General features: G+C 29.5%; 4 protein-coding genes across 8 annotated transcripts; 2 read left to right on the top strand and 2 right to left on the bottom strand.

Annotated features, from left to right (window-relative positions):
- Positions 1-4,902: 4,902 nt before the first annotated feature.
- LOC110645443 (protein TONNEAU 1a) lies at positions 4,903-10,927 on the bottom strand. The gene is made up of 8 exons (XM_021798625.2): positions 10,484-10,927; positions 9,552-9,684; positions 8,780-8,868; positions 8,551-8,673; positions 6,474-6,601; positions 6,282-6,304; positions 6,039-6,195; positions 4,903-5,173 (listed from the first exon to the last, which is right to left on the bottom strand). The coding sequence occupies exons 1-8, from the start codon at positions 10,568-10,570 to the stop codon at positions 5,122-5,124; spliced, it is 792 nt and encodes a 263-aa protein (XP_021654317.1). The 5' UTR covers positions 10,571-10,927; the 3' UTR covers positions 4,903-5,121.
- Positions 10,928-11,179: 252 nt separating this feature from the next.
- On the bottom strand, positions 11,180-17,614 carry LOC110645441 (uncharacterized protein YKR070W). Of its 4 annotated transcripts, none has more exons than XM_058133473.1 (12): positions 17,385-17,614; positions 17,175-17,281; positions 16,646-16,681; positions 16,245-16,318; positions 16,102-16,142; positions 15,299-15,370; positions 14,985-15,192; positions 13,759-13,854; positions 13,215-13,282; positions 11,935-12,131; positions 11,697-11,780; positions 11,180-11,519 (listed from the first exon to the last, which is right to left on the bottom strand). In XM_058133473.1, exons 1-11 carry the CDS (start codon positions 17,507-17,509, stop codon positions 11,722-11,724), a joined length of 1,083 nt encoding a protein of 360 aa, XP_057989456.1. In that variant the 5' UTR covers positions 17,510-17,614; the 3' UTR covers positions 11,180-11,519; positions 11,697-11,721. The 4 variants fall into 4 exon arrangements, with proteins under 4 accessions (XP_057989456.1, XP_021654307.2, XP_021654313.2 ...); XM_021798615.2 differs by having other exon boundaries at positions 11,924-12,131; positions 17,385-17,611; XM_021798621.2 differs by lacking the exon at positions 16,646-16,681 and having other exon boundaries at positions 11,924-12,131; positions 17,385-17,611.
- Positions 17,615-34,011: 16,397 nt separating this feature from the next.
- On the top strand, positions 34,012-46,124 carry LOC110645440 (regulator of nonsense transcripts UPF2-like). Its single transcript, XM_058134649.1, has 16 exons — positions 34,012-34,137; positions 34,405-34,480; positions 34,734-34,821; positions 36,177-36,379; positions 37,405-37,749; positions 37,959-38,063; positions 38,206-38,333; positions 39,585-39,761; positions 39,874-39,955; positions 40,228-40,518; positions 40,634-40,831; positions 40,960-41,061; positions 41,463-41,714; positions 43,501-43,686; positions 44,158-44,628; positions 44,993-46,124. The coding sequence occupies exons 2-16, from the start codon at positions 34,418-34,420 to the stop codon at positions 45,509-45,511; spliced, it is 3,210 nt and encodes a 1,069-aa protein (XP_057990632.1). The 5' UTR covers positions 34,012-34,137; positions 34,405-34,417; the 3' UTR covers positions 45,512-46,124.
- A 12,634-nt stretch (positions 46,125-58,758) lies between these two features.
- On the top strand, positions 58,759-62,368 carry LOC110645434 (floral homeotic protein APETALA 2). Of its 2 annotated transcripts, XM_058133471.1 has the most exons (10): positions 58,759-59,820; positions 59,970-59,995; positions 60,123-60,153; positions 60,282-60,369; positions 60,459-60,604; positions 60,783-60,827; positions 60,942-61,045; positions 61,145-61,218; positions 61,462-61,578; positions 61,666-62,368. In XM_058133471.1, exons 1-10 carry the CDS (start codon positions 59,249-59,251, stop codon positions 61,912-61,914), a joined length of 1,452 nt encoding a protein of 483 aa, XP_057989454.1. In that variant the 5' UTR covers positions 58,759-59,248; the 3' UTR covers positions 61,915-62,368. The 2 variants fall into 2 exon arrangements, with proteins under 2 accessions (XP_057989454.1, XP_057989455.1); XM_058133472.1 differs by lacking the exon at positions 60,783-60,827.
- The last annotated feature ends 742 nt before the right edge of the window (positions 62,369-63,110 follow it).

Below are 63,110 nucleotides of genomic sequence, written 5' to 3'. Positions count from 1 at the left end.
GATATTGTAATTATTACTTGGTTTGGAGAGCCCAGGAAGGGCCAAATGATGATGATGAAATATAGGTTGAATTTAGAAATGTTATTTGAACCATTTTGCAAGTTGGATAGGTCCTAGGTATAAGGAAAATTCTGTCGAATTTTCAGCCTGAATTAGGCTGTCTGTTGTCTCTTTAGAGTTTTATTTTAAATTAGTACTAATAAATTTATAATATAACTATTTAGGTAATCGATGTCAGTTATTTTCTTTCACCCAATAGCCACAATAGTCCTCGGTGTACAATGAATAGATATTTGTTTTATTCACAATTTCAATATTATTATATTTCTAACATGCTCATGCATCACTTATGCTTATATTTATGTAGTTAAATATTAGGCATACCCTGTTTTGCATTTAATCATGATGATATTACTTTGGTTGTTGTGTTTTGATAATCTGGAGTTGTGTGTGTGAGTTGGTGTGTATGTAGAGTATATAGATATAGGTAGGATGGGTAGACGCGGCTGAAGCTTGACTTGCTGGGACCCGATCCTTATTATGGATAAGTCGGGGTAGGCACGGCTCGAGTTGATCTCGCTGGCAGGTCTTGGATTAAAAGAGCCAGGTAGGGGGGAATTAGCTCCCCATATATGTATACGTGAGTATGGACTTGACATGGATGCGTGAGTACTCTAGATTATCCTTGATGTGACTTACTATGATTCGTTTGACTTATATGAAAATGATGCATTTCATTTCTAATGATGCATTAGAATTAGATAGTTATAAAAATTATATATAAAATAAATATCTTACTCTATGAGTTGAACGCTCACTCCTGTTCACTCTATTTTTCAGGCTACAGGATGAGTTATTTTTCAGAGTAACCTGCTTTCTTCCTCGCAGGTTTAACATCAGTTATTTAATTGTTTTATTATTTTTTAAATTTGAAATCTATAACTCCGCATGTATTAGCAGTAGCATGGGCCTTGTTGGATACTACATTAATTTAAGTTTTGATATTAATAAATGAAATGTTTATGATATTTATATATTTTATAATTGATTGATTCAGGGTTAAGCTGAGCTCTCTTAACTTTAGATTTTTATAGTTATCGGGTTGGATTGATCCAAATAAAAAAAATAATATGATATTTTATTTACATGATGGGCCTCAAATTTTGGGCCCTAATTATGGATGTGGGATTTATAAAGCTTACTACGGGCCTCGAGGGCTTTATATCGGCCCGTGAGTTCGGGTCATGATAATTATGGTATCAGAGTTTAGGCTTTAGGTTTATGAGAAAGTATGTATCTAGAGTTGTTACATGCGGAGTATAAGATTCTATTTCGTCTTTTTCTGTAATTCCTTGCTTTTAGATTATGCGTTATTCCTTGGGTAGAATAAGAGTGCTTCAGTTTAGCACATTAGTTTTGTGAAGTACATGGTGATGTGAAATAGATTTAGCAGACGTGTTGAGGTCTGCCATGGAAAAATGTACTCCAAGAAATATTATGCTTTTGTCAGTATGGGTTTAAGTGGTGTGCTTATTTGGTGCAAGGCACGAGTACATAAATGTGAGATTTAAAAGTACAGTTGTCCTAGATAAGGGTGAAGATACCACTGCTGGCAGTCGTCAGTGGATGACTCAGTCAGAGTGAGTTTATGATATCAGTAGATTCAAGAGAGATAAGAGATTGGGAGACCTAGTGTCACACCCCGGCTTAGTGGGCCCCAGCTCAAGCCCCTCTATGGGTGGCCATCTTGCCAGCGTACCCCTCTAGAGGCCGGCGATGCAACTCAAATCGGTACTGTCCGCTTTGGTGGAGTTCAATCCCTTCGCCCTGCAGAGCTAGGATTCGAACCCATATCACCTCACGGATTTGCTTCGCCTCTTACCAATTGAACTGCTACAGCTCAATTGGTAAGAGGCGAAGCAAACCCGTGAGGTGATATGGGTTCGAATCCTAGCTCTGCAGGGCGAAGGGATTGAACTCCACCAAAGCGGACAGTACCGATTTGAGTTGCATCGCCGGCCTCTAGAGGGGTACGCTGGCAAGATGGCCACCCATAGAGGGGCTTGAGCTGGGGCCCACTAAGCCGAGGTGTGACACCTAGTCTATCGAGACGTATCATAGTAACTATACAATATTCTCGATGCCCACTCTGTAAGCTGCAGATTACAATACTGACATGAGATTATTGTATATAGCTGCATGCTTCCCCGTGGTGCTCCATTATAAGGATGTTTGCATATGACATGTGTTTGGTACAGATATGTCAAACTAGAGTTCTATATCTGCAGAGGAGTTGAGAACTACTAGTTAGGGGTTTAAAGTCAGAATATCGAAAGGTCACAGTTGAGTGATTGCATCGAAAATTTAGCCGCAAATAAATATGGTTAAAAAAAATTAAAGTTACAGTATTAAAATTATGGAATCTGTCTTTTAAAAAATAGTATGTATTTTTAATATTTATTATATTAATAGAAAATGACAATATTTTAAAATTTTAATTTTTATGAAATATATTTATTTTATTATCATAAATTTATGTTAAGTGATAATTATTTTTGTCAAAGAATTATTTCATAAAAAATATATCAAATTAATAAAAAAAATTTATACGTAGATATATTATTTAAAAAAAATAATATAACAAAATGTTATTTTTAATTAATAATAAAGTTATATATTTTCATTACTATTAAAATTAAATAATTCAATTCATTATTTGTAATTTAATATTTTTTATTATATTAATAAAAAAATTATATTTGTATATTTTTAAAATAATATTATTTTCTCATTAATGTAATATATTTCTTATAATTTATAAAAAATAAATATCAATTTACATAAATTATGAGATAAAATATAAAAATTTTATGATATTTAAATAAAATATAAAATTTTATGATATTTAAATTATTTTTTGAATAAAGTACTTTTATTACATTTTAAATGAAATAATCATGAAAATCACTATTAATACACATATAAAAAGAATTAAATAGATATTTTAATTAATTACACTATAAGCTAATTAAAATTTTATTATTATAATAGGTAAAAATTTATTTAAATTAAATTAAATAAGAGAGATATTTTAATTTAGAATTAATTTAATATTAATAATTTATTTTATTTAAAATATAATTAAAAAATAAAAAATATAAATTATCAATATATAACATGGGCATTATCCCAGTAAATTTTTAAAGTGTTTCGAAGTCTAATTAAGACTTTCAATTTTTTTAAAAAAATCAAATAAGTTCTTCAAATTTTAAAAATAAATCAAATAAACTCTTTTACTATTTTACGGACAAATAAATCTTTTAACTTAAAAAAAAATAAAAAAGACTAAATTATAATTTACTTTTAATATAAATTCAGTCAAAACCACGTATAAAATATTTTAGTGCATAAAATTTTCATCAACAATCCTTGCAACTTCCTAGTGAAAATTTACTGCATACCGAAACATATTGATAAAATTATTATTTACAGAATAGTTCAAAAACTTGTGTTCTGCTCTAAGATTCAACAAATTTCCATCAAATATGCAAAATCATTGATAAGAACCTGTATATTAGAAGATTTTCATACACAATTTTAGTTGAATTTATATTAAAAATAAATTATAATTTAATTTTTTATTTATTTTTAAAAATTAAAAAACTTATTTATCTCCTTGCTTATCCTTTAAATAGTAAAAAGACTTATTTATTTTTTTTAAAATTTAAAAAATTTATTTAATTTTTTTTAAAATAAATAAAGTTTTTTTAAAACATACACAACTCAACTAAGGTAGGAAAGTGTTGCTGTAAATGACAATTAACGTAAAAATTTCATCATACTTTATAATATAGATTTAAATGATATAAAATTTTTTAAAAAAAATATAAAAAGTTTATTTAGATTCAAAATATTTTAAATACTCATATAACTAAAGACGCAAAATAAAACTTTTGCCTCGCTTCTGATAAAGGGAACTCAGAACCAAGACCCATTTTGAGACGTTCATTTCCCAAATTACATCAGAACTACAAGCTCCAGCAAGGAAAAGACTACGGCAGAGAAACTATACTAAAGCAATTATAGATGGCAGTCGATTAGAAGACTAACGTGTCTTACCCGCCACCTATAGACAATTGAAAATCTAGATGCCTCTAGCAACTCAGGTGCTGCAGTGCAAGCGCACCTTCCACCACATGGCTCGAGAGTTTCTTGTTGCTTAATCTACAACTAGGCAAGGAAGAGGGGAAAATGTTGGTTTGCAAAGGCCTTTTGATCTTGCACACCACTCGAGAACCAGAGCTGACAGTCAAGCTTTCCTCTTAAAAACGCAATTGTAATTGAAGGGCTTAAAAAAAAAAAAAAAGAGAAAATTTCAAACCCCCAAAAAAACAAATCATCTCCTCTTGGAAAAGCAACTATATGAATGAAACTGATACAGGTCCAGTACTTCCAAGTGGGCCGAGGGACAAAGGGACCTGCATCGGAAACACACCGGCAAATATGCAAGTGGACATATCTTTGTGCAATTTAAAGCAACTGCAGTTACCACGTTTACAGCCTAGAGAATGTATCCTCGCAGATCAGATTTAGGTTAGCAAATTAGATTAAAACCTGACAACAAATTGAAACATTCTCTCCTTATCTTTTTCCTAACCAAGGAACAACCAAAGCTAATGTACAAGTGTCATTACTGAGAGCATACTCCCAGTTTATTTATCAACATCAATAATTCTACCCCGTGCCCAGCTAGCTTATCAAATGATCATGCTAAGTGTTATAATGGGTACCGATGCAAGTTGGCTTCTTCTTTCAGACTAGCACATGGTATCTCCATCAATGTATCCATCAAAGTAACTTTACATATCGAGAATTTGACGACAACACTAAATGAGGCCTACATTTATGGAGTATCAAAATGGATTCCATAATATAAGTGAAATCAAGGAAGCTCATACAAAACAATAAATCACCTCAACATATTTTGGGGGAAAAAAAGAAGGAAAGAGAAGACTTACATAAAATCACTACCCTTTTTTCCTGTCAATAAAACATTTGATAGATTAAAATTAAAAATACACACTAAACTACAAGTGCAGTGTCACAGAGGACGCCGTTCAGCTAAATATGGTCGACCCTGCCATCATCATCACTCATTCCATCCCCAGCACGCCTGCAACATAACCCAATACATAGGCTTAGGAGGCTAACCACACCAAAAACATTAACTACTAGGTTACTTAAGCGAATCATTTCCCAAACAGATAATCAGAACTCAAAGGAAGCTAGTTTTGAACAAAACAAAAAGTAAAATTCCAGAAAGCAAAGCTATGAAGCCTAGAAATAGTACGCATCTCTTTGTACACATTTGCTAGCTCACAATCAGAATCAACATAGCCACTCAAAACCATCAATAAGACACACCAGAGAGGGAAAATAGAAGATGAGGAAGACTACCTCTGTGTATGATTACAGCATTCATGCGTTGTGGAACTCGTACAAATATAAAAAAAGCAGGGATTCACACAACCCAAATGACATTCTATCTTCACTATGCCAAACAGTACGCACAGCATGACAGATTCTAGTATAACAAGGAATTCCAGATTGGGGCTGAAAATGTAAAGTACAGCAGGAAAGGATCACAAAACAAAGAAAGGAAAAAAAAGGCTGGAGAAAAAACAACTGTGGTTGATGGATTCTAAGCTTTAAAATACATCATTTTGCTGGCGCAATATAAAACATCCACAAGGTACAACTGATATTTTTCAAATATCAACATTATCAACTCTAACAGTACCAAGCCAATCCCTTAGCACCACAAATGGAATGCATGCATGAACAAGAGAAACTACTAGGAAATAATGCCTAAACTTCCACTATATAGAGCATTCTTTTCCCCTTCTACTACAAGGTTTTACAACTCCTTAACTATGGCCCATTTTCCCATTGTCCAGGTCATACTTACCAGAACACATCCAAAATTTACATTTCCAATAATGGAAGAATTTTGTTTCAGTGGGGATGAGAAAACTTACCGCCAAGATGTAGTTAGATTGCGAGCCTTCCTGTCCAACTGAAGGTTTTCCAGTGCAGCTGAAGCTCGTATCACATCTTCTGGAAGTTCATCATTGTCATATCTCCAATTATATTCATCTTTCCTGTAACTAGACATGGAGGATCCTGCTCTCCTATCTAGATGCGATCACATATGGCATCAGATAAAGGGATCAAGAATCAAGGATATAGTAGTAAAAATGATACTTAGACTAGTAACTCACCGGATGTCTGAGAAGAAGCTGGCCTAGAAAAAAAAAATGCCAAAAAACCAAAAGAAAACCATTACCAGCCCAAGAGAAGAGAAATAGCAAAGACTATACACAAAGAAAAGCAAAAGAGAAGGAGAAGAAAGGAGAAGAGGAGGGGGGGTGGGTGGAAGAGAGAGAGAAATAGAAAGTAGGAAAGCACAGCACCTTCCTAATGGAGGTAAACCACCAGCAACAGATGATGAAGAGGGTCTTCGAACATTCCTTGAATCTAAGGTAGATAAGGACTCAGCTTCTGATACTCTCCTTCCAATACCTCTTCCTTGGGATAAATTCTGTCACAACAAATTCTACAGAATGATTTAATTGTTTTTTTTTTTTTAAGAATAACTTGAAAAAAATAAACAAATGAAAAAAAATCATAAAAGAAAAGCAGCTGATAAATCTTTTAATATAACTCCAGATACCATTGTTATAAGGAAAAGCACCCACTAGAAGGAAATAAATATTGTATTTAATTAAATATAAAAATTCAAAGACAAAAAAAGTAAAGACAAACAACGAACATGCAATCCCAACCTACTTTAGTAAAAGAAGAATATCAATAAGAAGAAATGCAAGTATAAGCAGGAGGAAAAGTTTCCTATTAAGATACAACAGAAACAAAACAGTGCAAGGAAAACTCTTCTGAAAGCTCCCTACTTTAGTAAAAGAAGAATATCAATAAGAAGAAATGCAAGTATAAGCAGGAGGAAAAGTTTCCTATTAAGATACAACAGAAACAAAACAGTGCAAGGAAAACTCTTCTGAAAGCTCCAGATATAAAGCGCCCTAACGAAGCAACTATCCCAAAATAAATCAAGTTCAGAAGCAAATAATGATGCATGAAATTCTTGCATTTTGGTCCAACCAAGTACAGCAAGTAAAACTAAGGTGAACCAAATTAAATACAATAACAAATACAGATCCTCAAAAAAAATTCTTGAATTTGCTCCAACTATGTGCACCAGACTACCACAAACACACCAAATCTTAAAAGAATCATCCCACTTTCCCTCTATCAGAACCCCAGGAACAAATCAATAAATAACCCTCCAAAGTTTGTAGGCTGAGCAATGGTTTGTACAGTGAACCCAAAAGCAAATTAAAAAAAAAAAAAAGCCATCTAACCATCATTACATTCTCAAATTAAAGGCTCATTGTATGAACACGCTTGCTGATGATCCTACCTCACAGTCAACTTACAAGACAAACCTTAAGTTACCATATATTCTAAGCAAGCCCATAGCCAACAATTATATAGATGTGAAAATTGCAATTTATATGCTCCCAAACAAAATATATGTGATACCAAACAAGTCTCATCCTGAAGATGTGATAATAAGCTTAATATATTCGTATCCCTAAACCTTTGGCTCTAATTTTTATTCTCTCATTTTTCTTCTTTTCTTCACTTTATATTCTCTTCAGTAATTCATCCCAGCGTTAAAGCATCAAAACCATTCAAAGAGGTCCCTTTTACACTAAATGTCATGGATTCTTCAAATAACATTAAAAATTCACTAATCGTCAGCTCTGTAGCTAGTTTGCTTTATATTTAAATAAATTTCAATAATTTGACAACCCTATGAGTATGCATGCATATGTGAATACAGGCTTTCATCAATGATTAGCTTCTAAGTTAGGAATTCATGATTTGTGCGAGAGAAAAATGCATGTATATCTACATCTAATAAAATCATCTTCTGGAAAACTATTTCAAGATTCCTTACAATTTTCATGTGGTTTATGCTAGGACTTTGTCCCCCCTCACCGCTTTTCAGGAGGAATAGAATTGCTCCAATAGAAAACTAGAATGTATAACTCATTATTAAGATCATCACACTCAAAAAATGCTGCCTACATGCAAAAGGCAGCCCATTTCAGCTCCATCCATGTAACATGAAACAATCAGCAAAAGGGCACTCATCCATGTTATTTCAGTATATATTCACAAACATGGTCCCAATTACTCAAAGGTCCTACTAGAACATCTTTTGACAACTTAACAAAAGGTTATAAAAGCTGCTATTTCTTGCATTGATGATTACTATAAACTCACATATTGCAAAGCAAATTACTAATAATTCCTCATCACATGTAGATTGCTCAGTATTAATCATATGTCACACTGCATCATGTTACATTTATGATTGATCTGGATAACAAAATGACACACTTCTCTTTCCCCTAGAAGATTCAGACTGAAAAGTTTGACACCCAAATGAAGACTTTATAGACAAACCTCAAACTTCAAGAATCCTTCAAGAACATCCAAAAGCAAAGGACCACTATCGCCATTTCTGTTTATATCATATCCATTCTTACTACTAAATTCCTTCAACTCAGCTTTCCAAAAATCCTTTTGCTGCAATGTAAAATAAGAACAATAATTTAAAACTCACAAAGAAAAAGAATATTTAAAATGGTGTTAATAAATCTTGCAATAATACTTTGAAAAATTACTTGATTACCAAATTGCACTCTGGCAGATAAACTTTATGTGTATGATTCAGTTGTGCCCAGTCCAAATATTCACATATCAGTGCAGTTAGCAACCTCCCTGAATTTGGAAAGAAAAATCAAAACACAATATATGGGAAAATGACTATGAATTTCTTGTTAACACAAACAAATGTTTACATTAGAATATGAATTACTAATCTTTATATGATACGGTAATAGTTATATAAGGTGCCTCTATATAAATGCAAAGCAAGAAAGTTCATAACTCCTAATGGACAATTTAATGGCAGATACATATCAGAATCAGCAGAACCTAAAAGGCCACCATTTTAAATTATAAAAGCACACCCACTCATGAAGCTTGAGTCTACTGATACAGAGAAATTTAGAACAGAATTTTTTTCCACCAGGAAATTTGTTCACTTCATCTGCTTTCATCATTTAAATTACACTAAATAACTTTCTTTTTAGACTTTGCATAAGCTCTCAAAAACCTGACCTACAATTTGTCTAACAAATGCAGCAATACCATCAAGGATTACAGCTTAGGAAAACATTAAAAATTCCCAAAATAATGAAAAATGACCTAGTGACCCTAAAGCTTTCTAAACATATAATTTTACAGCAGATGGAATGAAGAAAACAGGAGCTGATCCCAAATTGTTTAGGATTAAGGCTTAATTGGTTGAGTTAAAAAATTCCCATGGTACAAAATGAAATGTTTCAGCACTCTCAAAATTTTGAATCAAAGATAATAGTGGCTAAAATTCAAGGAGCAACCTGAAGGAGAAGCATGAAGTTGTTTTGCGCGTTCATTGCAGCTCCCCAACAATGCAGGAGGTAAGCCCTCTTCCTTTTCAATTACCCTATCCTCCTCTTCAATTGCCTCAAAGACACTTGCCCTGAGTTCAGCCTGGAAGCCAAACAACCAGGTAAATGAAAAGAGAAAGATGCAAAAAAAAAAAAAGGCCGATAGTAAATACAAACTACACTGATAAGTAAGAAACAGAGAGCAACTCAAATCATCAACCAAATAGCAGTTCACATTCATAGATAACATTCTCTCTATTTCACTCAATAACCACACCTCAGAAGAAGGCAACAAAAAATTTCTTCCTAAAATGCTCTCTGAACAATAACCTCAGCACCAAATCAACATCAACTACAATTTTAAAAACAGGACCCTTTTTTTAAAAAAAAAAAAATTGTGCATTTGTTCTGCACAATCTCACACAATTTAAAATTGGAGCTTCACATGAGTCTAGACCAAGTATGATCTTAAACGGAAAAACCAAACCCTAGCGACAGCCTACAAACTAATAAATTTCACAAAAATTAACCATTCCTCCTCGTCCTAACCAAAAGAAACAAAAGCTATAAAGCCGATCGAAAATACAACAAAAATAAGATCTACAATACATCAATACCAAACTTATTAAACACGCACAATGAAAAAGATCTTCAATGTTATTTCATGGCACGAGATCCGAGTTAAAGAAGGACATCTATTGTAATCTCACTTGATATAAATGACAAAAGAAGAAATTCAAGTGGTCCCCTTCCTTAAACCAATTGGCTTAGAAGAGGTAAATTCGCCGTCCCGCATCTCGTTATTCACTTTCTAATTGGATCGTACAAGATTCTCGGCAACCAACCAGAGATTGTAGAGAAGAAAATGGAGGATTGATTAGCATTTAGAAGAAAATTTTTACCCGGATCTTAGCGAGGACGCCCTTCTTCTCCAGAGTTCGAGTGACGAGAGTCTTGAGGTCCATCATTTCTCTAGCGTAATCGTCCATTTTCGAGTTCTTTCCTTCTCTGCTCACTCTCTCTCTCTCTCCCTCTCTCTATCGTGAAGGGAGATATGAAATAGAGAAGTGTCTGAGGCACGGGTAAAGAGATGGGCCTAATGATGATTGGGGTAACATATTTTGGTAAATGTGGGTCCAGTGGAAATTTTCACCAGATCTGGGCCGTCCATTTTCAAGATCTGAGCTTTTGAATTCGGGTCCCACTTGTTAGTAAAAATGTAATTTTAAAAAAATTAATAAAAAGACCAGCTTTATACAGGCATGACGAGATCCAATTAACTCCGACAGAAAAATGCGTCTCCGCTCTGAATCCAACAGAAAATCCTCACTTAGATTCTCACCTTAATTTTGGTTAAAAATAAAAAATTCTCAACCTTAATTTTTATATTAATATAAAAATATATTTTATATTATATTTTAAATTATATAAACACAAAAATACATATTTAATTATTAAATTAAAAAAATTAAAATTAAAAAATCAATTTAGAAGAGTCAATTGACTCATTTTCTTTCTTGATTTATCGATAAAAAAAAATCAATTAATCCCTTACATTTTTAATGATTATTTGACAAATCAATAGTAATAACTACCAATTCAATGTAAAAGGATAAACCGGAAGGAATAAGAAAGATTCAAAGCCAAAAGAATGTTATGTGGCCTAAAAGCCAAAATGCAGAAACATGGTAGCCATCAATTCTAGCAACAATACGCCATTGAAACCATGCATCAGGAAGAATGCTGGTTTATATTCCAGCCTCAAAATCTTTCACCACTTTTTCTTTGGTTTTAATTTTAAATATCTTGAACATAACATATATTAAAATGATTTGTATAGAAGGAAATTATTATTTGGGCAAGTTAGCTGTTTGAGTACTAAGTAATGCCCTCCCTTTGCAGAATATAGTCCACTGCCTCTGCAACGGTATCCACCACCTGCAAAGTTGAAAGCGAAACATATTCAGATAATAATAACAATAATAATGTGATTTCCCCAACCCTCATTGATTGTTTAGAGGAAAAAGGCATATGCATGTGTACATGCTTGTCTTCTTTTGTATTGTCAAATGATATATTTGGCATGCATATTGAAAAATTCATCATTTAACTTGCCAGATCTGCAGGAAACTCTGCATGGTTACTTTCCCCTCGAAAAACGCCTGTCCTCGTCAAAATAGAAAACCAAGGATTTCCAGCCTGAAAGTAAAATAAGATAATACTCTTTTATTTACTAAAGAAAATCAGAGATTATTTACTGCCTACGATAATTAAAATGATCTGAATAGCTTATAGGCTCAATCAGTCAAAAGCCACAATTACAACAAATAGGCACGGCGAACCTGATGGGCACCTTTGACGTCAACAGAAGGATTGTCACCAATCACATAAAGGGTTTTCAAAGGAGGTGATCCAGGTCCTCCACATTCCTTGAAATTAGATTCTATATGACTACACAGCTGAAGCTGGCTTAATATAGCTTCAGCGTTCTTGAACACAAATGGATTTGGTTTCCCAAAAGATACATTCTCTAGAGCATTGTGGTGGATTCTGAAAGCAATGACAAACATAAAAGATCTTAGCGTAGAAACCACTGATAGTGTAGCAAGTAACAAGATAGCTTGCAACAGGTTAGGCTCTAAAATATTGAACTCAAACCAAACCAATAATGTCTCGGTAATGTAAGCTTTTCAGGTTAATAACTCTCACAGCACTTTCAAGTTCAACTATACTGTTCCACCCACAGCTATATGAAAAGAACTGTTTCATCATATGTAATATCAATCAGTGCTATACAACAAATATTCAATCTGTACGATCACAAAATCTACCATGCAAAATCAAAAGATAAACATTCAACCATAGTATCCCAAGCATAATCTCCATCGTCAAAGAAAATTCCAATCATAAATTAAAAATAATAATAAACAGCCAAGGGCCCAAGGTTCAGATTTGGACTGTTTTGGCTAAAAAATCAAAAGGATAAAAAGATATTTGACTGGAGAGAGGAGAAAGAATAAACTACTGCCTATGTAAACAATCTAGATCTCAAGAAGTAGAATAGAGGATAAGAAAAATGAGAGGAGAAAAAATTAAGTGAAACAGTCAGTGAAGAATGCGAGGCATTCTGCATGGAAGTGGAAATTAATCTAGATGGGAAAGTACTAGGTATAATAAACAAATGAACAGAAGTTAATGGGCTAACCTTTGCATAGAAAACATCAATTCTGATGAAAGGAAAGCATAAAAAAAAAAGTGTTGTCTAAGATTTGTATTGGGAATTCAAGTCACAAACAAAGCAGTTACTCCAGTTGCTAAATGCAAGCTAAACATATGCTACCTATTCTCTTAACTTTTCAAGTTCAAATGGTTTTTCTATGTACTTCTTGAAAATTACCTATTTCTCTTTCCAAAATAATCTCCAAATTATGAAATAAAGAAAGGACATAATACTAAGGAAGCAATCTGAAAGCACAACTTTAAACAACACTAAGCTTTTAGCACTTTCTGAGGTCATTTAGACATGAAACACCAAGTATTGGTGTATCTATGAACCACTCAGGCTGATAAAATCCTAATTAGGGCAAAAAAGAGGACATTAAATAATTTAAATTGCATGAGCACTAACCTTACCTGTTGAAGACACTCTCCAGAGCAATTCTGAAAGCACCCATTCCAAGACGCTGAGAAGGAAATGCAGCCTGTACTGAAGAATAAGATGATCAGCAATCATCAAATCTTCAATCAACTTTTAAGTAATGAAAGAAATAAATAATATAGAATCCTAACTTTCTATAAATCAACACAAGACTGCTGGAGTTGACGAGATCCAGGAGAAATTGTAACTAACTACTAAAAAGAAAATATGAGAATTTATCAAAACCAATGATGGAAATGTTTATGAAAATGGCTCGCAACCTTATATGCATGCGGGTTTCAAGCCTACTGGTGATGTGATCTTTAGGCAAAAATGTAACAGAATTTCTTGCTCATAATCACTCATTCACCTCAAGCTAACTAATATCAATGATTCCAATTCCATTCAGTTCTAGTGAAAAGATCCATTGCAAATTTTCATTTCACAAAGTCCATTTGGAATATCAGAAACAAACCAAGGCCTATATGAAAAGAACCATAACGTCCAAACTAGTAGAAGTAAATAAGCATAACTACCAACCTGATATTCAAGATCATCAGCAGCAAAATATAACGGGGGTTGATGCCCATTCTCCTGTCCAGGAAGGCCTCCAGATCTTAAAACATCACTGAGAACCTAAGGTGATTCATAAGTCAGTTAATAACTTTTAAAGGCTAAAAGTGGAGAGATAATGTATGTCCAGTAACATGCAATGCATCAAGACAAAAGGAAAAGAGCGGCCTAAGAGAGGTTTAACATGTAACAACCAATCAGAGCAAATAGTTGCTGCCCTTCAAACTGTTACTTCCCATGATAACAGTGCTGCAAACCATCACAGAAGCTGTCTTAACCCCTATTATGTATAGTACTATAGTCTACTATAATCTATAAATTATATAATATATGTAAAAGTAAAAATGTGGTCCTAATTAGATGTGAAACCATACTTAAATTATAGTTGTTCCTGAAGATTCCTAAATATGTTTTCCAACCTTGGCAATTATCAATGAGCATGAACATAGGCATAGTTGTCTTCCCAAACTATTAAGATCAAATGATGAGCATGTAGACACACTCTGAGAAAACAAGGAGTGTGCTTCCTTTAACATAGAAAATGAGCAGCACCTTTCACTTTCATGTGTCTATGGAAGCAGCTTTTAAAGTTTTAATGGTAAGATAACCACTAAGTAGGCCTACCAACTTTATCTTTTAAGTGGAACATTAATGATGATGAAAGGCGGTAAAAGCTTTAAACATTTGAGTTTGACTTGAACTCAATTTGAGCTGAATGAGCTCAAGTTTGCTTTTAGTGGCAAGCCAAATTCAAGCCTGCCTCTCTAAAACTCTACTGAATTTGAGAAGGGCTCTGGATTAACGAAGCCAAGCATGAACAGCCAGATACTTGAGTTGGCCCAATACTTTTTGTCTTTTTCACAGTTTATGTTTATGGTTAGACAGGTTACTCAACAAGTAACTGATACACAGTGACTGAAACAGTGTCTCTCAGGAAGTCATATGCATGCACTTTATTTGTATCTAATGCATGAGCCCTACAGTTTGCAAAAGAAAATAATTTAACACTATAATTTTATACTCTATCTATCCATGAATAACAACTCAACAATCAATGTAAAAATAGCAAGAAAATTACACCAGACAAAACAATTTACAGAGTTTTGAAATTGCCACATTTAAGAGGAGCTATAAAAAATTCAAAGATGAGCTGGCAGGTTCATGTTGGATGACAACATAAAAACAAAAAATACCTGAATATCCCTGCCCCAATCTACAGGATCACTGACAATAAATACTGCTTTAACTGCTTCAGAAGAAACATTGCATCTTGGTGTCATATTGAGAGAGAGACTACCCTTAGTCCTATTTGATACCTGCTCAGTTGTCCATCTCTTGTATTGAGACACAGGATCAATATTCTCAAAGAAAGAGGCATACTCTTCTAAAGAGAGAACCTTTCTGCCAACGAAAACAAATGAGGCCAAATGAAAATGTTGCAAATCTAGAAAGAATGGTCTAGAAAAACAGCTAATCATATGATCAAGAATAATGAGTGAGACCTTACTTGAAACCATACTCAGACATAACTAGAGCAGGTTCCCCTTTTCCAGTGGCAATAATGAGTTGATTCTCATATCTGGGGAAAATATTTGAAAGTCAGTTAGGTATAATAAATAATTATGACAAAAATAATTGTTATGCTACAAAAAAGAAATCTTGTTATCAAATAAATTTCCTCATGAAACCACAAAAGAATATTATTCCCACAACAAGACCTTCACAGACATATTCTATGAAGTATATCCAAGTATTCCATAAGTGCATCAAGATAGGAATAAAGTAATGAATACACCTGAAAAACTTTGGGGGAATCAATAGGACCTCTTTTCCCCCTTGGATGATTAATTATAATTTGGCTACCATTTCTTTGGTCCCAACTCCCAATATTCATATTTTTTGTTGTAATCATAAAATAAAGTGCACACGGAATGGAAAGTATAGCTATCTTTAAGAATGAAACAAATTTATTTAGCATGTGAGAATCCACCAAACTCAATCTGGTCTACATCTAAAGACAAAATGACCCTAAACAGTCCCACCTTCACCTCTTGTGCTGCTGAAGGGCACACTCTATTCTAACAACTTTCCAATGATGAGGTGTGGTTAATATATTATTATATTCATATTAACATATAATTTAAGAAATATTGAGATTAACAGGATCAAATTTAAGAATATAATGAAAATACAGTCCACAAGAAATGAAAATGTCAAAATTATGTTTAGGACGGATATACTATTTTCAAATTGAAGATGTATAAATACAAAAATAAAAAAAGCAGCAAATCAACATATATATATATGTACCTCTTCAACAGATTTTTAAAAGGTGAGTGACCCTGTAAAACCTGTGTGAGCAAAAAAAAACAGCTATGCCAGAGGTTCCATCAGTCAAATCTCAAATGGTGCCAAAGGTAAAGTTCATTGTGTACAATATCTTTCAGCAGTACCTGAGAAGGTAAAATCTTTACACTCAGAATTTCACTCAACTCAATGGCTCGTCTAGATTCTGGAATGCCACCTCCTAATCAAACAGAACTACATGGCATTAGTCATTTCATTGCTTAGTTGTGTATCCTCGCTTTCAAAATTCAAGAGTATCATGAAATATGCAATGTTCCAGGAACAAATATCATAGAAAGAACCATCTGGAAAAAGGTTGGTGCAGGAACATAGGTTTGATCCATACATAGTGCCATTCTGATATCCATAATTCATTCCACTTGTCATGATCAATATGAACAAGTATTTATATAATGGAATCAATATTTTTCCTTTGGTCATATATCCATACCATTCTCTCGAGAAACTGCAAATTGACTATTAAAGTTTAATATTCTAAGCAACTCACCATTTGTCAAGAACAAAAAGGGAACCTTCAAAGACCCTGTAAAGATGAAGTAATCATCAAACTTAGATGTAACAAACAAGGATAAGGCAAGTTGGTAGAGGTTATCTCTAATTACCACAAAGAATTGGGGGAAAAAAAAGGACCCCATAAACCAGGATGAAGTTCCTTTCCTTCCTATATCCAAATATCACCTTAATTACCCAAATTCAGTGTTGATCCTTCTATCTGCCACAACATTTTCACAGAAATAAAAAGTAGACATTCTGAAGATCAATCTATCGGATTCTTTTGTTTAGGAACTCAAACAATAACGTCTGCTGAACTTTAGTTCAGAGTAAAGATTACCATAGTCAAGTTGATTTGTCAATTTGAAACCAATAATTATTAAAGATAAACTGAAACTACAACTTAATTTATCCCTTTCAATTCCTCAAAATTCTCTCCAACCACATCCACACTAGTAGAAGTAGTGAATCTGAATCATCTATATGAGTGCGTCTTTCTATCTACAGAAAGAACATGTAAATACCAGAGTCTTCATATAATCTCCTTAAAGCTTGAGGAGAGCCACCAATGGGAACACGCCCACGAAGAATAACCCCATCAATGTCGAACGCGATTCCAAAAGAAGAACACCTGCAATCACTAAAAAAGTTCCAACTCTAACCTCCGCTTAATTGAAATATAAAATTATAATCGGTGCGAATAAGAAAAACGAATTGCAAAGAATCAAAAGAACCGTTTTTCTTGCTGCTGCTTTGATTGAAGCTGGCAGAAGGAACGAGAAGCTTGAGATTGAAACAGAAATGGCGGTCTATTCTTGATTTGGGAAACCCTAAACGCCAATCTTCTCTGAAATCTCATCTCTACCTTTTCGTGTGGTGTAGTTTTGAAGGAAAGACCTTGTCTTCAAGCACAAAAGCCCACAAGTCCTTAACCTGTAAAATACGCGGGAAAATGACAAGATGCAACCGTCAAATTTTGGACTTCATTTTTTTTTTTAATGAAAAAATGAAGGCCTTCCGTACGAGACCTAGAGAAATTATTAAGTTCACTCGGTGTACATATATTTTCTCATGACCCACTCCTATATAATAAGGATCGAGAAGGAAAGACTCATTTTTCTGTGAGAGAAGAAATATTATTTTTTAATATTCCTAATGTATTTAATAATTAACCCGACGGCCTATACAAACTATTGAACAACTCATCGGGTTTCCTATTATATTACTAAGTAGAGATTTAGTATTGTGATCGTGCTGGTATAGAGAGTTAGCACCATGCTGAGCTGAGATGGAATAAGATCATTTTGCCAAGTTAATCACCGGACTATAATGCTCGGTGGTGGACTTGATCAATGGTTAAAATGAAGAAGCAATCAATATTAATTAGGTTATAATTTATATAAATTTTAATAATATTTAATTTCAATAAAAAATTAATAATATTTTTAAATTTTATGTAAAAATATTTAATTTTAATAATTATTATTAAATATTCTCAATATTTATGAATAATACACAATTTTTTTATAAATATGCAATTATCTTTTTTAATATTTATAAAATATTAATTATATTAAAATATTCATATTATTTTATAAAATTTATTGCATAAATAAAAAATATAACAATTTACTTTAGGTGTGCATGAAAAGTAATTTTATTTGTTAATTATAAATAATAAACGAAAAATTTGATGGAACTGATTCAAAATTTGGGTTTAATTTTTTCAATAAATTGATTTAATTTGATTTTTTATTTAAAAAAATTTTGTTTATTCAATTCAGTTCAATTTTTTTTAAGAAAAATTGGTGCAACTGAAATGAATAGTTTATTTTTTAATTGATTGTTATTAGTATTAAATTATAATTAAAAATAAGAAATATAACTGAAATTAAACTATGAATTCATAATAAGAAAAAAATTTCAAATAGATAAATTGAATCGAATTGTATAAGTTTAGTTCAAATTATTTTAATTTTAATTCTAATTGAGTTCAGTTTGATTTATTCTATTATAAATTTCGGTTTATTGAGTTTTATAAATCAAACTGAAGAAACAAGTGCTCTCCGCAATTGTGCTATTAATGAGAAATTTTTGTCCTAATTAAATTTTTAATATTTATTAGTTTATTTTAAAAATAAATTTAATAAATAATATTAAAATTATAATATATGTGCATGTATCAAGTTAATTCAATTTGCTTGAGACTTTGAAGACTTTAAATGAGGTTGTCAACACTCAATAAAGTTTTTCTCGTATTGATTGGTTTAGCAATCCATGGTTTGACCGATCGATTTGATTTAATTTTAAAGCTATTTAGTTTAATTATTGAATATAACTAATTTAATTTAGTTGATAGCTCATAGCTGATGATAACTAATTTATATTAAATGTTTAGTAAAACTATATTTAACTATTACTGTTGACATATGAAATTATCAATAATAATAATACATATTATTTAATTTATTTTTTTATTGAAATAAATATAAAATTATAAATTTATTATATTATATTATTTATTTTGTAATTAAATTAAATATATAATTATTAATTTAATATATTATATTATTTATTATATTATTAAAATAAAAATATAATTATTAATCTATTATATTATATTATTTATTTTATTATTAAAATGAGAAAATAATTAACTTTTTTAAAAAATAATTAAATAATTTTAAAAATATAAATAAAATAATAAAATAATTATTATCATTGATAAAAAAAAATTATAATTAATTTTAAGTTTTTAGATATAAATAAATATTTTATATTTTATGTTATTAATATAAAAATATTTTAATAATATTTAAATGTGTTAATAAAAATGTTAATATTACAAATCATAAATATAAAAGTATCAATAATATTAATTTTTGAGTTAAATAAAAAATGATAATATGGTTAAAATAAAAAATTAAATCAAATCAGCTATCAGCTGTTGTGAACAGCTCTAAAAATATAGCTGATACAAATTACAGTTGATTGGTATCATATCAGCTATAAATTTTATTTTTTTAAATTTATCAAATACTCTAATTTATTTATTTGAGTCTTTATCATCTATCAACAATATACAACAAGTGAATTAAACACCCTTAATAAGTGATTTCTATTTTAGCAGTGTAGATCAAAATTCTAAATGCACTGAAGTGAATTTAATATATAAAAGTTAAATTATTTGAGTTTAAAAATAAAATTACTTTTTTATCATTGAAGTAGTTAAATGATTAACTTTTGTCCCTTTATTTTTAAAATCGAATGATTGTGTTTGCCATTTTTAACACAGTCCATCCATCATGTTTTTCTTGCTGCTGTTTTGATTGAAGCTGGCAGAAGGAACGAGAAGCTTGAGATTGAAATAAAAATGGCGGCTATTTTTTATTTGGGAAACCCTAAACACCGATCTTTTCTGAAATCTCATCTCTAACTTTTCGTGTGGTGTAGTATTGAAGGAGAGAGCTCGTTGTTGTCTTTAAGCACAAAAGCCCATAAGTTCTTAACCTCTAACACTATGTTTGGTTTGGATAGAGGAAAAATGAGGGAGGAAAGAAAAATTGATAGTAAAATAATTTTATTTTTCATTATTTTATGTTTGACTAGAGAGAAAATAAGGGAGGAATGCAAATTTGAGAGGAAAATAAATATATTTTGTCGGCTTCTACTTTCTCTTCAAAATGGAGAGAAAGTGGAAGGAAAATGTGTAAAATTATAAATATACCCTTATATTATATAAATTTTTATTTCTTAATTTCGGGATAAAATTGTAATTTCACTATTTATAAAGTAACTTTTCCTCTTATATTTTCCTTCCACTATCCAAACATAAGAGGGAAAATATATTTTTCCCTTATCATTATTAACTTTTTTAATTGTTCTCCCATTATTTTTTTTCCTCCAATCCAAATACTATAAAATAAGCGGAAAAATTACAAGGAGAAGCAATAAATATTTGTTATGTAAGAATTTATATAAATTTTAATAATATTTTATTTCAACTCCTACTCCTACTGGGTTTTCTAGAGTGAGAAGTGTGCCAAAGGTATAAGGGTTCTCTCTTGTACACATGCTTCTATTTTTAATGTGATTTTCACTAGAATTTACTAATAGATTGATAAATCTTGTCAACAAATCAATTTTATTTGTGAAGAAATGACGAACAAGAAAGTTGTGGGGAAGCCTTAGCTAGTTTAAGAGATTTGCCAAAGACATTTTATTTGAAGGATTATTGAGATTTGAGTAGAATCCTATTTGTTGAACCCTGTAAGCCCTTATAAGTAGGAGTGAGCATTCAGTTCAAATCGAATAGAATCGAAAAAAATCGAATTAAATTATAAAATTAAATTACATATTTTAGTAATCAAACATAATCAAAATGAATAAAATTGAATCGAACTGAACCGCTCTATTTTGGTTTGGTTCGATTCAAACCGATCGAATTTTTGATTGATTTATTAATTGAGATTTGATTTTCAAGTTATTTGGTATGATTTTAATCTTGGTTTGAACTTAAAATCAATGAAATTAAATAATTTACATATATAAAATTACATATAATTCATAAATTCTCCATAAAAATAAATCAATTCAAAAATCAATAAATTATTCGGTTTGGTTTAATTTAACTAAATTATTTCTCTTCAAAATTGAACTGAATCGAAAAAACTGAAATTTTTATAATATAAAATAAAATCGAATTAAATTATCTCAAAAATTGAATCGAATTATAAAATTAAAGTAATTTAATTCGATTTATTCAGTGTAGATCAAATAATGCTCACCCCTATTTATAAGTAGAGACTAACAATAAGGCAAGAAATGCTTCTGAAGAAGTACACAAGCTTAACCGGCGTCATGCTGTGGTATTATTTTCTTTTTAAATTTATTATATTAATATAATTAATAAAAAAATATATTTTTTTAAAATACATCTAATAATTATATTACATATTATTTAAGTGTAAATCATAATTCAAATGAAATAAAATTTTTAAATTATATATTAGTTATGTGTGTATAGTTTAGTTTAAGATAAACTAATATTAATGATATAATATTTATTATTTACTTATTATAATACATAAAAAAAATTATAATTTCATAGGAAAAATATTTAATCGTATAGTCTAGTTATAAAAGAAAATAATAATAACCGGTAAAAAAGAGTAAATTATTTAATTCATCTAAAAAAATGTGCCTAATATTATTTTTATGTTAATAAATTAGTATATAACAATAATGTATATACATATTATTTTAAAATATTTATTCGGTTATTAAAAAATAAATTAAATATATTATAGATTACATCAAAATTTAAAAATAAAGTAAATTTAATTATTTATTATTTATAATTATACATTTATTAGACTAACAACTCTAAAAGATACTATAAAAAGTTTGTAAATATTATTTTTTAATATTTTTAACATAATACTAATAATTATTATTATTATAACAAAAAGAATAATAATTTTAATTAAAATCTTACCATTTTAAAACAGTGTTTATAAAAAAAAAGTAAAAGGAAATACTGTTTAAATATATTAATAATTTGTTATTATTATATTTTTCCTTACAATGAAATGAAAGTGTGATATTTAATGCTTGTGTATAAAGTAAAATTTGTTTTATAATAAAATAAAATAATCTTAAAACCATTTAAGAAATATAATGATAATAAATGTAAATTAAATAATTCAGAAAAAGTAAAATAAAAAAGTAAAAATTATGAAAAAATCATTTATTTAAGAACATATAAGTGGTTTAAATTTTAAAATAAATAAATAGAAATTTAAAAATTGAATTAATAAAATAAAACACCATATAAAAATTTAAAAGAGATTAAGCGTTTATTTTGGTTCAAAAAATTCAAATAATTCTAAAAAATTTTTAGGATGTCAAAAAATTCAAGATATATCTTGTAAAATTTAAAAAGGAAATATTTGTTTCAGTAATAAAATAAAAAAATTTAAAAAAATAAGACACTAAAAATAAAGAGATGCAATAGGGAAAAATTGTCATAACATTGTTATTAAACAATAAATTTAAAAATTATTTCAATAATAATTAAATAATTTGAAAGCAACTAAAATTGAAATATAAATTGAAATGAGAAAATTAATTTTAATTGATATATATATATATGTATATATATATATATATTAAAATTAATTTTTAACATTGAAAAACATCGATTAATCTATAGATTAGGATTTAGAAATTATTTTTCTTTATAAGTTTTATTTGAAAGAAGAAGTTTTGATTTATGAAAATTGTCATCCTCAAGGAAAAAAAAAAAAAAACCGATTGTCATCTGTCATTTAAAGTTGGAAATATAAAAACAATAACAATCTTTCTACAGTCAACACGTGCCACATGTGAAAAAAAAAAATAAAGGATAGAAGGGACCTTTCACTGTTCTTAGGAACACTAAAAGGTTGTCCCCTTTTAGTATATATAGTAATTAGAGATGAGTATTTGATTCAAACCGAATCCAATTAAATTATAAAAATCGAATTATTTATTTTAGAAATTGAATTGAATCGAAATATATGAAAAATTGAATCAAATTGAACCGCTCTATTTCGATTTTATTCAGTTCAAATCGATTAGTTTTGATTTTTGATTGATTTTTTAATTTAGACTTGATTTTCAAGTTATTTTGTCTAATTTTGATTTTGGTTTGAATCCAATAAATATTAATCAATGAAATTAAATAATTTATATATATATAATTAAATATAATTCATAAATTCCCTCTAAAATTAAATCAATTCAAAAATCGATTCGGTTTGATTTGATTCGATTTGAATATATAAAATTATTATTCAGTTCGGTTCGATTTAACTATATTTTTTTCTCTTTAAAATTGAATCAAACTGAAATAATTGAAATTTTTTTAAAATAAAACCAAATCGAACCGATTAAATTTTAAAACCAAATCGATTAAATTGAATTGATCCGATTCAGTTCGATTTTCGATTTGAATTGAAATCTGTTCACTCCTAATAGTAATAATGTTGGAAAAGGGGGAGGGGGGAGAGGAGAGGAAATAGAGTTGGAAAGGGTGAGGAGACAGGAACATACCCACATTGTCAACTTGCAGCCCTGAGAAGGAATATGGTAGAAGAAGGGTATCGAGCTTAATTAAGAAGGGTAAAGAACATAGCTAGAACAATATAGTAAATTTCAATAGTGATATTCTTAATAATAATTGAAAAAAAAAATCCTAAATAGACTAAAAATTTATTGAAGTTATCACAAATAAAAATAAAAATAAGTGCAGCTATGAAGAACTTGAATTCATATGAAAATGAGTTTATCAATTCTTAAATTAAATTTTTACATATAAATTCATGTATTATGTATACAGATTTTAATTAATTTTACTCATATTTTAATATAAATATCTAATTTGATAATTATTAAATTTATTTTTATATGAGTTTGAGCTTATAAATGTACCCAATAAAAATTAATAATTGATAATACTCATCATAATAAATAATCTTTGTCCATTTTTGTTTATTATTTAAGGTTTTTTCATAGAAATTAAGAAAATAATTAAAGTACTTAAATTATATTAAAAATATTTCTTAATTTAATTAAATTACTTTTATTTTATCTAATTAATAAAGAGGGAGAGATGTTAAGATGGGTTTTAGAAAATTAATAAATAGTTATTATATTTAAGCAGTGATAAGGGTAAAATTGAAAAAAATAATTAATATTCTTTAATTTTTTTAAAATTGATAAATAATTATAAATAAAATAATTTTTAAAAAATAATAAATAAAAAGCTGATGAAGGTGAATGGGATAAGTGGTTGTATCTTATAGTTACATCATTGTATGGATGCTTTCGCTTTGAAGCACTAACCATTGTTAATGAATTAATCTAAGGTCTTGCTTTTGGGTTGTTTATGGGATTCATGCCAACACCTTTTCCACTTAATTGAGATTATCATTATCTTTTTTCTAGGGAATGAAAACAGTCAAATGTTAAATTAAAAGCAATGGGAATAGAATCCAATAGGGGGAACTTTGAGAGAGAGAGAGAGAGAGACAGAGAGAAGAGTATAAAAATTCCCATTGGATTTAGGTAAGGCCACGTCAAAGAGATATAGTCACAGAGACAAGATCATGTTGAGGAGAAGGCCATTTGAAGCAGCCTGCTTCTTCTATATTCTATTGAAGAATCCCATGGATTTTTGCCTTAATCAAATGGTAAAAGAGTTCATCATCTTTAACATATATATGCAAGTGGGATATCCAATCCCTCTTCCATTGTTTTATTTTGTGAATATTTTGAATCTTTTAACATTCCATTTGACATAGCAAACCTTCACATGCCTATAAATTTTTTTTTATTGTGCTTTAAGTTGAATATAAAAAATTGAATGTTTAACTTAGTCTGATTTAATTTAATAATTAAAAATATATTTATTTATTTAATAAATTTAAATTTGATTTCTTGCTACTTCAATTTTCTTATTGAAAGTAAAATGTATACATCATTTTTTGTCTATTTCACTATTAATTAATTTATTAAAAAGGAAAAAGAGAGTAAAAAATTCACAACTTGAGCTTGTAGGCAGGATTCAAAAGATTGGAAGGAAAAAAAAAAAGGAGACGGCTTTGTGGAATATGGACCCCCAAACAACATAAATAGCTTGGCTGGCATTTAATAATGGAGTACATCCGGTGCACATGTACTATATCTCACAATCACGTGAGACTCATTATCTATATTATAAGAATGGCTTACTTTTTTATAAGAGAGAGAACATTATTTTTTAATGCTCTCAATTTATCTAATAATTAACCTTAATAATGAGTCTCCGTTCCAGTCAAAAAAATATTATGGATGATTCCTTTATATTCCTACATTAATAATATCATTCTTTTCATGATCTAATAATGGGATTTTTGAGAAAGTTAAATAGTAGGGTAATTGAGTCCTTTAAAGGGAGAAAAAGAATATGATGATGGGATAAATGTTTCATGCAAAATTTTAGAAGGTTCATGATGAATGCGTAAATAAAGTTAGTTTCGTTTTGTTTCACGGAAAATATATATTTTTTTATTTTATAATAATTAAAATATTTAAAAAAATTAATTAATAAAAATATTTTTTTTAATTAAAAAAAATTAAATTATTTAAAAAAAAATAATTTTTTTAAAATAAATATTTTTTATTTTTTAGACTTTAGTAATTTTATTAAAATGTAAAAATATTTATTTATATATGAAATAAATATATATATAATTAATTTAATATTATAATTAAATTTTTTAATTATTTTTTTTATAAAATAGATAGAGTTTTAAAATTAAAAAAAAAAAAGAAAGAAAGAAAGTAATAAAGGAGAATGCATGCATCTAAAACAAAGTAGAGTGACAAGAAAGTGATTTTCAATTATTATTATTATTTTATTTAAAAAAAGGTGGTGTCCAATCTCAGTCAAAGCTAAGGGAAATATTGTATGATATAAATTAATATTCTTTCATAGGCCTTGATGATGATGGCAAGCCTATCCATTTCCTCTTTTTTTATTTACCAAAAGAACAATGTGAGGCCTAGTATGTGCCAACCAGATGGAGTTAAAAGCATATGACATAGGGATGACATTGGAAAATGATGTAAGATGGAAGAAGTTGAAATCCATAAATTCAATTTACATAGACACCCACATGTGGAATAATAATAATAATAATAATAATAATAATAATAATAATAATAATAATAATAATAATAATAGGCAATGAATTAGATTAAATCAAACCATGATTTTAAAAAGATATACTTATAAATTTTTCAAGAGGTCATTACTCTCTACTCTATTATTTAAAAGCAGATTCTAAATTATATTGATAATAATTATTGATAATGTTACATTATTATTATTATAGACCTATTTTAATTACCTGTGACTGCAAGATCCTCTAAATTGCCAATGGACCATAAAATCCATTTGAGTGGTGTTCAACAGTTTATTATCCAAAATAAATGGGTATGAGATTTAGATTTGTCTATTTTTAAGGTGTTGATTGATGAAATTCTACATGAAATGAAATCTTGACATCATACATGGCCCACCTACATGATCATGTATGTCTATAATGAGCTGTGAGGACACCACATCTCCAGCCACTTAACAATATAATATAAGAAGATTAGTCAAGCTCAACTTCCTTCTTTGAATTTGATTCTTTCTTGATTGGTTCATTAATATCTTACTCAAAGAAAATGGAACCTTCATTGAATCTTATTGATTTTAGGTCAAATTTATGAGAAATTATAAGGTAAAATGAGGAATTGTTTTATATTAGAAATTTTTTTATTAGGGTTCAAATTCTTAATCTCAGCATTACAGAATATACAGCTAATTTTATGGTCTAATGGTGGATAGAAAGATACATCCATTGCTTTGTAGCAGAATATCAAGAAACACCAAATTCCAGACCTTGCATGTAGCTAATAAAGTACCAAAAAGATAACTAGGATGGTGATTTTTTTCATGTACTGGAAAGTGTAGTCAAACAGACAGCTTGGTGTAGCCTCATAATTGAGCCTTGAAATCCACTTGCATTCAATTGATGAAGATTTATCTTTCATTTTTATCTGGTGAAATCAATATACACACAACTTAATGAAATTATTATATATACAATTATTATATTAGTGAGTCTCACATAAAATTTATTACAGTCAAGATTACAATGGAATCGTTGCACATACATGTTAATTTTTGCCTTCTCACGCACAGAGATACACAGTAATATCACAAAATGCCATGCAATTCAAAGCTTTTCATAAACAATATATACAAGACTGAAGGAGAAGAAGATAAAAATAACGAGAGAGAGAGATAGGAGATCATGGGGTTTTTTACATATATGGATCCCAAGTTAAAGCATCTAAAATTTAGAAGATTCAGGGAAAGAAACAGAGGATTTTACACATGATTACATGTATTTGAAAGTAACTGCTGGAAATGGCAAAGTAAACCTGCCATGAGACAGCCTGCAAAAAGAGCTAATACCCTCCCCTACAACAATTCCCCCCAATTACTCATGACTTGTCTACTCTACTCAGATTTGTGGGTACTGGCTGGCTTGCCACCATTGCCTCCATTTTCCTTACTCTTTCTTCCTGTAAATGAAAAATTTTTCACGACCTCAACAATATCTTCACATATCTTGTCTTTTATTTGACCTCTCTTTGGTGGAAGGCTTGCATTTCCTTTCTTCTCTGTCTTGTTGGTTCTGCTGTCCATCCTGATATGGGTGAAGCTGTGAAAGACTGGATATAGTATCAGGAGGACAAGAAAGAGGCTTTTGAGAGTCACTGAGGAAAAGGAATCAAGAAAGGAAGGGACATATAATGGTGGGAGATGGTAACAAGAAGTGGGGTCTATATAAATCTTGGAGGGTGAGTGAGCACATAAAGCCAATTCTCTCATTATGTTGTAAGCACAGTGTGAACACAATTGCACTATTTAATAAAGTAATGAATATTAGTTGATGGGGCGATGTTTTAACCAAATAAAAGCATCCATTTTTGTCTTGTTATTACTCAAGGAAATAGTTAGAATTAACAAAACAAGAAGAGGAGTTAATAACTCTATAGTCTAATATTAGCTATTCTAGTGGCTATTAGTTGTTTTAAGTAGCTGTTAGCTGTTTTACATTCGTATAAAATACTCAATACTAATATAAATATTATGTCACTGAACATTATAAATAAAAGAGATAATATTTTCACTAAAGTCAAAACACTAAATATTATGTTAAAAGCTGTCATCGAACAGACTTGCATATCATAAACAGAAATGAACGAAGTTTTAACAATATATTCTACTATTATTGGGACATCAATGCTTGCCCAAAATTGATGAATGTAACTTTTATGGATGGTAATCACAGTGGGAATATTCAAAACAATCCATAATTCAATTTCAATGCCTACTTGGTACGATTGCTGTTGAAAATTCAATTTAAAAAAGCAAAGTGAAGAAAAATGAATGCAAGTGTTTAATAATAATAATAATAATAATAATTATGGATTCAACCATCTTTGGACACATCCAAAGTCTACTGCAGAATATCATCAGATCCATTGTCTGCAAAAAGAATAGTATATGTGCACAGTTCAAAAGAGTATTAAATATGGCTTTGTCTAGAAGCAAACTTCAATTTGCATGAATTATAATAATGATTACTGACAAGTTCTATATTCTTTGGTGAATTCACACTGCTGTTGTCTGGTTTTTTCATTTTCATTCCGAAAACTTTCCAAGTTCTTGGATTTTATTTCACAAATCTAATAAGCACATAAATCATTAGAAGAGAATATTTGAATTTAATTCACAGAAAAGATGTAGCCTTTCTTCATGATTGATCGATTTAACCGATATCCCTATCCCCACCACTCTCTTTCTTTCTTCCTTTCTTTCATCATAGGCTTAATGAGCTCAATATCTAAATCATTTACAACCCAAATCAAAGGTTGAGTCACATCTAAAGACCCTTGGATTCTTTAGAGGGATTTCTATGAATAATCCTGTCCACCATACCAATCATCAGTAATATATTATTTCCTCACCAGGAAAATGCTCTATATATTGTCTTTTATTTTCTGCCAGTAATATCAGCACCCAAGCAGAAGAAGAAAACAAACTAGCAGCAAAAATTTCTTGAAATAATAAATAATAATTAAAAAAAAAGCAAAAGACAGGAGATTCTGCAACATAAAATTCAACCAAGCTCCCAAAACTTACCATCATCTAAGCTCTGACAAAATTATATATATATATATATATATATATATATATATATATACATAATGGGTACATGTATATTTTCTTGGAACAGTATCCAGCTGCTGAGCCCAGAACTTACACTATTTAGATCAAAATAAAACCTAAATTTTCTTACAACAGTGTCCCTAATTAACCAAGTGCCCTCTTCAATATCCCCTTTCTTCATTGTTAAACTTCTTCAACCTCCAAGAACAATGAATATGAAGCTTATAAAGTTTAATCCAGTTGATAAAGAAAAAGAATCAAAGAAGAGGAATGGCAGCAGACTTTATCAAGAATCTTGATGACCCTCTGAAATTTATGCACTTGTATCATCTGAGCTTCCATTTCCATCAATTTTCTTCTTCTTTCCCACTCCAACCACTGACACTATATTTTTTACTTTCTTCCCCAACTCCTTAAAAATCTTAGCTTTAATTTGACCCCTTGGTGGAGGAATTCTAACTTCTGGTCTTTTCTGGTCTTTTGGCGTGTTCTTGCATTGATCTTCCATTGTTCTTGAACTATTCAAAAGCTCTGGAAACAGAAGAAATGTGCATAAAAATTTGGTGAAAGAATAAGAGAGAGAACTAGTGGAGGAAGAAACTGGTGACTGGTGAGGTGGGATATATTATATGTGCTGAAATGAAGGAATAATCCTGTTTGGTCAAAGGGATTCACAAAGTGTGAACAAGATTTCAAATTTCTGTTAGAAGAAAGTGTAAAATGTGGGGTTTTTGAGTATCAATCAATAGAAACCATCAGACAGCTGTTTTCTTCAATATTCAAATGCCTAAGGCTTTGCAGTCACACCAGACAAATAGTGGGTTCTAACTTTTGAGGCTGAGCATGTGGATTTCAATCTACTTGTATTCTAAAGTCTCAATGGTGGCAACAAGATTCTAGTCAAATAATAAATAAAATAATAATAATAATTATTATTATTATTATTTTATAAATTAAATATTTGAAAATTTTTGTGAAATTTAATTTTATATAAAAATAAAAACATGATTATTTCATTGTTATAAAATAATTTATATTTTATTATGTTCTACAAGCCAAACTTAGCATCATAGTATAGTGACTTGTGCCACTTGGGTTACGGCAAGGATGTTATCTTTTTAACCACATGGATCACAAGCTATTTCCTTGGATTGACTGGATTCTGTTGATTTTTGGAAATATAATGTTTTTTTATTAGAATTCAAAAATAATTAATATGAGTTATTAATTATTTTTAATTTTATGATTAATTAAATTAATTTTATTTTATTATGTTAATTATAAGGTCAAAAAATTATTTATTTAATTATTATTTTAATGTATTAAAGATAATCATGCAGTGACAATTAACTTATAATGAGGAGTTATAAGAAAGTTATATGCAGGCATGGGAAGTCACAAAAATGGACAGTAACCACCAATTCGTGAATGCAGAAAGACTATAAATGGAGAACATAAATAAAGATGATTTCAGACCCTTTCAAATACTTTCAGATGATGACTATAAATTGAAGACGGCTTGTAGTAGTGAAGGACCTTTAACAACTCAACCAATCAATCAACTCAAGACTCTAACAATTAATTTATTATTTAATTTCTTGTAAATTTCAATCTTTTTTTTAATTTTAAAGTTGCATATCTTTTTATGCACATTTAAATGTAAAATTACGTTTAGTGTAATAAATTTTCATAATCGTTTGATTTAAAAGTCAGAATATATAATTCTATAATTGATACATTTAGTATCTGACATGCCTGTAAATCTTAAGCTATTAAATAATCAAATTATTTCTTTTTTCAAATATAATTATCTTCGTATAAATTTTTATATTAAAATTATTTTAAAAAAATTCAAATTATATAAAAAATATTGTGAGAATGCAACAAAATTGGTGAAATAATAGTGATGTTTCAAATACATCATGTAGGTGGGTGGATAAACAGGGTTGTCTCATAGTCATAAGCTACATCAAAAAGCACAATCACTTTGAATTTCTTGTGTGAATGTGGAAAAAAAGAGATGAGGACTTTTTTGACAAAATCTTTTAATTAGCCCACCCCAAACAAAGACTAAAAATTGAGTCATTGACCCATTCAACTTGAGAAGCTTATTATCCTCTTTGCTTTCAATTATCACTAGTTATAAGCTTAAATAACAAGCATGGCTTTCAAGTGGATTAACCATTCTCCATCCAAAAGCCAATTCAATACTTGGAAAGTATATATATCTTGGACCAAGATAAATGCCCTTTGTATTTAATGTGAGTATTAATGTTGAGTTAGACCAGTTCATATTGAAAATTTACAAGACACATGGCCAAGCCATGATAAGGACTTCTGATTCAGAGAATCACACAGCTATGTGTCTCTTCAGGCGTTATGAACATTGTTATTCAAAAGGTTATGTAGCCTAGTAATGTAAAATTCCATGGCCATAATAATGCCAAGACTTGGTTTTATTTAATGATTGTTTTATTCATGTTTTAATTAGAAATACTAATTGTATTAGGACATGGCTATGTTTATATTGATGGGGAATGGATATATAATTGTATTTTGAGACCATTTGAATCCTAAGGGCAATCCTAGTATAATTTAAAACACTAAATCTTGTGCATGATTTTCTTCTTGTAAAAGAAAGCATGAGGTAGGCAAAATTATCCAACCATATAAATCCTTAGTTTTTATAAATATATAATTATTTAATTATAAAATAAAGAAAGGTTAGATAGTTTAAATTTATGCATTATTTTGTTAATAAAATAAAAATTTAAAGATTAAATTATTTCAAATTGAAGAGAATGAAAATAACAAGATTAATTTACGGACAGAGTTAAAAATTATAATATAAATTATTTCTTATAAAAAAAATTAACATATGATTTTTAGCATATTTCAGAGATTAATTTACTGCTCTCCGTCCACAAATAATAGCCTCATTTAGAGTTTACTGTAATCAAGAGAATGACTGGATAACCTCATTTTCATAAAAAAATACTAATAATTTACTTAATTACTGTTTTTTGAAAATCTGAAGAAATGAATATCAATGTGATAATCAGCTGGTTTTAGGGATGGTAACGGGTAGGGTACCTATGAAAGTCAACCTATCTGAACTCGAACCCCCGATTAATATTATTAAAATCCTCACCTGTCCCAAATCTGATTAAAATTTATTTTCAACCATTCGAAGCCATCCCAAATCTGATTATTATTATCTAAAAAAAAATCTGAATCCGTTTAATTTTATATATTTTAATTAATATTTTGCATAAAAATTATTTTCATTAATAATTTCATAAATGTTTAAATTTCATTTTATATAAAATAAAATATATAAATATTATTATAAAAAATATATATTTTATATTTAATTAAGTACTTATATAAACGGATTTGGATAATACATAATCAATATGTAAAATCTAAATCCGATATGAACCCATCATAAGTCTTATTTTTCAAAACTGAACTCATCATAAACCCGATTATATAAAATATAAACCTGTCCTATTAGGGTTTGATCGGATTGGATATCCACGAAACCCGACCCGTTACCATACTTAACTGATTTAATTAAGAATAAAGTAATAATATTAGTTCTAAAAAATTATATAAATATTTATTATATTTTATAGAGATAAAAGATAAAATTAAAAAAAAAAGTCGATTCTCTTTAATTTTCTAAATGTAATAGATAATTTTAGACAAAATAAAAAGTCTAACATAATTATTATTTATGAATAAAGGGAGTATAATCTATCCTTTTAAAAATTAATATGAGAAGGAAGCATAGTAGTTTAATAAATTAAGTGAATTATAATCGGTCAAGTACCCAACTCAGGAAGACATGTTCATTAAACTTCATAAATGGATCGTTTGAGTTTCTAATAAAATTGAGCAAGACATGCTCATTAAATTGGTCAAATACCCAACTTTGCTTTGGTTTTGCTAAAAACTGAGACACACAACTATTAAATTTAAAGAGGTGTTGGACTTTAACTTATAAAAATTAACTTATAATTATTTAACATTTATAAGTTAATTTTAATTTATACGCATTTAAAATTTGAGTAATTACATATTTAGCTGAAATACTTATGAATGATTGATAAATAGTTAATATATTTGATAAAAAATAATTTAAAGTATATTTATTATTAAAATAATAAAAAATTATTAAATAAATTTTATGAAATAATTTTAAAAATTAAATAAAAATAATATAATAAAATATTTAATTAAATTAATATCAAAATAAAAAAATTAATCTTTTAATTTATTTTTTTTTTAATTTATAAACTTAACTTATAAATTTAAAATTTATTATAAATAAACACATCGGTCGGCTTATTTTTATAACTTCTAGCCTGATTGAGTTAAGGCAAATATTTTGGCCGCTTCTGAATACTAAATTTAATAGTGGGCTGAACCCATTGAACAGATCTGGGTTTGGGAGGCCCAATCGGGCAGTCCGAAACACACTATTCACCCGTCACGTCAAAACATACGGGTTACCCAAGTTGGCACCTCAAATTCGGGGCTTGATTTATTTTTTTATTATTTTTTTTCTCAGACCCAACGAAACCTGGGCTTCAGGCCCTCGCTCTCTCTTCATCTCTACTGAATTTCTTGCTTCTCCGAGACTCTCTGGTTCAATCCCCGATCAGGTAAGCAATAACCCTACCTTACCTTCCCTTCAATGTGAATATATATGCTCAAATTTTTCTTTTCTCTCTCTTTATGTACACATGCATGTATATGTGGTGGGAGTATCGAGTAAGGTAATGTAGGTATCTTCTTCATGTTCAGTGCGTTTTGATTATTCTGCGATTTAGTGATCATTTTGCTGCTTATTTTGAGGGTTTTCTGTTCAATTTAAGTGGTATAATACTTGATGCTAATAATCCTATGGGGTTTCTATTTTTCAAACGCAGTTAATTAGTGGAAATGGATAACCATGAAGATGAGTGCCGTGTTGCTGGCGAACCACAGGCCAAGCAAGAGGATGAGGTGGGATTTTTTTTTAGGTTACTGAATTGTAATGTTGATTTTACGATTTTAGTACTTTTGGATATTGATTAAACTGACTTTGTAAAACTGATGATAATGTATCTGAGATAGGTTATGATTCAAAATTTTTTAAGGGAATGTGAATATGTTTTTGTGGGAAGATTTGACGTATTATTCTTTTTTTTTTTTTTCCCTTCTTTCTTTTCATTTTGTGGATAGTTCCATTGTCAAGATGACTGTTTTTCTTTGTCAGGAAGCTGTGGCTCGACTTGTGGAAATGAAGAAATCAATCGAGGCAAAAGTTTCTCTTCGTCAAAGCAATTTGAATCCCGAAAGGCCTGGTTAGTAACTAACATTGCAAGAATTCTAGGATAAATTAATGGTCGAATAATTGCTGACATGGATAAGATTTGTAACATACTGGTTATATTGAATTTCTTACCTTTGCTTATTGGGAAAAGAGGGCATGCTATTTACCTTATAATTCATCTTTATAAAACATATGTGCAAAAAAAATTATGATGATAATACTTGTGACATTTGTATTAGTAGGCTGCTAATAAAATAGTCAGGTGATAAGGTTTTATTTGGTGGTCCATTTTGGGAATTTTGGAGGAAGCAGAAAGGGAAAAGGGAAGGGGGGTTCGAATCGGAAAAGAGTTAAAAATCTCTATTTGTGAAGGCATGTGGAAAGATATCATCTCTTTGTTATTTTAGGCCTTTTTCCCATGCATTTTTTGAATCTTAATTTGCAATTTACTAATAATTTTCTAAAAATTTCTTTCCTGGAAAATTCTGGGTAGATTTATTTTAGGAAATCATTTAGCATAAGTTTTTTTAGTCTTAAATTTTGTAGGGCTCTAGTAGTGTCTAATTGAACCTAGGAAATATTATGCCAATTCTCTGCTTAACACTAATACTCTCTAGTAGGGTAAGGTTAGCATTTAATTTTTGTTGACTTTGGCATATCAGTGGATGGAGTAGGAGAGGCAGAGCCTTCCAAAGCTGGTGGAGATGAGTTGGTCATTTAAGTATAGTGCTGCATGCACGGGATGCTAATATGACATTTTTATTCCCAACTAAGATGTAATTCTTCTTTGTTAGTTAGAAAAATCATATAGGTAGTTTTTTTGGGCCATGTTCATTTTTGGGGTTCCATTTATGCATCTTTTGCATTTTGTAATTTGCAATTTTTGCTATTACATCATTTTTAGGTCAATTTGGTACGTATAACACCAGGTATAAGTCTTCTAAAAATTTTGAAAAGATCATTATATTTAGGATTTTCTTAATGGCAAGGAAAAGCTGATTCTGTATAAAAATCTATGATTTTCTTATTTTCCTAGACTTATAGCAGTAAAAACTGGAGCATTTTGCTTGCTTTTAGAGCCTTTTTGTTTGGTTTGATCTCTCTCTCTCTCTCTCTCTCTCTCTCTCTCTTTCTCTCTCTCTCTACTAATTTTAGATCTTTTTTATGGACTTGATTTCATTAATTGCTGCATAGGAGGCCATGCAAGATCAATAGTTTCTAGTTCTTTTAACAGCGACTCCAATAGTCTCTGGTCTTTCAAATTTATTATACTCTGCTAAAATTTTAACATGCTGTGATTTAATAAAATTTCTTGCTTGAGTACACTTTAGACTTTGATATGATTACTTCTGCACAAATATTGATCTAATTCATTTCTGTTACCAGATTCAGGATTTCTCAGAACATTGGATTCAAGTATTAAGCGGAATACAGCAGTTATTAAAAAATTAAAGCAGATAAATGAAGAGCAGAGGGAAGGGCTAATGGATGAGTTGCGAAATGTAAACCTTAGCAAATTTGTTAGTGAAGCTGTAACGGCTATTTGTGATGCAAAGCTTAGAACTTCTGACATACAAGCAGCAGTTCAGGTAGTTTTTACAGCTCTAAACTGAAATTTTCTGTAGATACTACCTGCAGATGCAATATGCTATTTGTAAAGGACTAGTTTTTCTTTCATTCTTGGTCACATTCTCTACAGCCTGGAAGATTGTAACTAGTTAAACCGTCTTTAATCCTTGCTTGTACCCCCATTTGACTTAATAATTTGTTTTCATCTAAATCCTTGGCATAATATTAATTGGGTACTGCATCCTCAAGATCATGAAGTTTTCTGCAGAAATTTTCTAATGCTTATTACAGCTTTTGCAGCAGTGATTCTGTTGAATTATCTATCATTCTATTGTTTTGAGTAGGTGCTAACTGCACTTATGTTGTCCCCTTTCATTGTTCTGATATTTTCTTTGTCAATATGAAATTCATTCATTCTTAGGGTATGTTTGGTAGAAGGTTAAAAATCAAAGGTTAAATATTATCCTTGTAAATTTTAACCTTTAAAGAGGGTAATTATTAACCTAAGCCCCCCTCAAGGTTAACATTTAACTCCTCAAAAAGGCATAAATATTGATGAGGTGAAAAGTTAACTTAGTCTCTTTTTGAGTATCCAAACAACATTAATGAGGGGTTAAAAGTTACAAGGGTAACAATTACCCCTTGTTAACCTTGTACCAACCACCCCCTTAATGTTTATAGGTTTTTGCTGTGAATTATTTTAAGAATCTTTTTAAGTTTCCTGTATAGTTGATGGTTCGCTCATAATGTGTGGTCTCCTTTTTATTGTCCTTCTGAATGTTGATTGGTCTAGCCTGTATTAATGTTCAGCTAGCTCATAAGTTTTGAAGTTCTTATTGGAGTACAATCAATATTCACGTTTTTTAGTTTGTTGGTGAGGAAGAAATGCTAAGTAGCGTATTTGTTTGAAACCATATGCATCAAGTCTGTAAGTTCTGTTATTTATTTTGGAACGTGCAATTTAACTTATTGCATGCTTTCTAGTCTTATTAGTGCTTTTTGTCTGCTCTTTTGCGCTGTTATGACATTTTCCCATCTTGCAAAGATCTGCTCTTTGCTTCATCAAAGGTACAAAGACTTCTCACCAAGCCTGGTTCAAGGGCTTTTAAAGGTCTTTTTCCCTGGAAAATCAGGGGAAGACATGGATGTGGATAGGAACTCAAAAGCTATGAAGAAGCGGAGCACCTTGAAACTGCTACTGGAACTTTACTTTGTTGGAGTTATAGAAGACAGCAGTATTTTCATCAATATCATTAAGGATCTTACTAGTGTGGAACACTTGAAGGACCGGGATGCGACTCAGACAAATCTAACTCTCCTTGCTAGTTTTGCTCGACAAGGGAGAGTTTTCCTAGGACTGACTCTATCTGGACAAGAAATTCATGAAGAGGTGTATATTTTTGTTCTTTCATTTGAAAGTCTTTTATGCTATTCATATTATAGGTGGAGTTTCATTAGGACTTGATGTTATTCCTGCTCTCTCCTTTTTTTGATAATCTACTGTCACACTTGTGTCTACTGTTTTTATTGATACCTGTTTATGATTACATTGCAAATCTTGATCTAGCTTGTAGCTTATCTTCTTACAATTTGTTGCAGTTTTTCAAGGGCTTTAATATCACAGCAGATCAAAAGAAAATATTCAGGAAATCCTTTAATACATATTTTGATGCTGTATCAGAATTACTTCGGTCTGAGCACACTGTAAGTTTTTCTGCATTTAGTTGCTGATTGTAGTGCTATTTTTTACATGTTCTGATGATAGAACTTGAATTCTTTCTTTGCGCATTTTTTTTATATCTCTGTTGCTTTCATTTGTTTAAAATGCCTATAATTTTCTTAACAGTCTCTTAGCCAAATGGAGCATGAAAATACAAAGATCTTGAATGCTAAAGGAGAGCTCAGTGATGAAAATGTTGCATCTTATGAAAAGCTGCGAAAATCTTATGACCATTTATATCGCCATGTTTCATCGTAAGTTTGCTTGTTAATTTCATTTTCTTGTACCTGTGTTGATGGTTGATGGTGGCTAGATAAGTGGAATCCATTTCAACAGTAAGGTTCATGTTTGATAAGTCGAAGCATACAATATATAATTGCAAGTGAATCCATAGCACTTCCTCTTACTCCTTATGTGATATCATACCCTGTAAATTACCAACCTTTCAAACTATTAAATAATGGAACTTTTCATGTCATAGATGTTCTTAGTATCACAAGCAATGATTTTAGGTAGAGATTATGGCTGTAAGATTGAAGAGAGAAATCTTCCTAGAAATGTTTGTGTGTAGACTAATTTTGTAGCGCCTAGGCTTTTATTGAATTATTTGTTGTTCTAGAATACTACTGAGCTGCAGATGCATGAAAAAAGGTTTGACATGGTTTCAAATTTAAATGAATAAAAAGAACCCTGGTGGTTGGCGATAGTGCTGGCTTTCTGACAACTGTTTTCAGCTAATCACTTAGTAGAGTGGGATGCATCGGTTGATTTGCAGATTTAAATGCTATTGTTGGCCTTAATCCTCACTTACATGGGCTAGGCCTTTCTTGAGCCATCAACAAGGGATAAAGAAATTAAGGCACTTTTAACTTGAGAGTATCTGGGGATTCCGGGCTTGGTATAATTGCTTTGATTGTTATAGGACAAGTCAATCTTCATAAATTTCATTGCGAATGTGAAATACTTTTATTATAATTATACAAATAAAAATGCAGGAGAGAGAAAAAAGATGCAGGGTCATTTGTATGCTTAGCTAGTCAAAGATGGGCTAGGATACATGCACAGCTTTTTCTTGAATCAACAAAAAGAATTATTACTAAATACATTTACAGTAATGAAGAAAATCACAAAAAAAAATTGATAAAACAGATCAAAATACCATTCAAGCCTTCTGTTATAGGGACATATTATTGGTAATAATGTGAGCATCTCTGAGATGCTTGACGAATGATTTTTATATTATGGATGGGCAAAGTGTTTCTGAGGTGTTCTTAGCTACAGATCTCTCTCTCTCTCTCCCTCCCCCCTTCCCACTCTTCCCCCCACCCCCCCCCCCCTCCCCTTTTTTCCTTTTTTCCCTTTTGGGTTGCATTTTGCTACAAAACTAGGATCCCAACTCTTTTTACTTGTTAGAAGGCTTGAAAACCAATGTCCCCTTGGCATGTTTCTTGTTTTATTGTTACTTTGTGGATTTTCAATTGATACACAGATTTCTTGACATGCAGTTTGGCTGAGGCCCTTGACATGCCACCTCCAGAGATGCCAGAAGATGGCCACACTACTAGGGTTACTACTGGAGAGGATTCTCCGTCAGCTGCTGTGGGGAAAGATTCTTCTGTTCTTGAAGCTTTGTGGGATGATGAAGATACTAGGGCATTTTATGAATGCTTACCAGATCTCAGGTTTTTTGGGATTGGATAAATGTTGTGTTTGTGTTATAGATTAAAGTATTGCTTTGATGGCAGTTGTGTTGTATTAAAAATTTGAGTAATGCATGAAAAATTTTCTTTTTAGAGCATTTGTTCCAGCTGTGTTGCTGGGAGAAGCAGAGCCCAAAGTGAATGAACAATCTGCAAAGAGTCAAGAGCAACAGAGTGTAAGGATTTAAAACTCGGAAGTTATATTACAGGCTTAGGTTATCACGGGAGTCGGGATAGCTATGATGTGGCAAAATTTGGTGAATTAACAAAAGATCTGCTAAATTTTTTTGTACAATTTTGGTTTTGAAATTTGGGAAAAGATATTAAGCATTACTGGCAAGTTACATTGGGTAATTGCTTCTGTTTTCCTCATATTATTTTCATATGATCTTTCAAATTATTTCTGAAATTTCTGATTGCTTTGCCTCCTATATTGATTTATTTGAAGGACGTGGCACCTGAATCAGACCAAGGCCGACCTACTCAAGATACTGCAGATTCCTCTGCTGACTCTGGTACTTTCCAGGAGGGAAAAAGCATTGAGAAAGGAAAGGATAAGGAAGACAAGGATAAAGAAAAAGCTAAAGATCCAGAAAAGGAGAAGGGTAAAGAAAGGGATGCAGAGAGAAAAGGAGAGATTGAAAAGGAGAAACTCAAAGGTCTTGAAGGGACAAACTTGGATGCTTTACTGCAGAGGCTCCCTGGTTGTGTCAGTCGTGATCTTATTGATCAATTGACTGTAAACATACTGCTGCCTTCCCAAGACTTGCCATACTATGGAATCTTTTTTTAAAATTTATGCACCTCTTTAATGACCATCTTATCAATTATGTTCCTTGTCAATATTTTTTCAGGTAGAGTTTTGTTATTTAAATTCAAAGTCAAATCGGAAAAAACTTGTGAAGGCATTGTTTAATGTACCCAGGACATCTCTAGAACTGCTACCATACTACTCTCGAATGGTTGCCACACTATCAACTTGTATGAAGGACGTCTGTTCCATTCTCGTACAGATGTTAGAGGAGGAGTTCAATTTCTTGTTAAATAAGAAGGTCTGTTTTGCATATTTGTTTCAATGAAAGGACTGGCAGTTTATCCTTTTTCCTTCCCCTGTTGCTAATATATTCATTTGCATTTTGTAAAGTTTTGTATTTTTGTTTTGAATCATGATCTTCTGCAGGATCAAATGAACATCGAAACAAAGATCAGGAATATTAGATTTATTGGAGAACTCTGCAAGTTTAGAATTGCACCAGCTGGCCTTGTCTTCAATTGTTTGAAGGTAACTGCAACTTATTGATTGATTGATTTTTATTTAATTTGTGGAATACTCTATAAGTTTTCAATCCTATATATTTGAACTCAATCGAGATTTTATTGTTATTATGTGAGGAAGGCTATACGAATCATTTTGCACCATGCTTTCTTTTCTTTTTCCCCTCCCCATACCTTCTTTGTCTTCGTATTGTCCTTGGAATCAGCAATGTTGTCTTCTATTTGGGCCTTAAAGTAAATTCATATGGTGCAGCCATTTTTCTTATTTGTCCTACCTCACTATTGTTGTTTGATTTATGCAATTAGAAGATGAAATACATTCTCTCTGTCCAAGATACGAGATGATTTCCATTGAGATTAAAACATGTTGTTGGGCTTACTTATGGATCAATGCTGACTTACTTACAGGCTTGTTTAGATGATTTCACTCATCATAACATTGATGTTGCTTGCAATCTTCTTGAGACATGTGGCCGTTTTCTGTATCGGTCTCCTGAAACTACTGTACGTATGGCTAATATGTTAGAGATATTGATGCGCCTGAAAAATGTCAAAAATTTGGATCCCCGGCATAGCACACTTGTAGAAAATGCTTACTATCTTTGCAAACCACCTGAAAGATCAGCACGAGTGTCTAAAGTCCGCCCCCCACTATTTCAGGTATAAATCATTTTACAATCTCAATCTTTTTTCCAACTTTTTTTTTTTTTTTTTTTTTTTTTTTTTTTTTTTTTTTTTTTTTTTTTTTTTTTTTTTTTTTATTTTTATTATTATTCTATATTTTATATTTTATCTTTTATGAGCATTTTGAATGCAATTTGAATGGAGTGCATGATGAGGTGATTGATATAGAGTGTGATGAGTTTAGTTGAATTTAAAGTTTTTTATCAAATATAAAAAAATACTTAATTGCTTCTAACTTACTTTGCTGATCTGCTTCTATTTGCTTTTTTTGTTTTTTTTTTTGTTTTTTTTTGTTTTTTTTTTTTTTTTTTTTTTTTTTTTATTTTTTTTTTTTTTTATTTTATTTTTTTTTTTTTTTTTTTTTTTTTTTTTTTTTTTTTTTTTTTTTTTTTTTTTTTTTTTATTTTTTTTTTTTTTTTATTTTTTATTTTTAATTTTTATTATTATATATATTATATTATATTTTTTATGAATGATGGATTTTGGAATAATGAATGCTAATAATAATGGATTTGTTTTGTTTGCTTTTGTTGTGTTTGCATTTTTGCATCATTTGATTGCATTGAAAAGAAAAAAAAAAAAAAAAAAGAAAAAAAATCAATCATCTTTCATCTCATCTCTCTCTCTTCTGCTTGCTCCTTTCTTTTGTTTCTTTTTTTTTTTTTTTCTTTTTTATTTTTTTTTTTTTTTTTAAAATTTTTTCCAGTTTAATAATAAAAGCCTAAGAAAAATAAAAAAATCAAAAATTTTCTTTATATCTTTTCTCTTCTCTCTTCTACTCTCTTTTTTCTTTTTTTTTTTCTTTCTTTCTTTTTCACATTTATTTATTTATTATTTTATATATTATTATATATCATTATTTATATATATTATATTTTATTTTTTTTCTTTTTTTTTTTTTTGCTTTTTTTTTTTTTTTTTTTTATTTTAAATTTTTTTATTTTATTTTAAAACCCAAAAAAACTTGATGAAATGACCCATGCAAGAGAGCTTTTTTTTTTTTATTTTTTTTTTTTTTTTTTTTTTTTTTGTTTTTTTTTTTTTTTTTTTTTTTTTTTTTTTTTTACTTTTTTATTTCACCCATATGATAAGCAGGCAGCCAATAATACATGCAAATGTTAAATGTGGTTTTGTTTAATTCTCTTTATTTTTTATTTCTTTTTTTTTTTTTTTTTTTTTTTTTTTGAGTCAGGTTGGATTGAGAATGGGGATATGGCATGATGCAATGGCAGATGATTGAGAGAGTTAGAGTTGGAGAATGAACTGGATTCATCTATCTCTTTTTTTTTGTAATTTTTTTTTGGTTTTATTTTTTTTTTGTTTTTTTTTTTTTTTTTACATTTTTCATCATACACATTACACATAAACATATTCATAATAATAATATATAATAAATAATATATGCAAAACAAAAAAAACAAAACATGCATGCATATAATTTTAATAATTTTCATCTTTAATTCATCTCATCTCTCTTGAATCTTCTTAGTGTGATGCTGTGCTGGCTGTGCTGCTGCTGTTAAAAAAAAAAAAAATAAAAAAAAAAAAAAAAAAAAAACTCTACTTCTCATCATCATCTGCTTCTCTATATATATATATATAATAGATATGATTAGTAATTAATTAAATTAATTAATGAATGAATGAATATGATATATATGATATATAATATATATTATATCATATATTCAATCATCATTCATTTTTTTTTTTTTTTTTTTTTTTTTTTTTTTTTTTTTTTAATTATTATACTCGTGATTAGCAAGATGCACCAGATCCACCGGAGGATTGTTTTCGCATTAGAATGGTTATCACTCTTCTTGAGACCTGTGGACACTACTTTGACCGAGGTTCTTCTAAGAGGAAACTTGATCGTTTTTTAATACACTTTCAGAGATATATTCTCAGCAAAGGTGCACTGCCGCTTGACATTGAATTTGACTTGCAGGTAAGTCATTTACATTCCTTAATGCCCATTTTTATTTCTCCTAACAACAAAAGGTATTATCCAGCATAAGAACTTTGGCTTCAGAATTTGATGGTAATTGGTAAATTATTTACCTCAACAACCTTCCTATGTAGATTTGCAAACTGTTAGGTATAGGGATTAGGGACTGGGCTGTAGTAATGGTGAAGATGACGTAGGAATAAGCAAATGACATTTATTGTCTTGAGTGCTAATGGGTAGCAGAAATGTGACATGCAGCGTGCTTCACTTGGTCACATGCAGAAACGCCAATTAGACTAACCTGGGAGGAGTGCTGGGATTGAGATGTGGATAGAAAATTTACTTTTTATTCCATTTTATTTATTTATTGGATCATGTATTTTGGCCTAGTGCTCTTTTCTTGAAAATTGGTATTGTTAATTTTAATTTCATGTTTGTTCAAGATATGCTTATATATCGAAGCATTTGCAGGACTTATTTGCGGAATTACGCCCTAGCATGATGCGATACTCATCAATTGATGAAGTTAATGCAGCTTTTATAGAACTCGAGGAGAATGAACAAATTGGTTCAACTGATAAGGTCAATAGTGAGAAGTTCTCTGACACTGAAAAGCCTTCTAGCAGGAATGCTGCCAATGCCATTTCTGCCAATGGACAAAATCTTGTGAATGGTAATGAGGAAAATGGTGGAATCCATGAGGACATTGGTGAAAGTGACACTGATTCAGGCAGCGGCACCCTTGACCAGGAAGGGCATGATGAAGAGGAGTTGGACGAAGAGAATCGTGATGATGGATGTGAGACAGAGGAGGAGGATGATGATGATGGGGGTGGACCAGTTTCCGATGAGGATGATGAAGTCCATTTCAGACAAAAAGTGGCTGAGGTGGATCCATTGGAAGCTGAAATTTTTGAGCAGGAGTTAAAGGCAGTATTGCAGGTAAGGTTCAGATCTTAGCTGTTTATTTCTTGATAGCAAGTGCCTTGCCATGCAATATTGTAATTTATTTTTCATACTATAATGCCAACATGATTTTGCAACATATATTTTTTGGGGTTTTGAGAAATACTCTACTAGAATATCTTTATTTTTTGGCATTGTTAACAGGTCATAGTCAATTTGTTAAATCAACATTCTGAAAAGGCTAATTACATGCTGTTTTATGGTTTGAAGTTTTGTGATCGAGTGGAATTTTGATTGCTGAAATCACAGATACAGCTATTATCCATGTTGGAATTGTATTTCTATATTAGTTGAATTGCTTTAATTGATGTCACAACCATTATTTGAATTGTGAGTGCAGGAGAGCATGGAGCAGCGCAGGCAAGAGCTGCGGGGTCGGCCAACATTGAATATGGTGATACCTATGAGCTTGTTTGAGGGGTCCACCAAAGATTATGGGAGGGCAGTTGGAGGGGAAAGTGGTGATGAGGCACTGGATGATGAGACAGGAGGTAGCAAGGAGGTTCAGGTGAAAGTACTTGTGAAGCGTGGGAACAAGCAACAGACAAAGCAGATGTACATTCCTAGAGATTGCACACTTGTGCAGAGCACGAAACAGAAAGAAGCAGCTGAGTTTGAAGAGAAACAAGATATTAAGAGGCTTGTCTTGGAATATAATGATAGAGAAGAGGAGGAGAATAATGGGTTAGGAACGCAGACATTGAATTGGATGCTTAGCAGCAGCAACAGAGTTGGCAGCCGTGGCAGTACGTGGGAAGGAAGCAGTGGTAGAGGTGCTGGATCACGACATCGGCATCAGCATCAGCATCAGCATCAGCATCAATCAGGCAGTGGAGTTTATCATGGCAGAAGAAGGTAACTGACAGCAGAAGGAAGTACATTGACATGTTGGCACTTTCGTCCCAATGGTAGTGTAACCCGTTACAGATGAAAACGGGTCTTGGACTCAAATTCATGGCACCCAAGTTCCCACTCAGTGATTGAATAGCTGCATTTACCCATTGAGGTCTGTAGTGAGGCGATACATTACTCCCACTACAGATGCCCAAACTAGTGATGCATAAGTTATGTCAATGCAAGGATTATTGACAAGGTTAGTGTCCAGAATTTTGTTTGTTGGAGGAAGGTAGTGGTTATGCTGAATACATACTATACAGAAGATTGTCACCCATGATTTGCACGATGGTGATTCCTAAATATGCTTAGTAGGGTGCTTATAGTTTAGTCTTTACATAATGTTGCTGGGTGAGTCAGTTTCTTTTGTTGTATATATATCAAAAGTAAAAGGTTTCATCTTAGTCACTATCTGAGATTTTACATTATAGTTTCTGTGGTTTGTATTGTATTGTGTAGACCACCGGATGGCTAACAAAGATTATCAGAATGGCATGTTATCTAGAATGTATGAATCTTAGGTCGTAAGATGTTGATTTCTATAGAGCTTAAAACTATTGAACTTTCTTTGTTTGTGATCTGTGGCATTAATTTCTACTCCTCTGCAGATGAGATTTGAAAGATCAATGTAAATTGAAAATTTTATTATTCAGAACTTGCCCCCTCATGCCACATCAGTGTAGGAAATGTCCGAAAAAATCTCAAATCTTGCCTTTTTTTTTCACAATTATAATAAAAACTAGTTTTTTTAAAACTAATTTTTTTAATAAGTATATCTGAACGTTGAACTTTATTATAATCGATTCTTTATCATTGGTTGCCTCTTTTAGTTGCCTCTTTTGATACTTATAGAGTTGTCAGGTCAACACTTTTAATCTTTAAATTGATTCTAATAAATTCTAATTTATAATTAAAGAAAATTTTAATTTCCAGTAAAATTGACACTACTCTTGCAACCACTTCATCGTAGGTGACGTTAATCTCTGCCTTTATGAAAATTCAACTTCACTCCCATCAACATCTCCTCTTAATCACTCTAGTAGACCCATTTTGATATCAATTATAGTTTATTTTATTGTAACTTAAGTTTAACTTGGCATTTTTGTTAGTATTTAACAGGGTAATTAATGATGGGATTTAATTATAGTAAATTTTAAAATTTAGGGTATATTTGTTAAAAAAATGATTTAGGGTAAATTACAAAAAAATAAAGATAAAATTTGAGGCTTTTTTAGACATATTTACCATTAGAATTAACAATGGAATAGACCACAAGGTATAACTATGAATATAAAAAAAAAAAGTTTGAGATAAAATTATTAAAAACTTTTTTTTTTACATTATCCCAAAATAAAAATAGAAAATGTTTTACAACTAAGGCCTACCTTAAATGTACAATATAAAGGCTTCCAATAAGTTTGTAAATTTTCAAAAAGGAAATTAGATAGCATCAAATTTATTGAAAAATAAAGAACTATGATTGCAAAAATAGGGTGAGCTTTTGCTAAACAAAACATGAACTTCCCTTATAATTACAAATTCACTTTAAAAGAGAGTGAGTTTTGATTTCTTTCTTCCCTTTAAGTAGGACGTGATGCAACCATTATCATTATCACAATGAACTTTCTTGAAAATAATTCAATCTTCTCTTTTAGGTTTATAAAAGTGATCAATGCATGCAATAATCCTCAACAAATATGCTCTATACTAGACAAACTAGTTGGATTCGAAATCGTCGATTTTAATTTTTCAAATTGAGAGTTCGAGACCGATCATTGCATGATCTTTCTAATTTAATTTAAGAGAAAAAAGAAAATGACCTAATTTTAATTTAAATTGTTAGAATTATGAATCTAAAACCTAGTGAGATTTGGAGAGTAAACGTTTTTTAATTTAAGTGAGAGAAATATTCCTCAATATGATGGAGAGATAATTCATATATAGGGTAGAATTCTTATTTTAGTGTTATTCTTAAATTGAGTAGGACTTCTGATCAGATTAGAATTGAGGAAATTAACATTAGAATGGTGGAAAGGTTATTTAATTTCATCTATAGAGAGTAATTTTACCCATGGAAATGGGCTATAGCTTATTGTAGAGAGGGGCTTTGTTAATTGCTAATAATTTAGCTCTGCCCATTGATGAGGGACACTTGCCCATGGAAGTGGAAAGTGGCTTCGATCTAAGGTGGAAAAAGAATATAAAATTTAAGATGAAGGAATTCTTGTCCATTGGTGGAAGAGTTTTTACTTAAGTAGTTGAAGACACCTTTTGTAGTGGTGTAGTACTTGTACTAGTATATATATTAGGTTATATCTAGAAAAAAATGAAAAGACTAACTAATATAATTACTTTGAGCAGTTATATAGTGTGTCTATCTTGGGTGTAATTGGATTTATGGGTAGTATAATTTTAAATTTGTAATGATGATTTATATTTATTTTTTATTATAGTGAAATATGGTATGCCATGAATGTAGTTCTATATAAAAAGAGTGAACCATATAAATATTGGTATTTTGTGTGTTTACTTAATTTTTTTACAATTTACACACTTTCGCGGTGCACAATATAAACCATGATTCACTTGATACCAAGTAATTCAATAATTAAATGAGACTTAAGTTCCATGCTTAAAATTAAATTAGTTGCTTCCTAATATGTTATCTATTGATACAATTCATTTGATAATAATTTACTTCAGCAAAAAAGTGAAATGCTTCTTAGAGACATTATGGGAGTTACTAATGAGATTTTTTTTTTTAAAAAATTTTAACTTGATATTACTAGCATTGAAGTGCCTTTTAAAACAGTAAAATTATGAGTATTTAAACTTAATCAAGTCTAATGGATATAAGGAAAAAAATTGCCATTGGAGTAAGTAACAACTCCTCACACTTGTTTATATATATATATATATGCACAGTATGCATAATAATTTGGGATAATTTTTTTTTTATATAGTTTATTTTTAAACATTGCCCTGTGTTTTACTTCTATCTTTTAATTTTAATTTATTACTAAAAAATTTAAATTTTAATTTTATTTCACAAAAATTCCTCTAATATGCTATAGCAGATTTCTAAATTAAAAAAAAAAATACATTTTACCTCCTTTCATGTCACACTAAAAAAACATTAGCTATTTCTATTACCATCTAAACCTATCATAAAAATATTAATATCATAACAATGATTTACTTTTTGAAAATGAAAAGGATTCATCCTTCGTTAAAAAGTGTTGAAACTATATTTGTAAACATCGCGCTGTAATTTAAATGAATTTTTTTAATTTATAAACCTACTATTATAGGTTAGAAGGATTTTTTGTGAAATAAAATCAAAATTTAAATATTTTTTTTAATAATAAATTAAAATTAAGAGATAAAAATAAAATATAAAACAAAATTCAAAATTTCGCTATAAAAAATTATCCTAATAATTAGTGATATGCACTTACAATTACAAATATATAATTACAAGATTGAATTGTGAGTTGGAATCCCAACCTTTCTTTGCAAACAAAAGAAAAGAAAACAAAGTATTTGGTGATGATATGGTGTTTGAAGTTAGGAGTTGTCATTTCTTAATTGGAATCAAATTTTCCTTCAAAAAAGTGAAAAAGAAAACAGCATTTTCCTTTCTAGAAATTTGGTTCCCATATGCCTATAACTGAATGAAAGTTCTAACTCTTAATTGAAATCAATTATATTAAAAAAAAGTTAATTAAAAAAAATTAATTTCATTTCATTACTTTTTATTCTTTTTATCTAAACAAATTCCCAACAAAATTTTTCTCACCATTTCCTTTTTCACCTGCAAACAAGTGTAAATTAATATTCCAAAGTAATAAAATTAATTGGAACAAGTGATTCCAATTTTAGGGATAAGAATTGTGTGCCATAAACCCTACATGTGGGAACCATATGTGGAACCATAAACCTTTCCATTTTGGGTATGAATTTGGATTTATGGAACAACTAAAGCTTGATGACCCACTCAATTGTTAGGGCAAAATATGAACCTTTTTCTTTTTCCATGTGATCCATGGAATCTCTATTTCACAAGCTGCTTTTTCTTTTTGTGTCTTGAACATATAATCTATCATATTTAGACAATAAAATAATAACATGAACATAGATAACATTACATCCATATGAGCATATAATAATAATAATAATAATAATAATAAAAAAAAACTAAAAAAGTACAATAAAAATTATCTATTAAATATATAAGTCTCATATTTATATCTTAAATTTATAATAAATCAAATATAAATAATAAAAATAATAATTAAATAGATCGAGAGAGTAAAGATCACTCTTTTCGTTTTCGCTCTACAAGAGTTTGGTACTGAAACGGGGTGAGCTTCTCGTAGGAATTTTTTTTATTTTTTTATTTTAATTTATTAATATATAATAAAATTTATTTATAAAAAATAAAATATAATTAAAAATATAAGTTTATATGTTATTTTAATGATATATTTATATATTTTATTAAAATTATAATATTTAAATATATATAAATAATTTATTTTTTAATAAAAAATAATAATATATTACTGGACGAGTAAGGAGATTTCAGAAGGTGGATTAGTTCTTTCCATCTCCGCTCAGCTTAAATCAGAGTCGTGACAGAGAGCGGAATGGTCAGGTTTAGGGGCTTTGAATTTCCTGACAAAATACCTCCTTCAATCCCAATTCCATCTTCTTTTGCACGTGTTGTATTCAGTCACCGAAAAAACAGTACGACGTGGACGGTGATCAGTGAAACAACGTGTAACACGTGGACGTTAGAGATTGACAACACGTGCATAAAAAATGAAGGATATTTTTGTAAATAAAAGCCGAAATCTGACCCAAATAGTAAGGATTAGAACTGTAGAACGGAAGACTTTGAGTTTGAGACGAAAGGTGGTGAAGCAGCCACGTCACCCCAACAGCTTTTAAAACCTCGTACCCTTGCCGACAAGTACACTTTATAAAAAAAAAATTGATTTCTCAACCACCTTCCACCATCTAACGTATAATTAATTACACCTTAATTATTATAATGTGACATTAGTTTAATTTTTTAATCATTTAATAATTATTTTATTAATTAGATGTGATGACTTGATATTGATTATATAATAATTTATTACACTCTTAATTTAAAAGAAAAGATAAAAAAGTAAAAATGAAGAAAATGATAAGAGTAATAAATTTGGAATCCTATAGTAACAAAGACTTCAAAGGGTTTTTTCGTCCTTTTATTTCACTTTTTTTTTTAATTTGAAATTGGGTCCACTAGATTTGGATATTTTATATGTTGATAGATGAAAAGATTTTTTTTTTCCTCTCTAGTTGTCTTGTCATTAACCAACTTGAAATTTATTGCAAGTTTTTTTTATATAAAAATGAAATAATATTTCATTAATTAAAATAAAATATGACAGAAAAATACATATCAACATTATTTTTTTTTCATATATAAAATTAACTATTCATATAAAAAAATCTAAATTTTTTTTTAATATCAATAAGATATGTAGATTTAATTGATAGGTAGATTATGTACTCAACTCTTTAATTTTATATAATCTTTTTATAAATTTTAGCAGATAATTTATAAATTTAAATTTTTTATTAAAAAAAAAATTTACAGCTGATAAAGTATTCTTCTATAAAAAAAAAAGACTTCTTTCTTTGTGATGCCTTCCAACCAAGGCCATGAATATCCCTTATAATGGCAATTTTATTTTTATTTTTATTTTTTAAAAAAATTTTTTTAGAGCAGTCCAATTCTTGTGGGGTTGAACCAATAGTAGTTAGCAATACAATAAATGAGATTTTTTTTATTAATTAATTTTTTTAAAGGAACTCTCTTTATTGGGGTTACTATAAGAGGAAAGGTTCTACGTGAAGAGGACATGAAAGATTCCTGTGTTTTCTGTCTTTTTCTGGCCAATCACCACTTTCTTCCATTGGCCTTTCATTTTTGTTCCCACATGGGAAAATGGACGACCCAGATGTGAGATGTCGTTGGTTACATTGCCTTTATTTTCTTCCTTTGTCTTTAAGTTTATCCTATTGGTCTGCTTTTGATTATTGTTTCCACTACTCACAAATGACAAGACTCCTCTCTCTCTCCATTAAGCTCTCTCTCTCTCTCTCTCTCTCTCTCTCTCTCTCTTCAATGTTCCTCTTTTCCTCTCCACACAATTGTTAGTTGGCTTTCTCAATAGTGGATTACAAAAATACCCTTCAATTATATCAATGAAGGAATTAAATACTCATGATGCCAATAGCATCTTCTCCCCTTCTAAAAAAATCTTTTTCTGTAAAAACAGGTTAGTGTGATTGATCTTTCTCAAGATATTGAAAGTGAGGCAAATATCAAGTTTGAGTCTTTTTATTTATTTAATTTAAAATTTATTATTTTTATGATTAAAAAAAATTTATAATCTAACTTATTGAGCTTTAAATTAATATATATATATATATATATTCTTCAAGAAGTTTGGATAATAAACATACCCTTTTTGATCAATTGACATATTTTTATAATCACATCATAATAGAACTAAATTATATATTGTATGGATTTAGTATCAATTAAATTGCACAAGAAATTAATAAATTTGAAAGTAAGTACTCATTATGGTTGGAATAAGTTATGAGTTTGATTTGAAAACTCTATGAGTTTAGAATTTTGAATGCTTATTATTTGAATTTTTGTTTTCTTATTTTTAGCTTTTTTAATAGGAAATGGTAATAAATTAATCACGATTACTAAATTAAATAGGGTTTTAATATAAAAGAATAGTCTTATATTTTTAGAAATTCCCACACAATGACTATAAGTGTCTGTTTGGTATTATTATTTAAATTATTAGTGATTAAATTATTTTTTTAAATATATTAATTAGATAATATTAAAAAATAATTTAAAATTAAATTTAATAAATTTTAATGATTAAAAAAAAAATTAGATTAATTTTTTAATAATATTTAAAATTTTATTTAAAAAAAATTAATTTTAACCTTAAAATCTCAATGCTAAATAAGCTACTAAACAAAATTGTTGGATAAATTGAGGTAAAAAGAAAATATCAATTTTGCCCTTGATTTTCCTGAATTTAATTTGTAAGGGTAAATATGTAAATTTGAAAGTAAAATTTTGTGGTCCAAATGATGACAAGACAGTTGCCTTTGGCAAGAAGAATGGGGATTCTCCCCTGGCATGGAGTAAATACCTTACCAATTATCAACCAACCACATGATTCTTATTTCAAACAGAGAACATCTACTGTCTACTTGTTCACACCCTAACTGGCTACTATATATATTTTTTTATTATTATTTTTTTATTTTTATAAACCAATCAAAATTACTGAATAAACTATACAACTTTTTTTTTTCCAAGAGTTTTATGGCTTTTTATAAAAAAAAAAGGCCAAATATATAATAGGTTCTATTTGATAGGAAATTAAGAATAACCTTTCTTTTTAATAAATTTCCTTTTTATCTCATTCTAAAAATCACAATATTTTTTATCAAATACAAAACACTTAATAAAATAAAAAAATATAAAATGAGAATTATTTTCATAATCCTAATTTTGAATATCTTCTATAAATAGAAATATTTTAAAAAAATTTTATATTATAAAATAAATTGAATGTGAGTACATGATATTATGCAATATTAATTTTAATTTTATCATACTAATATTTTATTTATGTTTATATTATTTCATTAACATTTATAAGAGATTTCTTCTTCTGAATCTATGAAAGAAGAAAAACCTCCATCCGAGTTTAAAAAAGATAAATAACCCATGTATTCACTAAATCCTCCTCTAAAAATGGCTATCTAGACAAGACAATCTGAGAATGAGTCTTTAGAAGAAGAAATAAAAAATTTATTTGATTCTAATTCTCAAAAAAAGAAAATTGATAGATATTATAAATTTGCTCATGGCTTCTTTAACAGCTTCGAATGAAGGCGTCATAGGAACCATGGAAGAGGCACCATTGCTACTTATCCTAACTTTGTTACGGATCCCCAAGGAGAGGCTTATCCTAGGCCCACTGCTAGCCTGTGGCTCACTTTCGTTGATATCCATCCCTTAAAATTGAGAGACAGGCTATTAGAATTTGGTGCATAGATTAATTTGCAAATGACTAGGCCTAGCGTAGAATTATCGAAAGTCTTAAAAGATTTTGCTTTGCGAATGATGGGTTCCCTTTGGGAATGGTTCTAAAGCTTGAGAGAATACAAACAGATACAATTCTTTCATTGCAATCACAAGAGTTCATACAGAATCCTTCCTCGATTGATAAAAAGACAAAACAAGAGTATTTTGAGATAAATGTTGTTCTTTAAAGAGGAAGGATACTGAACTCTATTATCAAAGAATGCCTCAAAGATATTATACCTTGAACGATTTCAATGACCATACCTTTAAGCATACATACATAGCTTCTTTTCTAGAATAGCTATAGCTAGAGTTGCGAAGAGCTATATTGATACCCTAAAGATAATTCCCATATCTCTTTTGGAGAAATTCGCCAGATGACTCTTGCCACGTTAAATAAACTTTGTGATTAACAAAAGTTTTTCAAGGACATAATAGATAACACAAAATCACTACAAAAAGTGAGTAAAAAGTCTCATCAAATAATCAAATGCAAAGACAATAATTACACCTGCAAGACTAAAAAGAAGTTTCACAAGAAACAACACAAATTCAAGAATGGCAAACATAAGGTGAAAAAGAAGAAGCCATTTATGTGTCTTAAGAGAAAATTTGTTCGAGGTAAAACACCAATGTCTAATTTTTTTTTTTTTTTATACACAAGTCTAATATGTATTTTATTTGTAGTAAAAAGGGGCATTTCTCTAAAGATTGTCCTCAAAATCCTAAGAAAACGACAAAGATAATCTAACAAATTTATCAAAGTACTCATTTGGATCTAAATGATATTGATGTGGAGTCTCTATTTTCAAAACAAGAATTTGCTAGTCATGAGATTGTCTTTGCCCTTGAAGGATTGCTAAGATATAGTAAATATTCCTAGGAGAAAACAGACTCAGAACATGTGATTGTTCATACTCTTCAATCGTACTTTCCAGCCAACCAACGATTCCAATACTATTAGTGCACATTCATGTTTTGTCTTCAAAGTATGATAGGCCAATTTCTGTCATTGGATTTATTGATATTGGTACTCTTATGAGTATGATGAACCCTGTTGTCCTCTTAGATGAAGCCTAGATGTCTAGCTTAGAATATTTCAAGGCAGTAGACGAAAAATTTTTTTAGAACAGACCTTATCACAAAGAAATCTATCGAAATACAATTTTTCCTAAACTATATCATTTGAACAAGAGTTATTGGCACATATTCGCTTAATAAATATTCGTTGCTTGGTTTTAATGTATATCAATAGGCATAAAGGCTCCAAATTCTTTCCACTGGCTTAAAATACAAAAGGTTTTTCAAGCCTTTCACAACAATCCAAAAGATGTTATCTTTGTCAAAAGCTCCATCTGAGTTTCAACAATTTTGAGATCTTCTTTTACCCTCCTGCACAAATTCTCATGTAGAATTTCGCCATTACAAATCTTTATGAAAATTTCTTCATAAAGCTTCCATTTGAGTTTAATAAAGATAACAATCCCACCAAGCCACTCCCCCATGAATGACTCAATCAAATCTTGCATTGGCCCAAGCAGAATGCCAACAGCTACTCCAGCAAGGTTTAATTGAGCTTACTAGTTCAACTTAGACTTATCAACCTTTCTATATTGAAAAAAGAGCAAAAAAGATCAGAGAAAAAAAAACTTATCATAAACCACAAGCATCTAAATCATTTTGTTCGATATGACAAATTTCATTTTTTCAAAAATCAACACGTTATTTACACATCTTCATAAAGCTCATTTGTTCTCAAAATTCAACTTAAAAACTCTTCCAACATCCCAACTAATCTTTAGATATGAAAAATATAAAATAAAATATATAAAATAACCTTTGAAAGATATATAAAATTAAGAAATATTTAAATTAACACATCATTATCTAATTTAAACTTTTTTTTTATTTATCTTAAACTTTTAAAAAAATATAAAATTATATAGTTATAAATCTAAAATTGAGATAGTGTAATATCAATCGGCAATGAAATAGACCGATAAAACTTGTAATTTTCACAAAGTAGAGTACAGCCTAGGCGTTGAGGATACATCCGTTATAAATTTTAAGAAAAGGACAAATCCGTGTAATAACCTTTCCCTTGTCGGTTTCCTTCTCTTTTTCTCCATCAGCCTTCCGCCTCTCAAAAGCCAAAAACATATGTTACGCATGTAACCATTTATACCAGATAAATATATATCTTGTACGTCGACCCTCCATCATACTTGCTGTACCTTTTCTAAATTCACATTATCCAGCCGCTGTTGGCGTTATAATCACGTTGCGATCTCTGTGGGACCCTTATTTTGTTCTTTGGCTGTGGGGGATCTCCAATCGCTCGATTTGTTGACCTTTTACTTGTATGTGGGGACCACTTTGTATGGGTAGGGTTGGGTCTTACGTAATATAATATAGTAGAGTTCCTTTTATGGCAATGGTCAACCTTATCCACAGTGATTTTTTAGATCACGTGTCTTGCTCTTTTTAGAAGCCAATTATTTCATGCCACGTTTCACCTTATAATTAATTATATAATAAATATATTTTTATAATAATATTTATAATTTTTATATATTACACTTTAAATAAATTTAATTTAAATATTTTATAAAGTTATTAAAATTTTAAAATATAAATTGTTATTGAAATTTATTTTATATAAATTATTAATTAAAAAATAAAATTAAATGAGCTTAATATTATTAAATAAAAATAATTAAATTTAATATAAATTTAAATATTATAATAATAATTAAATTCGAGTTGGGATAAATAATCGGTGCTTTGGTGCATATTCATATTGGTGTACCGGCCCTCATAATAATTCAGCCAACAAAGTTCGTGATTCATGTGAGTTAGGCCTGTCGTAGTAATTGGAATTGGATTGATTATCCTCATTTCAATTTTGATTTTAATTTTAATTTTATTTATTTTAATTAATTTTAATAATTATTATTTTTAAATCTTTTAATTGGATTTTGATTTAAAATTGGGTTGTCTAATTTAATTTAAATTCAATTTCAATTGATTCAAAAATTAATTAATTTTAATTTTAAATTAAATTAAATTAATTTTAATTTTAATTTTCAAATCAAATCAAATCGTGATTACTTTTAATGTTATATTAGGTTTCTTGTTCAAATTCATTTGACAATTTCAACCCACAATTTTGCATAAAAATTGAATAAAGATCTCATTTTATATTGATACATAATGATAGATTAATCAAAATTTGGCCTGAAGCTTGATCCGATTGAAGGATTGGTTCGACAAATTATTAGTTCATTAGCATGTCATTAAAAATTAATTAAATATATATTAATAAAATATTACACTTAATATAATTAAATAATTTTAATTAACTAAATATTATTTTCAAATCAATATTTTTACATTTATCAAGCTATATTTACATATATCTTAATAAAACCTTTAAATTTTATATAAAATTGTTTAAATTTTTTATTTTCAAAATTTATAATTATATATAAATTAAAAATAATTTTATAAATAAATAGATATAATCTTAATATTTATGAAATATTAATTATATATTAAAAATAATAAAATAATATTTTATAAAATTTCTTGAATTGCTATAAATAAAAAAAAATAGTTAAATAATATCTTATCCATTGATTAAATATAAGTATAAATTTTTAAATATTAAAATATCAATATCATTAGTATTTTGAAAAATTTTATTGAGCCAACAGGTCACTAATTCAACACCGAATCATTCAGATTTTTCTGAATCAACTTTTTATTTATTTTAATGAGAGAATCGGTCAAATTTTATATCAAATCACAAATTTATCGAGTTAACCCGTCAAGTGGATCCAAATTTTATAATAATGAATTATATAATTAATTAAGTTTACTCTAGTAGTCTACTAATAATTAACACCTTCCCCTACTTAAAAAAAAAAAAAAATTAACACCTTTTAGAAAACGTGTAAAATGAAAAATATAAACTTCAAATCTCATTAATCAATATTATAAGGATGCAAGTCCTATCTACTTTAATTAATATTGAATTTATGACATATCATACATATAGTCTCACCTATATCATATAGTAGAAATAGTGGGAATCTCTTTAAATGTGTAATTAAGCTCCATCAATATTTCATTTATATAATTAATGGGTTCTAAAATCCTATAATAATAATAATAATAATAATAATAATAATAATAATAATAATAATAATAAAAATATCATTATCTTTTAAAATATCATTTATATAATTATACCAATTGATTTTTTTAAGAATTAAATCTGAATTCTCCCATTGCGAATGTATTAGGTTTTATTATTGCACCCATTGAAATCATATTATGGTTCAAATAAAATCAAATATTTTTTTAAAGATATTAAAGCTAAAAATAAAAAAAAAAGCATATCTTAAGTTAGTTATTAATTATTATTTTTTAATTGATTAATTTGAATTTAATGTAATTTAAAGAAAGTAATTACTATTGTTTTAAGTTGCTTTCACATTCTTAATTTAATGATAAATTTACATCTCAATGCGGTTAATATCTCAAATTTGATTTTCTTTTTCTTAATCTCTCAATATAAAAATAAAAAATATTTTTAATAATTAATATTTTTAATATTTTTTTATTGTCATTTGAATCTTCAACTTTCAACATTTTATATAAATATAGATATATAATTTTAATTAATTTAATAATATTAAAATTATATTTCCATGTGAAAAATATGAAAAGGATTTTTTTTAAATTTCACACCTAATATAAAAAATATATATGTATAATTCTATAAAAATAAAAATTTTATTAAAATTATTATAATTTTAACAGCTATTTACATTTAGCTTAGAGTCGACGAATAGACATTTATTGGTTGAGATCCCATCTTGAGATGTGTTCGAAATACTTATCTTCATATTAAATATATAAATAATATATATTTATGAGTTATATAAAGATAATAATTCTGTTAAAATTACAGTGATAGATTCTTATTATTAACTAAAGCTTTTTTTTTTCAAAAAAAAGAAGGGCATCCAAGACATAAGGGGCAAATGTAAGAAGGCAGCCTTTAACAGTTAACACATTATCATCTTCTTTCTCCTTTCTCTGCTCCTTTAAACCCATTGCTTCTCTCTTACACACCCTCCATCCTCAATAACTATCTCTTCTTTCTCTCTCTATCTCTCTCCATTTCTCCATACATAATCTGACACACGGCAGTTTATTCACCAGCTTCAACTCTTTCTCTCCCAAATGTACTTCCACTGGGGTTTCTTCCTCACACCAACCCTTTCTCTCTCTTGTTCTTGATCTCATCCGTTACACTCAAGAACCTCTCTTTTAATTTTTTTTTTCTTTTTCGTTCCTTCAAGAAGATATCAGTATACAAATGGGTTTTGGTTTTGGTTGCTTTTAGCTTGCTTTAAAAGGTCAATATACTAGAAACCAAAGCATAAGCCAAAACTAGAACAAGAAAAGAAAAGAAAAAGCAAAAAAAAAAAAGGAAAAAAGATCACCATGTTGGATCTCAATCTTGATATCATCTCTAGTGAGCCTTCTTGTGATGGTCACCACAATAATAACAAGAACAAGAATAGGGTAATAATAAGCAGAAAGCTAGAGACGAAGTCCATCCCAGCAGAAGAGGTTGCTTCCAGGACTCAAATGGAGGATTCAGGCACATCAAACTCCTCCATCATCATCAACTCAGAAGAAGCTTTAACCAATCCAGGAGACGAGAACTCCTCCAACTCTGCATTGATTTTTGATATCTTGAAGAAAGAGAAAAATGATGCCAAACACACCAATAATGCTTTGAAAGAAATTAACCCATTTCGAGATTTCACTACCCAACAACTTTTCCCTGAGAAAAGTGGGCTTGAATTGGATTTGCAGTCCGGATTGTCCAAGATAAGGCCTCAGTGGTTGAAATCATCGCAGATGGAGCCTAGTGCTGAAGCAGAGCTCAGAATTGTGCAGCAAAAGCAGCAACAAATGAGGAAGAGCAGGCGAGGACCAAGGTCTAGGAGCTCTCATTATCGAGGAGTAACATTTTATAGGAGAACTGGCCGCTGGGAGTCTCATATATGGTGAGGATACATGGATTTTTTATTTCTATATTCTAGTGGGTTTCATTAATTTTCTTCCGTAATTTTTTGCATGTCTAGATGATTTTAAGACATGTTTTATTGGGTTTACATGATTAATGATCCTGATTTGTTTGAAATTCTGTGTGCAGGGATTGTGGGAAGCAAGTTTATTTAGGTAAGCAGAAAAGGATGATCTTCTTTGGGATGACTAAAATCCTTGACAAGATTATGAATTTATTGTGATTTTATTCTTAATTATGAATGATTTTCATGATTGATTTTCCATTTTATCTCTTTACCAGGTGGTTTTGACACTGCCTTCGCAGCAGCAAGGTAGGATTTGTTATTTCTTTTCCCTTCTTTTTCCTTTCTTGTTGCAAATATAGTATATTTCCTTTTTTGTATATATAGGTTAGATATCTTTTGTAAATTTTTACTAAATTTGGATCTTACAAATTCAGAGCATATGATCGAGCTGCAATTAAGTTCAGGGGAGTTGATGCAGATATTAACTTTAATTTAAGTGATTATGATGAAGATATGAAGCAGGCGAGAATTAATCTGTTCAATTATTGACATTATTTATGAGTAGGATTTGGTTATTCATACTAATAGAAATAATATTAATTGATATGCAGATGAAAAACCTGAGTAAAGAAGAATTTGTTCTTATTCTTCGTCGCCGAAGTACTGGAATTGCTCGGGGGAGGTCAAGATACAGAGGTGCAACTCTTCACAAATGTGGTAGATGGGATGCTCGAATGGGACATTTCCATGGAAGGAAGTAAGAAAATTTTCCAAGTTCCAAAATTTTTTCAAATGATTTTAGGGTTAGATTTAGCTTAGCTGCAGTATAACTCCAACTAGATTCTTAATAACTTAACAATGGAAAGTGATATCTCTAAGATGGCTATTTCAAAGTAACAGAAAGGGCTCGGGCCACCCCTTTTTCTGGTATCCAGGTGTATGTATCTTGGATTATTCGGCAGCGAAGTAGAAGCCGCTAGGTCCTTTTTAATGATCTTGAATTTTGTTTATTCTAATCAATATATCCTACAAGGGATTTTAATCTAATGCATAATTATTAATTACTTAATTCCGTTTTCATTTTCTTAATCCAGGGCTTATGATATGGGAGCCATCACATGCAATGGAAGGGATGCAGTAACCAATTTTGAGCCTAGTGTTTATGAAGGGGAGATCATTTTTGATCCAAGCTGTAGAGGTACTAATAGACTATGATGTTCATGTATATACTTTCAAGAAGGTAAGTTTTTTCGTCGTTGATTAGTGTTTGTAATGAATTTTCTGTTGATATATGCAGGGATGAGTGATCACAATCTTGATTTGAGCCTTGGAATTTCTGCTCCAGTAAATGATTCAAAGGCGAATAACAATGTAAGCAACTGCCATTTTCAATATAAAGATTGTGAATCGCCAAATAAAGAGAGACCAGTGGTTTTATTCTATCTAAGATGCCTGCAATTCATAGATTTTTTTCACTGTTAGATATATTCTTGTTCTAGTTTTTCATTCTTTAGGCATATTGAAAAGGCATGTGACCAAGTATCAGTCCTCTTTGTTCTAATATTTCTTATAATCTAGCTAATGGTAGTTGATGCCCTTTATGTGATTTTAAAGGTTGAAAGTGCTGCTTCAACACCTGGATCTGTACAGAACCTTCACAGTCTGCCAATAGCATCAAAGAACCTTCCAACATTGTCTGGCATATATCCTGGATTTTCACCAAGCAATCAGGTAGTGCTCTTCTTTTTCACTGTCTCTTTGTCTAAATTTATAGGAAATCATAAAATCTTAAGAATGTTTCATGATCGTATGTGACAGGAAATGGTTGCAGAGAAGACAATCGGAGCGGATTCTTCGCTAAAAAGCTCAAGTTGGCCATGGATAATAAAAAATGGAAACAACGACAATGATTTTGCAGCATCATCAGGATTCGCTTCATCAGCAACAATCACTGCCTCTTCAGCAACCTTTCCATTCAATCAGCAGCAAAGTCATTCTGTGAATAATCTGTGCCTAACAACACCCACCACCACAAACTCCTTCCATTACTACTCTAACAGGAGCTGACAGTGGCACTTTAAGGGTGCTTTTGTCACTATGCTCTTTAGAATGTTAGGTGAGCAGGGAAGAAAACAGAAGAGCAATTAGTACTCTGCAGGACCACTTTCTGTTTATGCTGCGTCATAAAATCTGAAGCAAAAGATTTGTCCTCATAACAGCCATGTAAAAGCTTTTGTCCATTGATGGCTTCAAACAAGGGAAGATTAGATCTAACCTGCTTAATTTGGTAAAGAATTTATATTGTGGATCTATAGTCTTGCTATGTTATATCATCATTTTGACAATATGTGCTTCATGAGCTCAGAATGGTGGAATAATCAGAAACTATTGTAATGATTCACTTGGAAACAGTTAAGACGAAAAGGGTATTGAAATGAGAAATGTGATAGACATTTATTTTTGTTATTAATTGTAAAAATAAATAATAATATAATGTAATGATCATTTTTATTTTTTTAAATTTAGAATAAATTTGATATTATTATTTAAATTATCATTAAAAAAATCATTTAAATATATAATTATAAGTAATTAAAAATTATTTTTTAATTAATATTTTTAAATTTTAATTTTAGTGTGTTTCTTGAATATCTCATATATCTATTGGTAAAAAAATTATAATATCTCATAAATCTATTGAAAAAAAATATAATATTTATATTGATTTGGGGTTCTGGGTGCGAAGTCTACAACTAACTTCACTTTTTATTTTAACCATTAAGTCGATATTCGAGTTCATAAAAACATATCTAAAATTCATATTATGATAGTTGAATGGTGAACGGTGGTTAAAGTAGAATATGTCACATAATAAATAATGATAATAATAATAATAATAATAATAATAATAATGCTTTATGTTACAAATAAAAATAAAGAATATATAATATAATTACATATTAAAAATAGGATTAACAAAAGAGTTAATAAATATCTAAATGAATAAAACATTTAGTTCAATATATAATGAATAAAATAATTAAAATGATACAAATATATAATACTTTGAAAAATTCTTATAAAGAAATTAATGGAAAAATTAAGATGCTAATATTCAAGAAAATCAGTAAAATTTTTAGCATTTTTCTTTCAAGAACATTCATGATAAAAAAGAGAGGAATGTTTTTTAGTTTTTTAATTCTTCTTCTTGGGTCATTATCAGGTTGAGGTCTTGTTGGTTTGTCCTCATTGGGTATCCACCA

Source organism: Hevea brasiliensis, chromosome 14, assembly GCF_030052815.1.
Source record: "Hevea brasiliensis isolate MT/VB/25A 57/8 chromosome 14, ASM3005281v1, whole genome shotgun sequence".
NCBI classification, from domain to species: Eukaryota; Viridiplantae; Streptophyta; class Magnoliopsida; order Malpighiales; family Euphorbiaceae; genus Hevea; species Hevea brasiliensis.
The sequence above is the reverse complement of the archived record's forward strand: the minus strand, read 5'-3'. Positions and strand labels throughout refer to the sequence as shown.

Coding starts and splice junctions, on each gene's coding strand:
- LOC110645441 (XM_021798615.2), bottom strand. CDS start 17,509: ATGAGATTTCAGAGAAGATTGGCGTTTAGGGTTTCCCAAATCAAGAAT. Junction 16,682..17,174: donor GAGATTATATGAAGACTCTG/GTATTTACATGT, acceptor TCATCTTTACAG/GGTCTTTGAAGGTTCCCTTT. Junction 12,132..13,214: donor CTGGAGAGTGTCTTCAACAG/GTAAGGTTAGTG, acceptor CATTGCTTTCAG/AATCCACCACAATGCTCTAG.
- LOC110645434 (XM_058133471.1), top strand. CDS start 59,249: ATGTTGGATCTCAATCTTGATATCATCTCTAGTGAGCCTTCTTGTGAT. Junction 60,605..60,782: donor GGACATTTCCATGGAAGGAA/GTAAGAAAATTT, acceptor TCTGGTATCCAG/GTGTATGTATCTTGGATTAT. Junction 61,046..61,144: donor TTTTGATCCAAGCTGTAGAG/GTACTAATAGAC, acceptor TGATATATGCAG/GGATGAGTGATCACAATCTT.
- LOC110645440 (XM_058134649.1), top strand. CDS start 34,418: ATGGATAACCATGAAGATGAGTGCCGTGTTGCTGGCGAACCACAGGCC. Junction 39,956..40,227: donor AGAGTCAAGAGCAACAGAGT/GTAAGGATTTAA, acceptor ATTTATTTGAAG/GACGTGGCACCTGAATCAGA. Junction 41,062..41,462: donor TTGTCTTCAATTGTTTGAAG/GTAACTGCAACT, acceptor ACTTACTTACAG/GCTTGTTTAGATGATTTCAC.
- LOC110645443 (XM_021798625.2), bottom strand. CDS start 10,570: ATGGACGATTACGCTAGAGAAATGATGGACCTCAAGACTCTCGTCACT. Junction 6,305..6,473: donor GGTTTACCTCCATTAGGAAG/GTGCTGTGCTTT, acceptor TTTTTTTTCTAG/GCCAGCTTCTTCTCAGACAT. Junction 6,196..6,281: donor AGCTTCTTCTCAGACATCCG/GTGAGTTACTAG, acceptor GATCGCATCTAG/ATAGGAGAGCAGGATCCTCC.